This window comes from Phoenix dactylifera, chromosome 1 (genome assembly GCF_009389715.1).
Source record: "Phoenix dactylifera cultivar Barhee BC4 chromosome 1, palm_55x_up_171113_PBpolish2nd_filt_p, whole genome shotgun sequence".
In the NCBI taxonomy this organism is placed as follows: domain Eukaryota; kingdom Viridiplantae; phylum Streptophyta; class Magnoliopsida; order Arecales; family Arecaceae; genus Phoenix; species Phoenix dactylifera.
The window spans coordinates 20,554,018-20,621,449 of NC_052392.1; the positions used below are offsets into that span (position 1 = coordinate 20,554,018).

The following is a 67,432-nucleotide window of genomic DNA, read 5'->3' on the forward strand; positions in this document are numbered from 1 at the left end:
AAGGTCCTATTTTAAAGGGTGTCGGCCTAGAGGCAAGGGCTCTAAGGGGTGGTTATGGGGTAATATATGAGAAATAGCCCTTCTAAGTCTTTTGCATAAAGAAAAAAAAGAGTGTTTCAATCATCTTCAAAGAACTACATGTTGCTAGCCATGGTTTAGGTTTGCTGGTGGGCCTTCACAACATGCTATGCTCCCGTCAATGCTAGAGATTAGAGCTGGTCCTCGCCTTTCAAAGCCGGGATAACGGCCTTGCTCGACTGGAATTGGTTTCAAACCGGAGGAAAGAATGAAGTTCAGTGTCTTAGCGAATCAATTTCGTAAAAGAGGAAAATGGTTTGTTGCTGGAAATTGGACCCGGGGGCAATCGTCGGTCGAGGAGAGGGAGCGGCGAGTTCTCACGGCGGGGCGGCGGTCCGTCGGCGGGCGGCGTCCTCCGTCTGGGGCGGTCGGAGAGAAGGGACGGCTGGTCCACGGGGCGAGGCGACGATCCGTCAGCTGGCGGCGTCCTCCGTCTGGGTGCCTGCACACGAGCCGGTGGCCGGGTTTTCCGGCGCCGGCCCTCCGACGCTCAAGTCAGGGAGGGGGCAAATAGTGTAGGAAGGAGATAAACAGTGTCAGTAGAGTGCATCCATCTTCCAACCCCCTCCTGAGAGGCCAAAGCTCCCTTTTATAGGCGGGGGTCGGTCTACCTGCGATGTAACAAGGCGAAGCCGTAGTACGGCTCGGCATGTCGTTCGGGTCGGCGCACGGTCAGGCGGATCATTGCACTGATGTCGGCGGTGAGGGCGTCGTACAGCCTGAACTAGCACGCTATCAGGCGAATTATTGCATTGGTGTCGGAGGTATGGCCGAGATCGGAGACTTATCATAGTTGACTAGACCTTGCTGGGCTGATTCGCCGTGGAGAGCTGAGAGTCCGTAGATGACAGGAGCCATGCGCATTTATTGTGGAGTAAGCCGGAGATCCGCATTTATTGTGGAGTAAGCCGGAGATCCGCATTTATTGTGGAGTAAGCCGGAGATCCGCATTTATTGTGGAGTAAGCCGGAGAGTTACAGCGACCATGCGCAATAAATGCCAGAGGGGCGTCATGGTATGGTCCTCGGCCAGACCTCAGAGGCGCACGGCCGTAGTAGGTGGCTGATAAGAGTAGACCTCGAACATCGGGGTTTTTCTTAGGTCGGAGGTCTCGAGGTCGGTCGTCTTGAGGTCAGGCGCTCCGAAGTCGGACGCCGACTTCGGCCGTCCGGGGTCGGAAGTTGTACGGCTTCTTAGGGGCATTTATGTCATTTGGAAAAAAATCTTATTCCCCCCAACACTACCCCCCGACTTCCGAGTTCGAGCGACTTGTGGGCTCGGACGTGGGAAGTAAAGTCTGTCACTAAGGTTGGGGGGCGAGTCTCGTCCGCCCCCTTGCGCTTCTCGGAGCTTTCATGGTGAAACCTGCGCCCTTTGGCATCTCGAGGCTGCTTTATTCAGTGAGCTTATGATGAAGCTCGTATCATTACGCTTCTTGAAGCGGAGGTAGCGTCTCTTGAATCGCCAGGATCGCTTTACGGCGGATTAATGATGGGGGTCCTCGAGCTCGTCGAGGCGGTGCCTCGATCCCGTAATCGAGGCTTCTCGCTCATTAATGAGTGTGCCGTTACGGGGTTTAAAACAGACACGCGGCGTGACCCAAGGTCGGAAGCTTCCGATTTCGTGTTACTGGATCATAATTCCGGAGAGGTGGAGGCCACATCGAGGCTCCACGTGTCCCAGATCTTATTAAATGAGGGGAGCGGGGCAGCGTCCGCTCGTTCCTCAAGACGATTTGATTTTGCGGACCCATGATGAGGCCCCGAGATCCGATGGGACAACGCTTCGATTTCGTACCCGATTTATTAATCCGGAGTGAATACGGTGCCTCGGCTTCCGAGGTCGACACGTGGCGCAACCCGATCGGGGGATGGGAACCGACCCCATCGATCTGGGCCGTCAGGGGGGTCTATATAAACCCCTCGAGGTTGCCCTAAAGGTCTTGTTTGGCTGCTTCTTATTTTCGTTGCCTTGAGTCATTGGCGAGTTCATATGCTTTTCAACTCACGATATCTTCGTTCCTTTCTTTTCAGCATATCCACGAGCTCGACGTTTTGGTGTTTATCGCCCAAGGCTGTCAAGAGGAGGCCTGGCGGCTCGGCCAACAGTTGGAGCCGGCCAAGAAGAAAGTCGCCGAGCTGGAGGCGGCATTGGCCGATGCCGAGGCTCGGAGGACGGCCACCGAGGCCGAGCGCCTTGCTATGGCGGGGGCGCTTGAGGAGGAGAGGGCGGCTCACGCCCTGACTAGGTCGGCCATGCGCGGTACGGAGGCGCGCTTGGGGGAGGTCCAGGCCGAGGTCGCGGCCCTCAAGTATGAGGACGGGGTCTCCCGCCTCCGGATCGAGCAACTTGAGGCCCGGGAGAGGAGGGCACTCGACCGAGCCGAACATGCTGTGGAACTCTTCAAAGAGTCGCAAGAGTTCCGCGACATGTTGGAGGAGGAGACGGTGGATGGTTTCCTCCGGGGCTTCGAGAACTTCCGGGTGCAGATGCGTCGGTACTGCCCTCAGTACGACCTTTCGACGGTCCGTCCGAGGGAGGACCTGGGCTGGGGGTCCGACGTGGAAGCCCTTCCTGCCATCCTGACATCCGAGGCGGGAATATATGAACAAGACCCCGCCGAGCCTTCGACGGGGGTGGCCGAGGCGGACGGTGTCATGGAGGCGGCTCCGGCGGCCGAGGTGGACGCCGTCCTGGGGGCGGTGCCCGAAGCTCCTGCCCCCGACCCCGAGCCTGTTCCGGATGAAGATCATGAGGTCATCAATGTGCCGGACGACCCCCCGGATGTTGCTCCCGCCGCTTAGGACTTAGCGTATTTTTCTTTTCTTTTTCGTTGTATCCGGGGTCGGCCCTTGAGTGGCCGACTTCCAATTTTTGTAATTGGCCTTCCGGCCCTTTGTTAATGAAAAAATATTTTTGTCATTCCGTGTTCATCTTTCCCTCTGTTGTTGTGAATGAGGCTATAGCCTTAGCTAACTGCCTCGAAGACCTCTAACTTTGTATTTTAATTTCCGGGCTGCTTAACGAAGTTGCCCTCTTTTCCCGGGCTATGTCTTAGCCTTCTCGGGTTCCAGTCATTCCGACCAAAAGGAGCTCCGAGTCTTAGGTTTTTTAGAAAATTTCTCTAAGTCCTATAGCTCGGATCTGAGTGTCGTAAAAGTCATCGCGTTTAGCCTTCAGGAAAATCTCAAGGGCTCGAGGTCGGGCCTTGGCCCTTCAAATAAGACCGGACTAGGTCTGTGCGTGCTGCTATTCAGGAAGTTTAGCCGGATTTCCGAACTCAACTCCGAACCCCTCGTAGGGAGCGCGGGCTAATAAACAAGTTATTGCCGAAGGTTTTCGTAGTTTTCGTTCTCGGATTCTGCCGAGATTTCGGTGAGCAAGGCCGGGATTTCCAAAGATTGCCTTGGTACCCGTGTTTGGCTGGTACACTCGTGGCCGGGACCACTTTCTCAGCCGGACGTCGGAGTTTACGTAGGAGAGCCGAGTTGGGCCCTAATTTATGAAGCCTTTGCACAAATTGCGGAGACTTGACGAACGGAGCATACATAGCGTAGTTAGGGGGTCGGTCTTAAGCCGACCTATTGGAGAAGCCCGGCTTTGGGGCGTGATAAGACTCCAACGTTGAGGTTCCGCTCAGCAGTATTAGATAAAATTTGACAAGGAGGGCGTCTAGTTAGATGTACCTCTTGCATTCTCGGAGTTATGCTTCGCATGGTGGAGTAGGTTGCCTCCTTTCCTCGTCGACCTCCGGAGTCATTTTGACTTAAAGGGGGGCTCGGGTTTCTCACGGACCCAACAGCGCCCACCGAGGTTGAGAGGATTTGGCGAGGCTTTATTGAATTGTAGCTCTCTGCGAGGTCGAGGGAGTTTCAGACCCCATGGTAGGACCTCGGGCGCCTCAACCTTGGTCGAGGGATCTTGCGTCAGGTCGGCGAGTCCGTGGACGCTTTGCTGACCTGTGGTGCCTCCCGAGGTCGAGGGAGTTTGGGACTCTACGGTCGACCCTCGGGGCATCCCGACCTTAGTCGAGGGATCGTTCGTCAGGTCGGCGGGTCTGGGCACGCTCTACCGACCTGCGACGCTTCCCGAGGTCGAGGGAGTCTGGTTCTCTATGGTCGACCCTCGGGGCATCCCGACCTTAGTCGGAGAATAGCTCGCTTCGGGGATCGGGGATCGTCGACCGCTCCCGGGGGTCCACTTCGTGGCGCCCCGGGTGGAGCCACCCTTTCCACCCCTTACGGCTTCTTCCCGAGGTCGAGGGAGTTTGGTTCTCTACGGTCGACCCTCGGGGCATCCCGACCTTAGTCGAGGGATCGTTCGTCAAGTCGGCGGGTCTGGGCACGCTCTACCGACCTGCGACGCTTCTCGAGGTCGAGGGAGTCTGGTTCTCTACGGTCGACCCTCGGGGCATCCCGACCTTAGTCGAGGGATCGCTCGCTTCGGGGATCGGGGATCGTCGACCGCTCCCGGGGGTCCACTTTGTGGCGCCCCGGGTGGAGCCACCCTTTCCACCCCTCACGGCGTCTTTCCGAGGTCGAGGGAGTCTGGTTCTCTACGGTCGACCCTCGGGGCATTCCGACCTTAGTCGAGGTAGGAGAACGAGCCGAGCTCGTCTGGTCAGAGAGGACCGTGCTCATAGGTGGAAGTTGATGGAGAACGAGCCGAGCTCGTCTGGTCAGAGAGGACCGTACTCATATCTTGACGTCTCGAACATCCCTATAGCCGGGACATCCCGACGTCTCGGGGCATCCCGACGAACCGGGGCATCCTGACCTTAGTCGAGGGAATTTCGCGCCAAGTCGATGCTTCGTCGTCCTACGATTCTTTCCGAGGTCGAGGGAGTTTGGGACTCTACGGTCGAGCCTCGAGGCATCCCGATTTTGGCCGGGGAATCTGAGGATCACAGACGACCCAATATTAGAAGGGAATTACGGCCATCAAGATAAGAGAATTGTTTGCGAAAAGGAAGCTGAGTCCATTGTCCTGATTGTCTTGAACCCCTAGGAGTTTTACTGGTAGTACATTCGTAGATTCTCGGAGTTCCAGCTTCGCGGGATCAGGGTCCCCTCTAGGGACTTTAATTTATACGCCCCTGGTCGTTGTACCCGGGCGATCTGGTACGGCCCTTCCCAATTTGGGGCGAGCTTTCCTTGCTCCGTCGGTTGAGAAGCCTCGGCTCTCCTGAGGACGAGGTCCCCCACTTTGAAGAGCTTGGGCTTGACTCTAGAGTTGTAGTATTGGGCCGTTCGCTATTGGTATCTCGCCATGCGGACCCGGACAACCTCTCTTGTCTCTTCGACGAGGTCCAAGTTGCTCCTGAGCTGGGAAGAATTGGTGTCGGGGTCGTAATGCTCCACCCTTGGAGAAGGCAGGCCGATCTCCAACGGGATGACGGCCTCAGTGCCGTATGCTAGGTTGAAGGGGGTCTCTCCCGTGGAAAGTCGGAACGTGGTCCGGTACGCCCAAAGGACATTGTACAAGTCCTCGACCCACTGTCCTTTGGACCGATCAAGCCTAGCCTTGAGCCCCTGCAAAATAGTGCGGTTAGTTACCTCAGTTTCTCCGTTTGTCTGGGGGTGAGCGACTGAGGTGAAACGGTGGTCAATGCCGAGCTCGGAGCAAAATTTCCTGAAATGAACATTGTCAAATTGTCGACCATTGTCAGATATAAGGATACGGGGGAGTCCGAATCTACAGATTATGGACTTCCACACGAAGTCTCGCATCTTTTGCTCGGTGATCCGGGCGACGGGTTCGGCCTCGACCCATTTGGTGAAGTAGTCGATGGAGACGACCAGGAACTTTCTCTGTCCGGTGGCCAGGGGAAAGGGCCCTAGGATGTCGATCCCCCATTGGGCAAACGGCCAGGGGGCGATGATGGAGGTCAGCAGAGCTGAAGGTCGGCGCTGGACATTGGCGTTTCATTGGCACCGATCGCACTTCCGGACGAAATCCGTTGCATCCTTCTGGAGTGTGGGCCAATAATATCCTTGTCGCAGGACCTTATGGGCTAATGCCCGACCCCCCAGGTGATTTCCGCAGATCCCTTCATGGACCTCTCGGAGGGCATAGTCCGCCTCGGAGGGGTGGAGGCATCTGAGAAGGGGAGAAGTAAATGATCGCCGGTAGAGTCTATTCTCGTATAAGACATACCGGGGGGCCTGACGCTTGATTCGGCGAGCTTCCGTCTCGTCGTGAGGTAGGGTTCCGTCCTGAAGGTAGCAGACGAGCCCATCGATCCAGCTTGGCTCGGAGTCGATGCACATGGTGGGCTCGGGTTCCTCCGTACTGGGGATCCGAAGATACTCGAGCGCTGTTCCCTTGGGAAGCTCGCTCATGCGGGAGGTTGCCAATTTGGATAGCTGGTCTGCCCTGAGGTTTTCCGCTCTGGGGATGTATTGAATATTGAAAGAATTCAGGGCAGATATGAGTTCCCACACCTTTTGGAGATACTTTTGCATGGATGGCTCTTTAGCTTCGAAGTCTCCTTGGATCTGGTTCACTACCAGCTGGGAGTCGCTGAAGGCCGTCAGGTCTTCCACTTTTAGTTCTTTTGCCAGCTTGAGCCCGGCGATGAGAGCCTCATACTCGGCCTCATTGTTCGAGGCCGGGAATTCGAGGCGCAAAGCTTGCTCTGCCACCACTCCGTCTGGACTGGTGAGGATGAGTCCGGCCCCGCTACCCCCCGAGGTCGAAGACCCGTCCGAGTGCAGGACCCATGGCTGCCTCGGGGCCTCCTCTACGGATTCGGGTGGCCTCTCGGGGTCGTCCGGAAGGGTGCACTCCACAATGAAGTCGGCGAGTATCTGAGCTTTGATAGCCGGCCTGGGCCGATATTCGAGGTCGAATTCCCCGAGCTCGACCGCCCATTTGGCGATCCTCCCCGCACGATCCGACCTCTGCAGTATTTGCTTCATAGGCTGGTCGGTCAATATGGCTATCGTGTGGGCTTGGAAGTAAGGCCTGAGTCTCCGAGCCGAGATGATGAGAGCGAAGATGGTCTTCTCAAGTTTAGAATATCGGGTCTCAGCATCCCTGAGAACCCGGCTGGTGTAATAGACCGGCTTTTGGAGCTTGTCCTCTTCCCGGACGAGAACTGAGCTCACTGCAGCTGGGGAGACGGCCAGATATAAGTAAAGGATCTCGCCTTTCTGGGGCTTGGTAAGCAGCGGGGGAGAGGCCAGAAGGCTCCGAAGCTCTTCAAAGGCCTGCTGGCATTCTTCTGTCCACCGGAAGTCTTTCGGCCGTTTGAGGCTCTTGAAGAAGGGGAGGCATCGTCGGCTGACCGAGAGACGAACCTTCCCAGGGCGGCAACCCGCCCCGCGAGCCGTTGCACCTCCTTAACTGTCTTTGGAGGCGACATCTCTTGCAGTGCCCGGATTTTCTCCGGGTTGGCTTCAATTCCGCGCTGGGTCACTATGAAACCCAGGAACTTGCCCGAGGTGACCCCGAACGCGCACTTCGCCGGATTGAGTTTCATTTGGTACCTTCTGAGTTTGGCGAATGTCTCGTTGAGATCGGCTATGTGGTGTTTCGCCGCTCGGCTCTTTACCAGCATGTCGTCCACATAGACTTCCATGTTCCGGCCGATCTGGTCTTTAAAAATTTGGCTGACCAGTCTCTGATAGGTGGCCCCAGCGTTCTTTAGGCCGAAGGGCATCACCTTGTAGCAGTAGGTGCCCTTGTCGGTGATGAAGGCCGTCTTCTCCTCGTCTTCTGGCGCCATTCGGATTTGATTGTATCCTGAAAAGGCGTCCATAAAAGTTAGCAGTTGGTGTCCTGAAGTGGAGTCGACGAGCTGGTCGATGCTCGGGAGGGGGAAGCTGTCTTTTGGGTAAGCCTTGTTCAAGTCGGTGTAGTCCACGCACATACGCCATTTTCCGTTGGCCTTCTTCACGAGGACTATGTTGGCGAGCCAGTCCGGGTAGGAGACCTCCCGGATGAAACCGGCTCCGAGGAGCTTGTCCACCTCTTCAGCTGCAGCCCGTTGTCGTTCCGGAGCAGAGCCTCTTTTCTTCTGCTTCACAGGCCTGCTGGTCGGCCTTACCTGGAGTCGGTGGACCATGACTCCAGGGTCAATTCCCGGCACGTCCGCAGGCGACCAGGCGAAGACGTCAGCGTTGTCCCGCAGGAAGCTGACAAGGCAATCCCTCTCGCGGGCGCCGAGGCCGGAGCCGACCTGCGCAGTTAGCTCGGAAAAATTTTCTTGTAGTGGGATTTGAATAAGGAGCTCACCGGGCTCTACTTGCTTCTTCCAGAGGGTGTCCCTCGCATCGAGGGTTTCTATGGGCAGCGAAGGGCCCATTGGGTGGTCCGGCGCCTCGGCTGGTTGCTTTTCTGTGTGGGCCGCCATGTAGCATTGCTTGGCGACCAGCTGGTCTCCGCGGACCTCGCCTACTCCTTGGTCGGTGGGGGAACCGCATGAGCAAATGGCGAGTTGAAACCACGGCTCGAAGGGCATTTAGCCCTGGGCGCCCAAGGATGACGTTGTAGACCGAGGGCAGACGGACCACCAGGAGGTCCATCCTCACAGTGCTCTCCCGAGGGGCGAGGCCGACTGTGACAAGGAAGCTAGCCTCACCTTCAACCGGGACTGCATCTCCGGTAAACCCAACTAACGGGGCATTGATTCTCCGGAGATGCCCTTCTGTCAATCCCATTTTTTGGTAGGCATGATAATACAAAATGTTGGCTGAGCTTCCATTGTCAACTAGGACACGCTTTACATCAAACCTATTTACAATCATAGAGATGACCACAGCGTCATCATGGGGGGTTTCGACCCCTTCTAAGTCCTCGTCCGAGAACGAGATGACTTCACCAGTACGTGGGCGCTTCGGGGGTGCTCCCTGGGCGGCTGTTCCTGCCGAGGCCCGCCCGATCATGTTGATGGTGTCGGCGATGGGCCTGTTGTCGCCCGGATTTTCGGTTGGTGCGACATTCTCCGCCGGCCTCCTTTCCTCAGGTCGGTTCCTCATGAACCGGTTGAGTACTCCCCGTCGGATGAGCGCTTCTATCTCATCCCGGAGTTGGTAGCAGTCCTCCGTGTCGTGCCCACGATCTCGGTGGAAGCGGCAATACTTCCTGGGATTCCGGGGGAATCCCGTGTCTCGCATAGGAGGCGGGGGTCGGAAGAAGTCCCGACCCTCGATTTCCATCAGGATTTCGGCCCGGGGAGCGTTGACGGGTGTGTAGTTCTCGTACTTTCCCGGGTACGTCCGAGGCCGTGGTGGGGACCTCGGCCGAGGAGGGGTCCTTTGCTGAGATCGCCCCTGCTGTCGGGGCGGACTTCTCAGTCTGGGGAGGTTCTTCTCTCGGCGGGGGATCGGCTCCTTTGTCGGCCGCGCTCCTCGCGGCGTTTCTTCTGCTTCTTGGAGGCGGGCTCAATTGCCCCCCGCCTGGATGCAACTGCCTCCTCGGCCTTGGCATACTTCCGGGCTCGGGCCAACATTTCAGTGAAGTCGGCCGGGAAGCTCTTCTCGATGGAGAAGAGGAATCGGTAGGAGCGAACCCCAGTTTTCAGAGCCGACATAGCCATCGACTGGTCTAGCTCGCGAACCTCCCATGTGGCGGCGGTGAAGCGGTCCAGGTACTCCTTGAGGGGCTCCCCCTCTTTCTGTTTGATGTCGAGGAGGGAGTCTGACGTCCGTCGCTGGCGCCGGCTGGCAGCGAAGTTGGTGGCGAACTGCCTGCCGAGCTGCTCAAAAGAGGACACCGTATTCGGCTTCAGTCCAGAAAACCAAAGCCGAGCGGTCCCTCGGAGGGTCGCTGGGAAGGCCTTGCAGAGTATGGCCTCCGAGGACCCTTGTAGGGCCATGAGGGCCCGATAGCTCTCCAGGTGGTCGAGAGGGTCGGTTGTCCCGTTGTAGGGTTCCACCTGAGGCATTTTGAACCTCGCGGGAACCGGCTCATCCTCGATCTGGCGGGAGAAGGGGGACTTGGTGGTGAACTCAAAGTCTCCCTCTTGTCTTGCCTTCTTGCTGTGGAGCGCCGCAATCTGACGCTCCAGATGCTCAACTTTTCGGTCGAGCTCCCCCACCCGTGGGATTGTCGCTGTGGTTTGCGCCGGCTCACGGTGATCTGGGGCTGACTCTGCCTCAGAAAGTTGGGGTCTCCGATCGAAACCTTCTCCCGGTAACTCCCTCCGGGGAGAAGCTTGTTCTCCGTTGTTGGCTCTAGAAGAGCCATGCGAGTTTTGGCTTGGGAAAACCGGGCCGTTGGGGAGACACTCCGGCGGGGCCTGAGCCCGTGGGGGGAGCGTAGGTAAGGCTTCCTCGTGCCGCAGACTCTGAACGGCGGCGGCCAGGGCCTGGACTTGCTGTACCAAGGCGTCGAACTGTTCCGGCGGGACCTGAGGAACTGGGTCAGCCGGAGTTGGAGAATTCTGGACAGAGTGTCCGGGGCTTTGCGGGGGACGCCGGGAGATGTTAGAGGCTCCCTTACTTCTCAACTTCATGACTGCTACTCGGGCCCTTCCTCTAGCGCCAACTGTTGCTGGAAATTGGACCCGGGGGCAATCGTCGGTCGAGGAGAGGGAGCGGCGAGTTCTCACGGCGGGGCGGCGGTCCGTCGGCGGGCGGCGTCCTCCGTCTGGGGCGGTCGGAGAGAAGGGACGGCTGGTCCACGGGGCGAGGCGACGATCCGTCAGCTGGCGGCGTCCTCCGTCTGGGTGCCTGCACACGAGCCGGTGGCCGGGTTTTCCGGCGCCGGCCCTCCGACGCTCAAGTCAGGGAGGGGGCAAATAGTGTAGGAAGGAGATAAACAGTGTCAGTAGAGTGCATCCATCTTCCAACCCCCTCCTGAGAGGCCAAGGCTCCCTTTTATAGGCGGGGGTCGGTCTACCTGCGATGTAACAAGACGAAGCCGTAGTACGGCTCGGCATGTCGTTCGGGTCAGCGCACGGTCAGGCGGATCATTGCACTGATGTCGGCGGTGAGGGCGTCGTACAGCCCGAACTAGCACGCTATCAGGCGAATTATTGCATTGGTGTCGGAGGTATGGCCGAGATCGGAGACTTATCATAGTTGACTAGACCCTGCTGGGCTGATTCGCCGTGGAGAGCTGAGAGTCCGTAGATGACAGGAGCCATGCGCATTTATTGTGGAGTAAGCCGGAGATCCGCATTTATTGTGGAGTAAGCCGGAGATCCGCATTTATTGTGGAGTAAGCCGGAGAGTTACAGCGACCATGCGCAATAAATGCCAGAGGGGCGTCATGGTATGGTCCTCGGCCAGACCTCAGAGGCGCACGGCCGTAGTAGGTGGCTGACAAGAGTAGACCTCGAACATCGGGGTTTTTCTTAGGTCGGAGGTCTCGAGGTCGGTCGTCTTGAGGTCGGGCGCTCCGAAGTCGGACGCCGACTTCGGCCGTCCGGGGTCGGAAGTTGTACGGCTTCTTAGGGGCATTTATGTCATTTGGAAAAAAATCTTATTCCCCCCAACATGGTTGAATATCTCTGTGGCATGCCGTAGTGATGGCATCCTGCCCGATATAAACTGCTTAGCTTAAGTTTTTATTTATATATAGAAATTTGCTCTACCTAAAAGGAGAGGATATATACTCTTCTCAAATCCATAATTCATAATCAAACGTTTAAATCAAATATTCACATTGTTGATCATAACTTATATCACTAAACATAACTTATATCACTAAATAATTACATATTTTGATGGCCTCTAATATATATATCAAATAAACAAAATAAATAAATAATTTTTATTATGCTAGTATTCTTAAATATCTGTTAAAACATTTAAATTAAGAATCTATCCCATAAATCACCATATATACTATTAAAATATATAGATTAAAAATTAATATTTGTTAATACCTAAATCATAATAAAATATAATCTTATATTATTGTAACTATTTATTATTATGTCTATTTGATTCATATGTTAAATATTTCTAAAATATATGATTATTTAATAGTTGGCATATTTAGTGATAGGATTATGATCAACGACATCAATTTTTCGTTCAAGTATCTGATTATTGATTTCAGATCCAGATAACAACGGTACTCATTTCCATTCTCTCGTTCGAAGGGTTAGGAACAAGAATCGCTCAGTCACATTAAAATCATTGCCTGCTCTTCGAGTGGACAAAGGGCAGACATTTCCTGAGAATTCAAAATAGAGTCGCCAGCAGAACCACATAATGCGTCATGAAAAATTGATAGGAAGATTGTAATCGTCCCCATTCTCCTGCAACACCCCACTTCCTTCTTGGGAAGTCCTTGCTTCTGCAACCAATATTTTTGATCCCATATTCTGTTTTAGCTGGCAACATATGGCTCTTAAGCATCAGCCACTGATTCATGGCAATGCCTCTACACAAACATCTAACCTGTGTTAAATATTAAAAAAAACTGTTTCCATTATCAAGTAATTAGATTCTAAATTAACATGTTCCCTTACAAGAAACTAACATATTGAGATCTATCCATCTAGACCCATGATGAAGCATGGTGCCCTCAAGAAAGTACTGTAAACACTCCATGAACCAGACCTGAAATTTCTCTGACGAAGGCAAAACAGTCTGAAGCATATGAATCACGACTTCCAATAATGTTGGAATTGCTTGACAGTCCTCATTTTTGACACTCATGCACAAATTATCCAAATCCTGCTTCCTGGTTATAATTCATCTTTGGTTGTAGTGTCTTCCCCCAGAAGCTCTTCAAGAGAGAACTCATCCTCTTCAATGATCTCTCCATCTTTGCCATCCCATGGTTCTGTTTGGACGACAGAGGGGGCTTTCTCTAGAGGCAGGTTTCCCTTACCACCACGCCCTGCTTCTTTCACAAAGTCACTGAAAGTATATATTTCCATTAGTTCTCCTTCATAGGAGTGCACTGAAATATTGACTAAACAAAAACATAAACACGAGTCCAAAATAACTAGCTTACATGATCGGGTCATGCTCGAAGGCACTCCGGAGCGGGGCGTATATGCCTTTCTTCACATTCAGAGCCACCAAAGCTGGGTAACCATAACCACCAACTCCGACCTGCTTCTCGAGGTCAGGCTGCTTGCCTGCTGCAGCCCACACATAGCTGCAAGATAAATTACCTTAACTCCATGTAATGTCAAATACATTGCGCAACTAAAAATGAAACAAATCATGATTTCCAATAGCATATGTTCCTTACAGTAAAACCCAGTCGAATATTAGGAGTGTTGAATTCCACCCAATAGCATATACAGCTTATCAAATTTCTCTAGATGGTCAGATGATAAATGTGAAAAAATTAGATTCATTACATGCGGTTGACTTTGATTTGAGGTGAAGAAAAGATGTCAAGAGCATGGCGTTATTGTTGAAGATATTATGAAAAGAAACTCCACAAGAATTGCTAAATCATTTATTGTTACAAAATCAAAATTTCTTATCCATCCTGGGTCTATGCAGACGCCATCCCCCACATCTGCCTTCCCCTAAAATCCATTCATACAAAAAGCACAATCATAATAAGGCACGACTATTTAATTCAAGACAACATCTTGGATAACAGATCAATGTGAAATATATCATGATCATTCTTAACAAGAACAAGGAAATAACCAATTAATTTAATTTTTGCCAATATTTAACAACAAACCCTTTCCGTAATTGGAAAACTCGAAAAACCAGTTATATAGATCAAATCTATTTTATAGACATTACTTGTTACTGTTATTCTTTCCATGCAAACGGTGTAATAATTAATGTTGTTAACAAAAAAATAATCATAAATAACCAAAACTATTTAAGTCAGCACTTGCCTGTAAGGGCTCCTTCTAAATTTCTCAGCAACTGACAATAGAAGCTCAAGGTACTTATTTCTTCCCTCTGCCTTGGAATCCAAGATATCAGGGAGGAAAGCCACAAAACAGATAGCAGCCGAAGAACATTTCTCTTCCATCACATCCTACAAAATCAAAAGGCATCTTACAACAAGCACAGAATTATTGGCATATGGTAAAATGAAAAGGCAATGCACGAGTGTTTACTGGGCCAGTCAACTCGGACACTTCAGGAGGAGCAACATTGGTTTCGAGCTGTTCCAGTGCAAATGACTCAATTGCTGAAGCAACTCGAGCCCCCTCATAGGGATATGGGCTGTCCTTGACAATTCCGAACACCAAAATAGTAGGGAATCCTTGTACATTGAATCTACTCATCAAAGACTGGCAAATTTGCATGTTTGTTAGCATTAAGCTTAACACCTTCAAAATTGTTCAACATGAATATCTCAATATTATAAACCAGAAATTGGAGGAAAAGAAGCACTCATGACTGGCATGCCCAAACAAAATATTGTTAGTGTAGGATAAGCAAGTAATATATTAACCAGCATTACAACATCTCTTCATTGCCCATGTCTGAGAATAGATATGAGAAGTCACAAAAAATAAAGACTTCTCTAAGCAAATATGACTCAAAAGGGTAAGATCATTACAAGGAGAGCAGCTCACAAAGCTTACTTGAAGACTATCCTTACGGATCTGATATTATGGTAGCTGGCATCCAGATCCACATTAAGGAGAGCACAGCTCTCTCTCTCTTTCTCACGCACACAATCAATCACTCAGATGCACGGCCGGCTAAGAATAAGGGGAACCATGGACTACTCGTTCACCATGCATAATGTAACATATTGCAAAAATTAGAGCAATACATGAAGCTGCATATACCTCTCCCTGATGCTTAATGTTTTGTGAACTAGCTATCAAGTTCTACAAGCAACTTGAGGTACAGGCGAACATCTCTATTACTTTGCAGAAATATACAACGAAGTTTATACGAATGATAAAGAAGAACACAAAAGAGTACCAGTGAAAACAAAGAGTACCTTTTCTGCATCACAATCAACATGGCCTAGTTTCACTTTCCCCTTCAAGTTATTTGAGGCTTTCTTCCATTCTGGTGCCAGCTTTTTGCAATGCCCACACCTAAAATAACAAAATCAATTAGTCTCGCTGCTGAAAACAAACGAAGTCCATTCATAAGCACATCAGTTCATTGACAAAGAACATACAAGCTAAGAATGAAAAGGTGTCCGGCAACAGGGTCTAAATTCTTGAACATGTGAAAATGCGATGCAGCGTTTAAATACAAAGATATCTTGCAAATTTAGGATCTTTAGAAATGTTAGAATGTGCACCATTAAATAAAATAAAATGAAAACACAATATATAATGGTGGTTGTTATCCATGGACACTCTTGACCTGTCAAAATAAAGGGCTTTCAGAAGAAAACTAAGTTTAATTCTGGCATTGCCATAGTATTATAAGCTGGCCTAATGACACTCATAGATGCCATGAAAAATATAGAAACCAGTAACGAAGCAGAACAAGACTATATAGGAAGGCCAGAGCAAACAAAGAATATTACCATACACTGAATGTAATGGAAAATAAATTCTGTTAATAATAGGCGGTTGATAAATGGTCCCATGCCTAAATGGAAGAGGTTTAGAGTTGATAATAGGTTCATAACTGGTTGTATAAACAATTCAAATTAGGAAATGAATCCTAATCTGATAACATTATCTTGCATATACTTAGACATCATAAGATGTCATAATTTGTGACTCAAAAATAATGTAGTTATTTAATCTCCTAACTCACAAAAAACATGCCTTAAGGAGCAACATTTTAGATAGTTGGCACGAATACTTCGACAGATGCCCATTATGAAAGCTAAAAGTGATTATCTTTTCCTCAAAAAATAAGTTCTTAATAAATTGGTTTAGTGGCTTTTGTTGTTACTCTAAGCACATATGCAAACAAATTAGAAGAAAGAAAGTAAAAGAATATTAATATCAATTGCCGTCATTACAAGACAGCAAGAGATGAAATACGTGTAGAGTTACATACCATGGTGCAAAGAATTCCACAATCCAAAGGTCTTTACTTTTTAGAACTAGTTCATCAAAGTTACGAGAAGTCAGTTCTATCGAAGCACTTGTTTCAGATTTCTCACTTGAACCTCTAGATGACTTGCCATTTAACCGTTCCTTAAGAAGCGCCTTAATCTGTGCATAAGGAAGCATGTCAGTGTTTAACTTATATTCATCATTTCACAAAGAAAAGCAAAGAATTTACAATTCAAGTGATGGGCAATAAAACATGAAAGTTGACCATATAGACTCATGAATCATTTTGTTTCATTGATATATAAACAGCGAAAGTAAGTTTTACAGTAATTTGAAATCAATAGATATTATACTTCAAACATAGGTCATATGATGATCACCAAATGAAAAACCACATACAAAAGTTAAATGTAAGCTTAAGAAAAATAAATATTGGTGTTATGAATGATAGATCGGTAAGGCAAGGGATGGGAATCTGCCGCTGAGTTTGGCAAAACTAATGGCAAGAAGAAAAATGCCTCGAGTTAAAAAAGAAAAAAGTCCATAAAGGAAAGAAAGTCTTTGAGATGTTACAACAATATTGATTGTTTAAACAGATCATAAGAAGAAAAAGAATAGGGGATTTATCTTAGATTATATATATGGGCTTATTACAACTATAAACAGCAAAAGCAAGTTTTACAGTAATTTGAAATCAATAGATATTATACTTCAAACATAGGTCATATGATGATCACCAAATGAAAAATCACATACAAAAGTCAATGTAAGCTTAAGTAAAATAAATACTGGTGTTATGAACGATAGATCACTAAGGCAAGGGATGGGAATCTGCCTCTGAGTTTGGCAAAACTAATGGCAAGAAGAAAAATTTCTCGAGTTAAAAAAGAAAAAAGTCCATAAACGAAAGAAAGTCTTTGAGATGTTAAAACAATATTGATTGTTTAGACAGATCAGAAGAAGAAAAAGAATAGGCGATTTATCTTAGATTATAGACATGGGATTATTACAACAATCATGGCAGTTGTACCAATGGAGAACAAAGTGATGCAACAAAGATATGTGAGACCTAGGTAACGAAAGTCCTCAAAAAAACTTGCATGATACCGAAGGAAACCCACTGGAAATAATTAACAAAGAATGATTCTTTGAAAATGCTTGATGGCTGCAGTGACAACTATGTGACATCGAAACTCGTAAAGCCAGCATCTCTTCCCCTTGGTGCAAGACTTGTGCCAGTATTTTCTTAATGAGATAAATTGAATAGCAGACTTAAGGAAATGTAAGCTATTCTTCTTTGCCTGTAATCCTGAATCTTAATCTCTTTTATCAAGCTTATCTGTTGGCCAGCTCCCATGTCCAACAAAGATTTTACAGATCACAAAGCCATCTGTAAGAAATATCTTATGGGAATTCAGACTTGCACAAGCAGCAAGAGCCCTCTTTTCAGGCCTAGAAAGAAGATCATGGTTTCAAAACGTTGAAGGCAGTTAACATGAAATGGCTGTGTGATTGCAACAACAACAAAAGATCTTTTTCAGTCAGGTGGATGCGAACAAATGAACCAAGGGAAATGAATTTCCTCCAATTCTTGCTCTTAACCCATCATTCTTCAAACTAGAGAGGAAATTAAATGACAAATCTTTTATATGCTTTTTGATAGAAATTGTCATTCTCGTTTGATCCTTGGACTTCTAAAGGTACTTCATCAGATTCTTGGTTAATCTATCTTATCCAACATCTGGAGGAGAAAAAGCAGATAGAAGCACACCTAACTGTAGTTCTTAGTTCTGTTTTATGAATGGTCTCCCGAATTTCATTATTTGGAATTCAAAAGTATCTTCCTGCAAATGGTGCCCCTAATTGCACTATTTGGAAGCCTGCCAACGATACAAACTTCTCATTTTCATCCGTCTGGATGGTCAAGATAGTGAACTGGAGTAACATCATTTGAAATAGCGGCTAAATTCCTAAACACAGCTCCTGCCTTGACAGAACTTTTCTTGACAGACCACATACCTTAACTAAAATTTTATCTTAAAAATCCCAATGTCCATAGATGTTTCCTTTGCTGGTGCTGAATCTAGAGATCATCTCTTCTTAAGCTGCTCTCCTAGCGCTTTTATTATATAACACTAGTATTAGATTGGATGAGTTAAGATCTCTTAGTACAAGAATTAGGTTGGATCAATTTTTCTCTGTCTAAGAATTTCCAATCCAGGCCAGACCTAAGTTAGGTACATTTTAGCACAAAAATTTAAAGGGTCATTTCAACTTACCAGAGACCAAATTGCATTCCTTATATCTTTCCTAGAGTTACTCTAAGCTCAAAGTCCCTAGGATGATAGAGCCAATAAAATGAGCATTGATCTTTATTACAGATAATGTATTTCCACATGTTTGTACCTAGATGATTATTCCTGTATTTCGCTAACAACTTAATATTAATCTGAGGTTTTCTCCATATTTCTAGACTAAAGTTTTCCTCTCAACTCCAAAATTTACAATGATTTTCATACATTGGTAAATAGCATTGATTTCAAAAGCATTCCAATATTTGAACTTTGAGTATTTTTCAAGAAGCAGTAGCTATTGCAATCCTTAAACCATATAAAAGTGGCTTAATTTCCAGTTTCAATTCCAAAAATAATCCCAACCATACCGCTCCAGGATATTCAAATATTTCTATGATAACGATAATTAAAATTTCTCTCTTAAAAGGCATACAGATTTTTATAAAAGAGATATCTTGGTATATCTGAACTCTAAGAACCTTCAAGAGAGGAGAAAGAAAGATACTTTGGAACCAAGGGTGGAAAGGTGTATATAGTGAATTAAAAAAATCAGTTAGGAGTCATTTGTTTTCAAGTCTCTTTAGAATTTAAATTTTTAATCAAATTATCCTAAATCTAAAATCTTTAGCAGCCACATGCATCTATACCAAGGTTGGAGGAATCGACACCAAATACCGTATTGGTTTGCCGGCAGGATGACTCGTACGGATAGTACCGAGCCTGTACCGAGAGAGGGACCGTAGAAGAGAGAAAAAGAGAGAGAGAGAGAGAGAGAGAGAGAGAGAGAGCGAGCGGGGGAGGGCTTGAGGAGGCCTGCGGAGGCCGCGGCTAAAAACTTTCGCATTTTTTTAAGTAAAGTTGGCAAATCTCTTGCCGACTTCACTTAAAAATCACAAATTTTTTAAGGTCGAGCGGCCACGACCTCGCTCTACGGCTGAGGCCAGCCCTCAACGGCCTCCCATGGCACTCCGCCAGCATCCCACCCTCACCCTCTCCCTCCCTCCCCCCCCCCCCGCTAGCTCTCTCTTTCCTTCTCCTTCTCTGGCTCCGGCAATGGGTTCTATTTCTGTTGCTGGAACCGTATTGGTGAGCCGCCGGTACGACTCAGAACGGCCGGAACCGCCCGATTTGGGACGGTTCTGCCGACCCTGATCTATACATACATTATAACTAGGGAACTCTAAAAGAGGGAACAAAATGTTAAATTCCAGTACATGATGATGATCATGACCTTAAAATATGATTAACCAGCATAGATTCCAACAAAGTTGGTGGATGAAGTAGTAATCAGTTACGACCATGTTAGTTTGATAAGTTCGGATGACATAAAATACACAACTTATTACCCAAGTGGCCAGGCTTTTGTACTGCACATAATAGCATCATGGCTCTGAGTTTAGAGATTATCCCACTAAGTATGAACATAAAGTATAAAGACATATATAAATATATGTCAATTATATAATACGAGTGAACACATACAAACTCCATCCCCATGATAAGATCGAACCAATAAACGATATGCAATTAAAGAGGCTGGTTCCAACAAACCTGCTGCAGAGCAAATTCTGCAATAGGCTTCACATCCCTTGCTCCTTGATAATCTACTGGAGGCTTACCAGGTGAGAACACCTTTATTGTAGGAAATCCTTTAATTCCGTATTCCTATAAATAAGTCATCATGCACTACATCAGTAGGGTGATTCCTCATAAGCAAAGCCTAAAAAAAGCACAACTAGAAATATAGCATTGTTAACAGAGAACTTTAGAAATCGACTAAATACAGAGGAAAAAATTGAAGTATATACTTGGTACTAATATTTACAAACATAACAAATGCAGAGGCAAGTTAAAAAGCAACCACAACATCTTTTACATAACCATCAACCCATGACCAACAAAGAAGAAGCATTTAACAGAAAGGTCACATCATCTATTCAAAAATTGAGCTGCAAAATAGTAGAATTAATAAAGACTGCTTATGTAATGCAATGTGAAGCATCCACTAGTTAGAGTCAAATTGCTTAAGGACAAATATTAGTTCAACAAAATACTTCAAATGAATCTGTTAAAGCACAAGTTCCAACTAATACCAAGCTGCAAGGTCGAATAGACACCCTTACACAGTGAGAAATTAATTTTATAAAAAAGGCATCGGGAAATCAGTCTAAAACACAAAGAAGTAATGTATAGAAAATATTTACAAGAGAATAAAAGTGTAATAAGACAGGTAGAGGAAATCAATCATGTGAAGAAACATAAGAAAGCCAAGACCGCTGCTTAAACATCTTTGCATATACCAACATCTTGCTTGCATTAGAAAATGATGAATTGGAACTTTGTTCTGATTACAAAGAAAGATACTTAAACGCATATATTCTTAACCCCCAAAGTGCCGGCCCTCAGCCAAATAGAAATACAAAAATCAGGACATAGTTCTGATGTGTTCAATTGACCCAACACCCAGTCAATTGAACAGATGCATTCCCTGAATTGTAGGGAAAAATGTGACAGGTGAGTTCCTCAATGAAAATAGGCATCTAAATCTCACTTCAGGAGCTCAAATCTTATTATTAGTTAGAGGATTTATCTTAATCCCCCCATCCCATGAGTTTTCAGTGGGTTCGGGTGCATCTTGCTGATGGTGAAAATATAATGAACTGTGGTCCCTACTATTGTGTGAACGAGCATCTAGAGGAAAGGAGACCACAAAGAGCATATAGGAGGTTATTATATTATTGATGTCAGCAAGGATAAGTGGTGGGAAAACTTCTGCAGGAAATTCTCAGCCCAAATTAATGAAAACAAATTGAAGTTGCATGATAGAACTTTCCATGTCATACATCAATAAAACACACTAACGAAAAGAAAGATCACAAAGTCACAAATTCAATCTTTTGATGATGTACAACTTCATAAATTTCATCGAGTAACTGACAATATTAGTATAACCATGACATTGAAGCTCTTCGCTTATGTTTATCAGTATTATTTGTGCTATTATTTGCAGAATGTCATATGAAGATGCAATTTTTTGTTTTTTTCAAAAAACCTCCAATCTTAGATTTATTTATTCACAATTGTAACGAGATATCTAGATTTTCACCGACAAGGAATCCAAGTAGACTAAAATAACCGAAACGATTCGGCAGACCAATTGTATCCCATAATTTCGCAGCACCTCTAAAATAACTCACATAAAGCAAGTCAAAGATCTACTGGAACATCATCCAACACTCCCAAAACTCAAAAATCATTGCCACTCATAAATAAAAGATAACCAGATCAGCAGATTAAATTGGAGAAAGAAAAGATTTGGGGCGACCCCCAACCTGGGCGAGAGACTTGTGGGCGTCGGCGTCAAGGGCGGCGACAGTGGCGACGCCCTTCAAGACGGTGGCGGCTTTCTCCCACGTGGGCGTGAGAGCTTGGCAGTGGCCGCACCAGGGCGCGAAGAACTCCACCAGGACGACCCCATTCGCGTTCAAAACCTGCCATCCATTCTTCCAGCACTCAGCAACTCCAAACAAAGGAACACCAAACCACAGATCCAAAAAAAAGAAAGAAAGGGATTCGCAATGAACGATCGAAGAAGGACTTGAGCTTGGAGAGAGATCTGAGGACCTTGGACTTGAAGTTGGAGGGGTTGAGCTGGACGACGGGAGAAGAGGGGGAATAGAGGGCTCCCGCCGGGACGCTGACAAAGGCGAGCAAGAGGAGGAGGAGGAGACCAATCCGCATCTCTCTTCCGCTCTTCAATCTCTATTCGATCCACCACTAGAACTAACGACCCGACCTCTCAGGCTCTCACCTTCTGGATCTCTGGTCTCAGCCCCCTTCCAAGCTATAATCGCCGTCCTTGTAAGCGAAACGCATTATAAGAGGAAGACGCGTGTGCTAACCAATTGGAATGTTACACGTTCGCTCCACGTCATCATGGATATCATGGGGCATTGGACCCAGTGCAGCGAGCCCCTCCTGACCCAACCGAGAGCGGATCGAAACTTAATCCGGTTAGTTCAGCCCAAACCGAAATTTGTTGAATTAGGCTCAAATTCAGGAAGAAGACCGGTTTCAAATCTGGAGTGGATCCGGATCCTTAAATTCCCAATCTGAACCCGAATCAATTAGAAACTAGTACAATATATTTCAAAACCAAAGCTCAATATAAAAAGTCACTATTTGATATTTTGCCAATAATTTGTGTTGTTGATTATGATTATGCATGTTTTTCGATCAAGTTATATGCGGAACATAATTTTGATAAAGTTAATCATGTTGCTTGCTATTATTGTATTACATAATATATTTATAACATAATTAGATAATTAATTTATATATTTATTATAATTTGTGTTTGGATTACTTTTAATCTAATTTGGTCCAAAACATCGAATCGGTTGATATACTTAATAATAAATCTGATACTATTTAATTCAAAGGGAACTAAATTAGATTTGGATTCAGTTTGGTGACTTGATTCAAATACAAATTGGATTCTAATTGTGCCCATTACCGGTCCCAGCAACCCGCTTACCGCCGGATAAGGACCCAGGTCACAGTGATTACATACAGGCAAAATAAGTCTGTAGCTAACTGAGCTTGATTGATTACCTTCATGATGAATTTGTGAATACTTGGGACATGCTAACCAAGCATATTGAGCTTTCAATTGATGTAAGGAAATAGGAAGTTTGAGCCCAGAGAAGTAGTCCATGCAATGCCAATGGCTGAATCACCCCTCCCACCATATATATGCACGCATTTAAAAAGACAATCACGATGCCAAGATAGGTAACATTAGGATTTCAACTTCTTGCTAAATTTTGGTGGAATAGGTGATGCTTGTAAATAACGCAGGCTTAGCATGGAATTTGTGTTCAAGCCATTTCAACATGAAGATGTAAGCAGCCAGATGATTGCCCAATGCTTTGTTTGCGTATCATACATATTTATGTTATCACAAATACATGTAATAATTCAGCTAGAAATTGCAGCATTTTGCCATGATCACACGCTTCCTCATTTGCACACCATCTACCCTAGAGGTTATCATGTCATCCACCAATCTTCTTTTTCAGTAGAATATGCCATAATATGTGATGCTTCAGATCTAGAATATCTGTTGAGGTCTTCAAACAGATGCAATACTCATTCTTTCCTATATATTAATCAGCATATGAAAATGAAGAATTCGAAACAGGCATGATTAAATTCATTCCAACTTGGATACATCTTTCAGTCAAGAAAAATAATTTGCAAGAGATCTCCAAAAAGTATACCTCCTGCAATTTTCCCTTAAATCTCTACAGCTGATTGTCCAGACCATACTAGTTAGTGCATTGAGAATAAAAAGCACTTTGAATGGAACCTGCATGCAACTAATACGATTCCTTAGAATACATAATGCTCTAATTTTCAATAGAAGGATTCTAATGACTCATTCAGATGCCGCAATATTCTCTACCAACAGAAAGAGTAACCTAGATTTCCTCGCAATTAAGGAATGCTGGCCTTCTCAGGCAACTGATGATTTCTTCAAACCTGTATATGAAGTTGATAAATGTTTCAAGCTCGAAATGTCAAATAACTCCATAAACCTCTGATCAGAAATCCTTGCTTTGGCAGCGGCAAAATGCTGGTACTCGTCAAACACTGATGTCAAGCACCACCTCTGCAGTTTCCTCAAACATCCTACCACACAACCAGTTCGATGCTGTACATATGTAACCAAAGAGATGTTTTAGCGCAAGATTCTGGGCATTGGAAGCAATAGCAAACAATTTTAGCTTCTTACCTTTCCTCGTTTACAATGAATAAGCAGCGGGTGGTTCTGGACATCTGAAAAAGAAAGAGTTAAAAATGATAAAGCCAATTTTCAACTGCACCTGCCAGCAACATGCAAGTCAAAAATTATGCATGCTCAATACCTAGTACAACTTTGAGAGCCTCTAGAATTGTATCCTCAGGAATGTTGACAAAAGGTTCCTGCAGGGATGTCAGCATGTTGAGCATATAAATGTTTGAAACGGAGAACAGTTATTTTCATTTCAATTGTCACAAAAAAAATGTCAAAAATACATAAAATGTTATACATTGTTGCATTGTTAATGTTGTTTTCAGGATAAGACTATAGGAAATTGACCCAACAATACAAGGAAGGCATGATAAAACTCAAAGAATTACAAGAAAATGCTCTGCTTCTGTGCATAGACAAATGAGAATTCCAGATGATGGCTTTTTGCATCTTTAGAAGCATATCATAGCACTGAAAAGGTTATCCACCCCTCAATTCCCTAGGTGCAGAAATTTTAAGGCTGCCCCATAAACATATTGCTTTATATTTTAAGACACTTGCTAACAGGTACAAACTGCTGTATAGTTTGTACGTGTTTGCGGGTGCATGCATGTAGAGCCACCATTAAACAGCATTACTACTTGGTAATCTGGATGATGGAATTAATAATTTCAGCGGTTGAGCATCAATTTTTCTTATATTTGGCTCAATAGCTGAAGGCATTTTTTGACTGTTTCTGTTTCATTGAGAAAGAATGATCAATAACTGACCAAATTCAAGAACAAAACAATATACAGTCAAGAAACTAAAAAATCTAAAAAAGTCACTTGAACTATCCTAAACGGACAAGGGTGTATATGTCTAAGGTCTCAGGTGCAGGTGCAAGGAAGTGTTAGATTTGCATGTACATGTTGGATACTTACAAACATTTCTGTCTTATGTACCCGTATAGGTGTTGGCATACCCATGTCTTGATGAGCAGAGCTTATTTGGAATTAACAGCCAGGAACTAGATTAGTTTCAAAAGCAGGAACCAGGATGGGAGCATGATACCAGTAATTTTCTCAAGTTTACATTTATTTAGAGAATGGGAGCAATAGAGGATTTGCCTTCATCATTTGGTTGAATACCAAAAGTTAGTGAGTCTTGTTTTAGGATTTGGACGACAAATCCATTATTGGGAAGATATCTAATTGTAAGGGAGTCAGCTAATTCATAAACAGATGCATTCATGTATAAAGTATCGATGCACATATTCTATGTAATGAGATTGCAACTATTCCATGTGATATGCGCAAAAGGTGTGTCATGTACCACATGAAGCTAAATAGTGAGAGGCTATAGAAAAATAGCTGAGAGACATATGAACTATGTGAAATTAGAAGTGCAGACAGAGAAAGTGCAACTCAAAATACATGAATTCACGTAAAGATTGTTTTGAGATCTCATCATATATATCATAAAACCTATAGCCAACTTCTTGAGTGGGTCGGACCAAGTAATCTTTTAGATAAACGGTTGTGGTTCATCCAACAGAATTTCTTGTCACTTTTCATGGGTTGAATAAGTTAAAATAACACATCCACAGCCCTTGCTTACAAGGCTTTGAGAAGAGAGTAGGAATGGAATAGGAGCATCTGTTAGTAACAGATGTAGAAGTTCAGGTGGTTGCAATATTTTTGCCTACCACTGACAGACAGCATGTGACCAAATTAAGTGTTCATGACACCTGGAAATCACATAAGTTTTCCGCAGATCTACCCTGCAACGACATGTTCTTCCAAAGTTCAGACGATAGAGAGAGACAAATTCTGCAAGGAATGGTTGGGTCAACAACTGTAATGTCACACTATGAATTAGGTTTGAGACTTTTGAGTGGATCACTGAAAAAAGAGAAGAGCAATTAGGTTTTGAGCAGATCACTCGAGAAAAAGGAGAGTGATTAATTTGACTGTTGTGCTCAATAAATTAGGGAGAAAACAACAGGTAAAAACATCAAAAGATATTGATATAAGAATACCATATATCAATAAAAAAAATCATATTCTTTTACATTTTTGTGTTGATTGACTGGGATTACAAGTTGATTTGTCATTTGCGAACAGGACCAAGAACTAGAAAAGACTGACAGAGAGAACCAACAGATGTTAATTTGATGGTAGGAAAAGGAGAGACAGGTATTGATGGCTTTAGGTTGTAATCCAATAATTTCGCATTATGTGCAATGCACTTGAGCATTAACTCTAATAAGAAACTTGCATTGAAACCATGTAATAAACTATAACCATCCTCTTTATTTTCTTTGGTTTTTCGAAGCATCAAGAGAAGCTAGAAACATACAAAATAATGGAAATATATCTTCTAAATAAATACGCTTCATGAAAGCATATAATAATAACCATTCAATAGGATAATCATACAGTCCATGAGAAAGGATCTTCGAGCTAACTTTTAAACTGATGTTTGAAAAGGTGAAGGTATATGGCTAAATGTTATACTTGTGTTTTATCCTAGAAGATTAATAAAAGATAATAATTTCACAAGGAAATGGACACTTTGTAGTTGCTGGATTTGAATACAGGGCTGATCATTTAAAACCAGAAAATTTCCTTCCTAGGACTGTCCTATTTGGCATGAGGTGAGAATGCTCTACTCAAATGAGGATTAAAAGTTTATGGCATGCTTTTTCATAGAAGTGTCATCTCATGAAGATTTCTTCATGCATGGAAGATTGAAAGGTTGCAAGGAATTAAATTTGAAACTGTTGATGATGGAACTAAGTGAGCTGGTGCATTTTCCTTTTTAGGAAACCCATAATGAATTCCCATGGAAATCTAAGGGATGCACCCTAGGCCTTGGAAAGTAGATCAAACACGAAGTTCAAGATGATCAGGGAAGTCAGGTGTTAAAATTAACAGAATTAAATTGAATTGCTTAGTGCAAAATTTCACAAATTTTTGTCATGAGAAAAGTTTTAGACATGTAGAAATTTGCATGGTGACACAGGGAGATAAGACCATAGGATTATCTTTAATCTTGTAGAATGATGTGGTGGTTGGTTAATGGACGATTTAACTAAGTGGATAAGGTGTTCTACCTAAGCAGACAACAAGGGGATTTCTCCTAGTTTCAGTTGAAGGATGTAACATTTTTCAAGGGTAAAATATCGAATAAGCAAATGAAAGGTTCACCTTGAATAAATTTCAAGTTGTGAGGATGAACTACATAATTCAAGAAATTAGAAATCCAGTGACGATCTCCCTATGGCTGATTAAACTGATTCATGCAACATGGTTATTATTTTTCAGCGATACAGTTGTTCAATTACATAGAAAGAAAATAAAATTAATAATGTATGTCAGATCCGGAGCTTTAGACATACTGAATTTGAGTATAAAGGGGCAAAACTAGTATTGCAGACATCCAGGTGCTAAGTCAAACTACTGTGTCTACACCAATATTTGACATGGCATTCATGGTTGTTTGAGACTTGCACAGGCACACCATGAGATGCTTCAATATTTTGGGCTGCCTCTTGATGCTTATATTTTGTTGACCGAAAAAACTTTACACATCGCTTTGCGTTTGCAGGGTGGCCAGGATAAACATTGGAATGGGGAGTTGGCCGTACCGCACACCACTTCGAGGTTAGCTATTCTCAAATAGGAGATAGTCCTAATCATACTTTAAACCTGTTTAGTGGTTTCAAAGAGTGATAAATGCAAGGTGCGTCGTAAATACATGACTTCTTATGAAAGCTCTAGATCTTGCATGACAGATTAAATTGAAGTAATTAAGTTCAAGCTCTGGACATAGAATAAAATACAAACTGAAAAACAAGAAAATCAGACTGCAATAGTTGACAGTCAGAGAATTTAAAGCATTCTATAGGGCAAAGAGTGCAGTCATCATTCAAAAAAAAATTCTCCATAGAATTGTGTAGCTGACACAATGAGCACGATGCTTTTAAGGAAGGCCAAATACATCTGATTTTACATGCAAAATTTTAGTACAGTTTTTGGTGGGGCAGCAACAGTTGAACATATGCACCTCCATCGATCTGGAAAGGTAAGCCTAATAAGTAACGTAATGGTCTAACGGTTATCTCACTTACAGTTAAGGCACCAACTGAATTGTTAGATCCATTTCATTCCTATAAAATAAATAGGGAAACATTGGTTACAAGTTATGGCCTCTGAGATGAAAGCTATCAGGTGAAAGTATAGCACTTGACGAGATTTTTATTTCTTTAAAATAAAAAATCCATGACACACATCGATATATGTACAATACTTCAATCTAGATGAAGCCATAGGTGAATTGTTAAACATGTTGCTCAATCTAGATGAAGCCATAGGTGAATTGCTAAACATGTTGCTCAATCTAGATGAAGCCATAGGTGAATTGCTAAACATTTTGCTCAATCTAGATGAAGCCATAGGTGAATTGCTAAACATGTCGCTCTATGAATGTTCAAGAAATTCCACCACTGTAGTCTTTGTAAGATACTAACCTTAGTTCCAAATGGAAACGAAAGAGATATTTGCATTTTTAAAAATCACATTAGATGGCTCAACCTTACATGTTAGATAGTGGATCATGGGAACCATCTTCCTGATGCAATTAACAGCAAAGCAGTAGTCAGTCTGAAGCAACAAATGAAAATATTTTTCAAGAACAAAGGTGGAAGTTGGTTTATCTTCCCAAAGAAGAGTACTTAGCTGTAGACAATGCTACAGAGGACAGCATTTAAGAGCCGAGAGGGGGGGGGGGGGGGGGGGGGGGAGCATCACTGCTAGTTAAGATAAAGAACACAAAGAGCTAAACAAACTAAATTCATGGCAAATGATATCTGAAACAGATAGTCGATTTCAATGCAAATGTTTCTGATAACTGGTAAAGCACAAGCTTTAAGGATTTTCTCAGTCACGTTGTCATATATACTTAGCCTGTCTACCTTATTTCTGTAACTACAATTCTTCATGATGTGTTGGAGCAAGAGATACTAATGAAGCAAATACAGAGGTTGGTTCTATCAACATAGTAAGGTTAAGCTTATGAGCTTAATAAGCCAGTGCACTTGTAAAAGGTATCCTACATAGGTGTCCACTTTGTTCATCAATTCTTCAGAGGCTATGGCCAAAACTGCACCAACATTCTCTTCATCCCTTTTTAAGTCCTTGCTCCTTGCTATTATGCCCCAAGCAATTGTCTAGATTGCCAGCTTTTATAGATATGCTATAAGTTACATCAAAAGAACTGTCCAATTGCCGGCAACCAAGTAAGATCAATCAGGTTCAATTCCTTTATGTACATATTGTTGACATATTTGCAATGTAATTCTATGATGATCTTCTAATACTGTTGTTTCTCACCTCAACCATGCATGTTTTGATAGTTCTAGCTTACACCTTGCAGCTGTGTTACACTTCACAGGTTCAACCTTAGAATGAGTCAGATTTTCATTGCATTTCAGATGATGAAACCCATCTGCCACCTGTGATTTTGGATCTATGGCCTCATCTTAGTCTACTTTGGAGGATCATCCTCCAGCAGTGTCCATCTAACTTGTGGGGTAGATGCCAGCCTATATTTGTAGTCTTTTGCTTCACCATGATCCAGCTCCAAAATGTCTATGGTGCTAAGGCGTCCAGATTCCCTAATGACCTTTGGAGTTGCAGGAGTTGTTTTGAGGGCATCACGCATCAATAATGCCTAAATATCAAACCTTGGGTTGTATAGTTGCACCTTCAAGTCACAATTACAATATGGAAGAAGAATAACCAAAACCACTTAACTTATTGAAGTAACTAAAGCTAATGATACATCATTGGTACCGGATATATAGGAATACAAAGTATAAAAGAGGAAAGGGTCTCCTACTAAGAAAAAGAAAGGGTATGTGAAAACAAGGTGCTTTTCTCCTAAGGAGAAAAGGATTCCTTTCATTACTAAAGATAAGGTTGAGTGGCTTCTCTAAAGAGACTAATGTGCACAGAAAAGAAGAAATGGAGAAACACATAAAATTCTGTAATTAAGCATAATAAATTTAAGATATTCCAATCTAACCAATATGTAAGGAGGAAACCTACACCATAGCCCTATCCTACTCTAAATAGTATTATAAAACTAATCATATAATCAATCCTAAATATAACCCTAGTACTACAACAAGTTTACGACCAGAAATACCACAACTAACCTCAACACTTTACCAAATCAGAGGCTTAAACAAATTGTCCTTGGTTAAATGAATAATCACCAAGCACCTCCAGCTTTATTGGACAATTTAGGTGCCTTGTCTTTGATTTTTCATGTTAGATATTCCATCAAATAAGATATCTTCCAATTCCTGGTACCATGATCACCGTTAGACTAGATCCATTGTGATTTTACGATATTTCCTTGATCCACAATTGCATCTTGCCTAGCTTTTGTTGTACATATACAATCATAGCAACTAAAAGAATGAGACCAAGGTCTGCCGTACCGGCACCGCTCTGAATCGATACTGAATCAGCGTGGAATCCGGTATCGGGAGCTTATCGTTGGAGAACCGGTACGTGACCGGTACAGGCTGGTATGTGACCGGTACAGGACCGGTATGTGAAACCCCAAAAATCGGCCATTCAATGGGACCGGTACGGGATCGGTACAGGCCAGTATGGGGCTGGTACGGACCGGTACCGCCTGCCACCGGTACGCCGACCGGTACCGGTATGGCGGACCTTGAATGAGACAAATACAAAAGATAAGCATCCATCATAAGAAAGAAGTTTACTATTAAATAGATCGTGGTTGCTAGGAAAAATCCTCATATGCAGAGAAAGATATACTGTTCTCATGGGGTATTATGCTATTTTTAAAGAGTCTATGCAATTAGACTTCTAAATGGGGCATATGTTAAGGGATTGTCCTGTAAAAAGCCAATGGTTCAAAGCATAAAACTATCTTTAGAGTTTTAATCAACGATGAAGGAGACAAGCTTGTACTCTCAGAATTTTGTATGACAAAGATGTTACATGCAACAACTTGTTCAATATTGGGCATCTCATATCATCTATGCCAGGTAGGCTAAGAAAATTCAGGATAGACTGAAAATAGTAAATGTTCCATTACATAAAGAACACAGTTGACCTGAGCATCTAGTCTGAGCTCTGAAGATGAACAAGAATTTGATTCCCCAGAGATAACTTAGTAGAAGGCACATAATGAGATATATGTCCAGCTTACCCGTGTATAAGTCAAGTAGAAATCTATCAACAACTTATTCTACAAGCATGTCAACTATACATGGCAATAACTGAAGCAAGCAAGAAGGTATTTAAATTTAAAGGCCTGATTTGGTCTGAACATTGTACAAGAAATGTGAAGTAAATAGTGGCTATTAGACTGTGGCCTATCTAGCAAATATATTTGGTGCATCAAGCAGGACAAAATAATAGAGATATGGTACCAAGGTTAACAAACTACAAGAGTTCGTCAACGAAAAATGAATAGAAGAGGGAATCGAAAAAAGTTGTTGACAAAAGAACAAAGTAAAAGACATGATCAAACAAGCCAACAACGGTCCATATGTGTTAGTACAACTAGTCATCAATGACCCCTGAACCATGCCGTACCGGGCAGTTCGGGCCGTACCAAACAAGACTGGTCAATAACCAGCATAGTTCGGCCATTTGAATTGATTCGATTCGGTCTTCTTTTATATCTATAAAACCAGCTGCCTCTTGAAACCTCTCTCCAGCTCTCCTTCTCTCTCGATTCTTCTCTCTTCGTGATTTCTCTCTCTCTCCTAGCAACCTCTCCCCTGAAAATCTATGTTGATTGACATTGTGGTCGACGCCCTCTCTCTCGATTGATGCCAATGCTGATGTTGACAGCCTCTCCCTAAATCTAGAATTGTTCTCGAGCCCTTGATCGATGTCAATGCCTCTCCCTTGGCATGCTTATCACTCTCTTCCCCTGCCTCGCCTTCTCCCTCTTCCCCCTCTCCCTATCCCTCTTTGTTCTCTTCATCCTTTTTTTCTTCCCTAGATCTTTTCCTTATGGGGTTAGGGTTAGGGTTTCTTCCTCTCTCCCCTCTTCTTCTCTCAATCTTTTGTCTCTGGTACATCTTGGCTCAGTACTCGTTGTACCAATACCACACCAAACAGATCGTCGGCTGGTATGAGTCCCGATACTAATTTGGCGAACCTTGCTAATCATCCTAATGAATGAAAATATTAACAAAGAGAAATCCAAGAGAGAGAACATATTAAGATGGAGGAAGAATATAGTCCAAGATGGAGAACAAAAAGGTTGGTCTCTCGAGCTTTCTATACTTATCTAAATAAGATGAACAAGCTTACTAAACTCAAGACCAATTCATTTTTTTTTTTGGGGGGGGTGGGGGGGTTGTAGGACTAGTGTCATATTCAAATGAAGGGGATAAAAACCTACATTTCATACACAATAGTAATAGAAAGAAAAGGAATACATAATTTGCAGCTTGAGCTTATGAGTGAGTGCTCATCTTGGCAAAGTTGATATAAAATGTCTATTTCTTTAGTATTTCAAGATAGCTAGGAAAAAATCAGCATCCGGAAAATGTTGCACAGGACTAATGCAGTTCGTGAAAAGAGATCTCTTATATGAGAAGAACTAGGGTCCGCAAACAGATCCAACCACCTAGTTAGAAGTATACCGACCCAAACTGGTGAGTAACCAGGTCAATTCAGCCGCTTGGTTTGGAATATGTGCAAAACTGGTTAGAACCGAGCCGAACAAAACAACTAGGTTCCACTTGGTTCGGCTCGTTTTTGACTGGCACATACTAGTTCGGCTAAACTAATTTCTTAACCTCCTTTCCCTGAATTCTCTTGAACTCTCTCAATTACTCTCTCTCTCTTAATCCGCTCTCCCCAAGCTCTCTGATTGCTGAACAAAACAACTAGATTCCACTTGGTTTGACTCGATTTTGATTGGTACATACTAGTTCGGCTAAACCAATTTCTTAAACCCCCTCCCTGAACTCCCTTGAACTCTCTCAATTACTCACTCTCTTTCTCTCTCAACCTGCTCTCCGCAAACTCTCTGATTGCTTGCTCACTTTATCTCTTGATCTGCCCACGAAAACTCTTCGTCCTTCGCTTAGACCACCAATACGATGCCAGCTATTGGAGACCTTGCCTCTACCAACTATCAGCCCCCTTCAAGACCTCCAACCTCTCTTGATCTTCTTCATCACTCTACCACCCATCGGCCCCCTCCGATTGATGACCTCCAGCCTTTGTCCACAACCTTCAGCCCTGATCGACGACCTCTATACCCAAATCCATCTCCACTTCTCTGATAGGTCCTTCCTTCCCTTCTCTTTATCTGCCTTTTTCTTCTCTCTTTCTCACTGCTCGCTGTCGCTAGCACCCGATTGCACTAGCATATGTATCATGCAAGGTTTGCCATCTCGGTACAGGACCCTATACTGGTGCCACACTAGCATAGTGTTGGTATGGTATACAATATTTTTTGGCATACCGAGTGTCGGTAGCCATCGTACCGGATATCGGTACCGAACTAGTATGGTACGGTATGCCTCATATTGCTCGGTTTGGACCGGTATGGCATACTTACCATGTGTCAGTATGGTATGATACTATATTATTATCGACCCAGTACCGATTTTGCAAACCTTGGGAAGAACCAAGTGGATGAGCTGATATTTTGTAAGTTATTCATTATAGTGGAATCACTTACTAGTTTTACCTACAAATATCATCATCTTGTTATTGAGCCTCACATATTTCATGTCTTCTGATGATTTTTACCTTTTCTTGCATATGCTATATTGGTTTCTTTAACTCCTATATTGGTTTTATCATTTTAAGTATTGTTACATTATAAAAACTTCATTTACATGAAAAATCAATTGTTAATTTACTTCCCATGTTGCTCTTCCCCTATTTATGATAGTTGCATTCGTACCTCCTATTACCAAAGATATTATATGCTTCACAAGGATCATGAACATTTTTCAGCACTCTACCAATTGAATGAATGAAACCCTGCTACTTAAAAGCTGGAAGAACAATTTGAATTTGGCCCTAGAAAATATTAAACTTTAAAAAATTGGTCTAAAAGATGGATTTTGAAAGTTCTCCATGATTCTTCTTGCATAATATGCATCTGTCCAATATCTCGATGAAATTTATATTAACAATGAAAAAATTAATGGAAGCTTGCTTGTAGGCAGCATTTGAGTTCTGTCATGCAGTCTGATCTCCATATGCATATTTGTATCAAGACTGTATTTGTTTACTGACTGAAACAAAGATCTAATAGAAATTATTTTCGTTTACAATAAGGAGCTTCCTGTTGAGGTTGTCCTACTCAAACACGTGATGTACAAGATTCATGGTAAAGTGGAAAAAATCTAAGCATGTCTGCAATTGAACTTAAAAAAGGCATACCACAAACTAACAACTAAAGTAACTTGTAAAGGTCAAGGAAGAGGCTTAGAGGAAATACCGGCGACACCTATAAGAGCATGAGAGTGCGAAGACAATCCAAAAGGCATATATGTAGAGGCTGGTGAGTGTTCATTTGTTGATAATGTCATATCATGGTTCTAGACAAGAGCCACATTTTAACGATTTACCTCATTATTTTATTTGTTGGTGATGTGTCAACCACCACTATTTTCAATGAGGAAGCTGACTATATGTCAAGTTACGATTATGCAGTGTCAGCCAATGTGACTTGAATGAGCGACTTTCTGTGCTCAATTAACCAAACCAAAGATGTTATACGAAACAGATATCTAATGGTGAAACAATTCTGTGAATGTTATGCAATCATCCATCAAATCATAGGATCCATATCAGCAAAGATAAGTATTGAAAAGAAATTGAGACTAACATGATGGAAAACAAGCGAGATGGTTTAATTATGGAGGAAAAACAGGGGCAGACCAAACAAAAAGAGAGGAGAGATGGGGGAAGCTCCTATTTTAATTGATGAAGCTAAAACGACAGAGGGACGACCGAAACAGATGATGACGAAAGTGGCGACGATACAGCACATAGAAAAATAATAATGTTACCATCAGAACAATAGAGAAACAGAAATCACAAGCCATAAGACTAGTCTAGTATAACTATAGCACAATAAATAAACAATTAAGACAAAGCTTTGGTTAAAAGAAGAGGATGACAGAGATGAACATGCACGCAAGCACTACTGCAGCCAAATACATGTTTGGCGTGCCATCATCACTAGCCTAGACAGACCTTCAGCGTCCAGATCATCTTGATACTAATGTTAATGCCCACAAAAACTTTTTAATCTGAACCCGATTGCGGAGATTCCAAGATCAAGATCCAACATCAATCAGCAGAGGAGGAGAAACAAGTACCTTGCAACCATCAATCCCAAACTGGAACAGCCTGATCCCGTTCGACTTAAGAAACTCTTCGTTCGCCTCCGGATACGGCTCCGGACAAAGATATCTGAATCCAAAACCCCAAACAAAAACAAAAGAAGAATCAAGAACATGCCAATATTTCATCAAACATGAGGAAAAAAACCAGCAGCAGCAGCAGCAGCAAACAAGAAAACAAGCGACGGAGGCAATGCCGGCACTGTCGGAGGAAACGGAATTCACTCTCACATGATGGAGCGGAGTTTCAGGGCTTTCAAGAAGCCGAAATTGGAGGTATCCGGGAAGCCCGAGCGGAAGACGCCGTCGTCCACCATGGCGAAATTCAGCGGCGGGACGAAGAGCTCGTCGGCGCATTCTCTTGCTTCGGCCGCTGCCAAAGCCGCCGTCTGGCCCAAAATTTCCTGATCCTTCTTCCCCACCTTCTGTTCCTCCTCCAATTCCTCCTCGGAAATCTTTGGCTTGCCCATCTCCAAACTTCTTTGGTCGGCACGTCACAGCGGGAGCCGTTGAAAGGGAATAGCTGGAATCCGGTGTGGGCCGGGAAGAGGTGAGAGGAGTCGGTTTTCTGCACCTAGTTTTATAGATTCGTTCAACGTTTTCGCGTTCATTAATTTATTGCCAAGTTAAGAGAAAAGTGCGTTGAAAACGGCGCAATGACGATTAAGGGTCCGCGGGGTTTTCACCATTGGAGGAAGCATGGATCATGTCAAACTCGAGTTTTTGACGTGTAAGCGATAGTGAACCTACAGGCACGTTGGTCGCTCTTACGTCCTAGGATGAATCCTGCACGTACTTTATTAGAACTTGATGTGCTGCTTCACCAAACTCATTGGAAATTTTATGCATATGGGGGGAAATTTTATGCACCTAGGGGGACATCAAACTGGAGACTCATGGTACCGTCTCGATATGGTTTTGGAATATTTTACTTTCTAATTTTATTGGATGTTTTTATATTAGATTTGCATGGTCTATCCAATCCAATAAAAAAAAAAAAAATTTAGGCATCCCACTTTTTCACAATCATTCATGTCAAACTCGAGTTTTTGACGTGTAAGCAATAGTGAACCCACGGGCACGTTGGTCGCTCTTACATCCTAGAATGAATCTTGCATGTACTTTATTAGAACTTGATGCCTTCTAAACTCCATTTGAAATTTTATGCACATGGGGGGACATCAAATGGGAGACTCATGGTGCCGTCCCGACATAGTTTTGGGATATTTTACTGCCTAATTTTATTGAATGTATTTATACTAGATTTGCATGATCTATCTGATCCAACAAAAAAAAAAAAAAAAATTAGGCATCCCACCTTTTCATGACCATTCATAAAGGATGAATAAAATTGAGTAACGTTACATTGAGCAACAATATGCACTAATTTATATATATCTCACATATTCTTATAATGTTTAAATGTATTTGCCTACTATCGAGTATTTTACTAGCTATATGTTAGCTCACAATGTTTGCCCTATTTTGTGCTAGATGTTAATCTCATTACTTGTTGCTATGAATTTCACATTTACATTGTTTGTAAAATAAATTTTTGGATCCAAAAAAGGTTTTGACATAAAGTGCTCGTGATATCATCTTACATCCCCAATTAAAAAGATGTGATGGCTCAACTGAATGGTGAATTAACTTTTTCTACTTTAGATTTACCGAACTATTTATGCACAAAGCCAAGCTCATTAGAAAGTATTTATACCCCATCTCAACAATTTAGTTGGAGGTTGTATTGACAAGGGCAAACAAAATAAAAGCATATGAAACTCACATGACCGTTCTTGGACTAGCCACGATAATTCTTTCCTGTGGAGGTACAGATTGAATAGAGAGAATTTGGCCATGGTGATGATGACTAGGGTGAAAGATCAAGACATGGCCATGATCAGTTACAATACAATATGTACGTGTTCGTCTAGATGGCCAACAAAATATATAGACCAAGACGACTGGATCAATATCCAAGATATTTCTAAATGCTAAAGACCGTAATATAGGCCGAATAAAGAGAAGGGCAATGTGAGTATGTTGGATGCGCCAAAACTGATAAGATATGATCATCGGCCTAATAGCCGGTGCAGAGCGGCCATGCTAACAAATATACATAATAAAAGGTAAATAGCATCAATTATCAGTCCCATCAAAAGTGGAGGTCAGATATGGGTAGCAACTATCAGAGTAAGCAGTTATTATATTTAGTATAAATAAGTAGAATTATACTTTGTAGGATCATTCGACAATCCAATTTATCAATGCATATTATTTTATCCTAATTTATCTTACCAATAGCTCTTTACCTTAAGAGTGTTTTAGCTTAACTCAGATTTTTACTACCGTAACCCAGGCAACACTCTTATTCCTATCTAGATCTATCTCCTTTAAATAATGGTGTGATGGAAGTGAAAATTCTTGAAGGTCAAAGTATTCGAACTTATACTACTCTCGTATCCTCCATTCGATCACCATCTTTTCGGCTGTTTTAATATCGATGGCATGCCCATAAACCTATCTACCTCTTGCCTTCTGACTTATTATCACTTTTTTTTGGTACATCATGGATAGGATGGGGAGGGTGATAACAAGTTTTCTGGCACAACCAATAGGACACAATGTAGCTACTGCCATATTGCTGAGGAGATGATGGATGCTAGTTGAATGTGTTGACTTATCTTCTAGTAGATCTTCTTTAAGAAGTGGTCATATAACTTTAGTCTCATCTAGAGAAAAATAGGTGAAATCTGTTGAAGATGTTCTTATGCCAAGAGGCTGCCATGTTGAAGCCGTTGGTGGAGCACAATTGGGTGGTTCCGAAGGTAAAAATAGAACAAGTAGAGAAGATTGATTCTGTTATTGAAGAATAGAATCTCCAACCACAGCATGTTATGATGTAGACTATGAACAACTTGGCCAATCAAAAATTTGAAGAAGGTAATTCGGCCTATCAATCTTTGTAGTGGAATGCCGAGATCTTTATACCCGATGACTTAATCTCAGCTAGTCAAGGAAACATAGCTGAAAACTATATGATGTTCTCGAAAACTTTAGCCAAGATAATAAAATAATATACAAGAGGTCACATTGGATTGAGGTGCACACTTTAGTCAAGGAAAAGCCGTCACAAGTGCTAGGGGGCAACCACATAATAAAAAAAAAAGCTACACCTTACTCGAGTATCGTGTGCACTAAAGTTTCATGTTGAGAGGCATTATCATCTCAATTATGCAAGGAGATCAAACAGGATATAGAGCCTAACCATTCAAGATAAGATCCCCATATGGATTATAGATAGTACACATCTTTGTGTTATATAAAAAAATGCTAATAAATTCAGTTTGAAGTGGAATGAATAAATAGTATTATACATTATCTAATAAGAAGGAATGCCACTAAAGTTTCGGCCAAGAGTCCGATACAAATAATAATGCCTTACTATGATGGATTATATTCTATAGGTCTTCCACAACTCTTTTTTGTCTCTTCTACTCCACTTAGAGAGCATTGAATGTTGACTCGGAGGCGACAACCATGTTGAAGAGGGATGGAAGTTGAGATTTGCAATTTCTAGTTGCTTTTGAGCAGCAACTAGACCCTAAATTTCTCCTTGTTATTGTATTCATGCTCTTCTTGTTCTTCCTTCTGAAATTGTATCTCTCGACGGACACCGGTCAGCTGTGTCTCTAGGAATGCGAGTTGGTCCTTCCGAGTATGAATGTCAGAATTTTGGATCGATGCATATGCTTCCAAGGTTAGTAAATTGATGGTGAATGTCAGAATTTTTAATCAGCCTGTATTGAAGATCATCAGCCTGATTTGCCAAGGGGCAGACCAAATGCTAAAGAATATTGATGGCTGAGCCATTAATAGGAAGGATCTCAATAACTATTATCTTATATTGTGAGAGGCATATAGGAAAACACGAAGTTAAAAGGTCACACTATTATGTTACTTTCAGCTAATATAGTTACATAAGTATAAATGCAAGGTTGATTGGACTAATGCTCTTAAGGTGCTCATTTCGCTCCTAACCTGAGGCTATAAATCCTTCACTATCGTAGGCTTGCTGAAGTTTCAAGATGATCTAATATTTTGTTTGTCGTACTTCATCGTCGATTAGAACAGAGGTAGAATGAGTGTAGTAAGCTTAGAGCTTAGGCGTGGACATAGTTGATAGAAGCAAACATACGAAAGGGTCTACTTGAACCCACCAAAAAAAAAGATGAGGGCATAGGAAGAGCCAAAAGCTGCTTAGAAAAATGTCGACTTGCCGAATTGGAAGCCCTCAACCAATCAACAAGCTAATGGTGACAATATTACAATTTGGTAATGAAATCCATATGTAATGATACCCTAAATTATAACAGTATTCCAATTTGACAAACCAGTTAGAAGTTGGTTGATCAAAACAAATGGATCATTTGGGCCAATACTCAATCTCATTCACCATGAAAAGTAAAAGGAGATCAGGAGGGGCCATAAGGATAGTTAGGAGGAAGAAGAGGAACGAGCACTGATACAGAATCTATTTATAGAGAAGATAAGTGCTTTGCTAGAAGATAAATCAAAATCTCCATTAATACAGATGATAAAATCAGATTCCTATAGATGCTGAAAATCCTTTGAGCAATGTGCGAGTCGTTTCGGTATCCAGGAGTATTCCGTGAAGGAAGACATGTGGCAGAAGTATAAGGCTCAAAGGGATTGGAAAATATACAACGAAATTATCGAGGGTAGGAGTGATACTTTGATAAAAGGGTAGGAATCAGTCAACCAATCATGACTATAATCACGGGTTGGCACTCTACAGGTGCTGACGAGTGATGATAGATATCCTACTAGCCTTTTGATCATTGATCGATGAGATGTGGAGGGTCTTATTTATCCCTTATCTCAACCTTAGTTGGAGGCCGTGGGTAAGTGCTACGTAGATAAGGTTAGATAAAGTAAAAGTCGATGAAAACTACATGACCTGTACTGAGCTAGCAACGATATATCTTACTTGAGGAGGCATAGATCGAATATGTAGAACTGGGTCATGGTAATGATAAGTAGACCAAGAAATCAAGACTTGGTTATGATCAATCACAATACAAAATGTATGCATTCACCCAAATGGCCGACAAAAGGCATAGACTAAGATAAATGAATTGGTCTCCAAGATGTTCCTAAGTACTGAAGACCGTATTATCAACCAAATAAAGAGAAAGCTAATGCGAGCACGTTGGATGAGCGTAGCCGATAAGATATGATTATCGATCTAACAGTTGGTGCAGAGTGACCATGCTAATGAATATATGTTGTAGAGAGTAATTGGAATAGAGGCCAGACATAGATAACAACTGTCAGAGTGGGCAGTTATTATATTTAGTATAAATAAGTAGAATTGTACTCTGTAAGAACCTTGGACAACACAACTTATTAATGCATTTTATCTTATCTTAGTTTAATTTACCAATAGCTCTCTACATTAGGAGTAGTGTTAACTTAACTTAGATTGCTACTAGCATAGCCCAGGATATACTCTTATCCCTATATAGATCCATCTCCTTCGAATGATGATGTGACGATAGTAAAAGTCCTTGAAGGTCAAGGTATCTCGATTCATACTACTCTTGTATATTCATACAAGAAGTCATGATATAAATATGTTATATAAAATCTTTTTTTGAAATGTGATTTAGAACAAAAATATTCAGTTGAAATATATTTATTTTTTAGACAACAATATGGAAATCGATATTCATGACAAATTGAACTTTTCCAAAATACCAACATAATTATTATTTGTTTAGTTAGTATTATTGGCACCATAAGTCAACTACCTCAGTATCAAACATAGCATTATTTATAGCAGAGAATTTTGTTATAAGCAAGCTGGAGGATTTTGATGTGCTTTGTGTTCAAGTAGAGCGGCAATTGGGTTGGGTCGATCAAGATAAGGGTCGGATCAGCTACGTGATAGATCAAAAATTTGTTAATTCAAACCATTCTATTTATTAAACTGATCAAAAATTCAGATTCAAATCTATCGTTTTATTAAACAGATAATTTAGCATGATCTACAATGAATTGAAATAAATTGAACAGGTCAAACGATTAAGCATTGCCACCCCTACATTCAAGAAAACGTTAACACAAATTTGTCGTTTATTGGCCTTCCTAGTCTCATCATTCACTCATGGTTTTGCGTCTTGTGAGTACACCTTTCTAGTCCATCATTCAATACCAATCTTAGGATCTAATAAAATTAAAATATTTTAAGAAACTAGGTTACCAGAGAGCTAGGGATATTTGAGTCATTGCCACTATTCCAAGAGGATATTATGTGAGGCAGGGGGGAAAAAAACAAAGAGGTTCGGAGGAGGGAATCCTGTTGTTTTTTTATGGTTGGGGGAGAAGAAGAGACGGATCGGGTGTGCATGGCCTTAAAAAACAGAAGAAAGGTACAAGTACATTCCTTCGAATATACTCCGATGGGCCCATGCCACGTCAAAAGCCCCCTTTGTGGCTCCTCGCGCTTTTTCGCATCGCCCGTCCGCCACGTACGCGCGCGTCGTTTGCGGGCGTCCTCTCCCTCCCGTCCGCACCCCTCCGTCGTCACTCACCGCGCAACCCACGTGTCGAGTCACTATCGGAAGAAGAGGTGGGCCAGGTAGCATCTGTCAGCGGGGCCCAGTGGAGTGACTTCCGGCCCCACATGCTCCCCCAATCACAACGTGACAGCTCATTTTCGACAGCATTGGGAGGTGCACGAGACAACACGGCTGATCCCATCAGATCAGATGTGGGAGCCGCGTAAGCGGGGAAAGTTCGATCACGACATCCAACGAGGAAACCGATAATGAACGGTTGTGAGTCGTTGAGATACTTGATTGGAGGGCTGAGAGCATCTACTTCACGGCTCGTGCATCGCCCAATGTGGACACACAGTAAAGCTCAACTCAACTGTCTCCCAAAGGACATGTGGTTCTGGTCGTGATCTTAGGTCAGGCCTACCACGACCGGCATTGGATCCCATTATGTCAATCATCGGCGGTTTGACGCATCGGCAATAAAGCTGGATCTTGATGGATGAGAATTTCTCGACATGAATTAGGTGCATCAGTGTTTCTCAAAAGGAAAATGGAAAGCATTGGGAAGCTGAACCAACCATATCGGATATCTATTCATCAATAATGCGGCAAAGATAGTTATTGGTGCTTCTAAAGCTGTTGGAATAAAGATTTCATTATGCGGCACTGCTATGTTTACCCAATTGCCTTGCCGCTTGCTTTGCCCCTAATGGTTCACGAAAAGCCATGAGTTGAACAGGTGCCGGGGAGATTTTGTGAAGACGAAGAATTTTCAATTAGGGCGTGGGTTAAGTCATCCTGTTGTAGAAATAATCAAACAAAGCATAATATGCTTTGAGATTTGTATTTATTAGATATGTCAGTTAAATAAGGATCAGTTTAGAAAGGACTTATTAGGAAATTTAGTTGCATTATTAACCTAACATAAATGTAAAGGCCTATTCGGATATTCTTACTGGATTGAGCTGAAAATTTTATACTATTTTTGGATTGGATTGTCCATTTAAGCGTGACCCTATAACAATCAAATATTATTCAGCCGTTGTGGCAAGAAAAAAAAAAAAAATCTCCATTGAACTTTTTTTCTCTTCCTCTATCCCAAAGGCCCGGTTCCAAACTGATTTTGGACAAGCTTTAAAAAAATACAAGATAGATAGGTCAAAAAGCCTGATTCCTATATAATTTTTAGTTCAATCATATAGGAATATCCAAACATCCCTAATAGATTTGTTATGCATTGAATATTAACGGACTAGAAGCTGTTTTCCTAACAAAGTAACCTAAGAATTGTAAGAAAAGGCGTCCTTTTAGCATAGAAGTAGAAGTTGGAAAGTATTGGTGGTATTCCTCTTTTCTCTTCTTCTTCTTTTTTTTTTCCGTAACAAAAGGAACTGGTAGTGTTAGGGTCATTTATCGTCACCTAGACGTTAATGGACTGCATGAGGCCTAGGCCCGAAATCTGCATGGAGTTCAAACCTTAGGCTGAATCCGACATCAAGCTGGCCCATTCCCATGACCAACCAAAAACGAGAGCGTTGGTCTCTTGGGCTGGGCCAAGATAGTCACGAATCAGATACAAGTCAATTTCGCTGATTAGCTGACAGATTGCCTGTCTCAGGAATATCTGTGCTTTTTGGTCCTAATTTCTGTACCTTGCAAAGGAGAAGCTTACCCTATTGCTGTCCCCACTATGTTCAGCCTGATTTATCCAATCACGATCAATAATACCATGTTGAATAGGCAATAACTCAACATCTCTATCAATTTGCTTTTCAATTGATTGTTCGATTGTTCTACCATGCCTAGGTTGATGAGTGATATAACTCTCCATGGATACTCCCTAGCTACAGAAGAAATAACTTACTTGCATAGTGGCAGTAAACCCTAGTTCATACGACTCAAATTCTAGTCCATCTAATCCGAACCCTAATCCATCTATCTTGAACCCTAATCCATCCGACATAAATTTTAATTTATCTGGCCTAAACCCTAATTCATCTAACTCAAACTTAAGCCTATTCAGTTCGAACTCCAATCCATCATCCTACTTGATTCCAATCTTAGCTGAACAAATTAACTCTACCCTAGTCAAATCTATCTATATCAACTCCCCCAACTATATTCGATTATGCCTACTTATATTGACACATATTTGTTCAAACTCTTGCGCTCATCTCACCCTCGCTAACATGGAGAGCCAAATATCACAAATGAGCCAAGTTAGCTTCAAATCCCATCAGATGTATAATTGGTGGAGTTGATTCTTACTTATAGAGACACACGATGATAAAAAAAATTATAACCATCTTAGCCCCAACAAATGGAGAAGAAAGAACTGTCTCTTCTCTTAAAGATCCACAGAGTATTCCACCGAGAGGGCCCACCAGCTGCAATCCTATAGAAATAGACAATCCAGAAGATAAATTAACCAAATCCTGCCCATAAGAAAAGATCAGAGAACCATCAGATCACTATCATCTACTGTACAGCCCATGGTGGGAGCCCATCCTGCCATCTTCATCTTGTGGTGAAGATGTTGCAACAGACTGTAGATCGATTCGGTCTGGCTGTGAGACTTATCACGCACCACAAAGACATGAACCCTATCGCCCACCTCAATCCAACTGCATCCTGGTTGCTTTTTGAGCCCCCTATCCTTCATCTTTAGCCTAATCTTTGCTGCTTCCTTCCATCTGCCTGCCGATGCATGGATGTTGGATAGCAACGTGTAGCTCCCGGCACTGTCAGGCTCTGCCTCCAATAGCTTCTTTGCTGCCAACTTCCCGATCCTCGCATCCCCATGAACATTACAACCGCCGAGAAGCGCTCCCCACACACAAGCGGACGAGGGATTAACTTTAAGCTCATCGATCAGACTTGCAGCTTCCTCCAGCCGTCCTGCTCGGCCGCAAAGATCTATCAAACAGGCGTAGTGCTCTTCTCGCACTTGGATCGATCCATCTTTTATCAGAGACCTGAAAATCTTGAGCCCCTTGACGACCAAACCTGAGTGGCTACAAGCAGAGAGCAACCCCACGTAGGTCACATCATTAGGTCTGAATCCACTTCTTTTCATTTCTTCAAACAGCTGGACCGCTTCCCTGCCATTGCCGTGGTGGGCGTATGCAGCAATTATTCCGTTCCAGGACACCAAGTCCTTCCGGGCCAAAAGGTCGAACACCTTTCTGGCTTTACCGATTTCGCCGCACTTTGAGTACATGCTTATGAGAGAAGATCCGACGAGGGGGTCAAATTGAAAGATGGTTTTGCTTATCATCTGATGGATCTGCTCTCCTTCATGGAGTGCTGCTAGGTTGCTAACAGCGTCCAGAACACTCACGAAAGCTCCTTGATTAGGCATGATACCAGCGGCCAGCATTTCAGAGAAGATCTTCGAAGCCATTTCATTCTGCCCGTCTTGGATGTAGCCTGTTATCATCGTAGTCCAAGTGACTACATTTCTTTCGTCCATCTTATTGAATAATTCCTGAGCTCGCTTCAAGTCTCCATTTTGTATAAATCCCGTGATCATCGTGTTCCAAGAAGGAATATCTCTACTAGGCATCTTATCGAAGAGATCTAGAGCCTCACCAAGCCTCCGATTTTGGGCATAGCCCGATATCATGGCGTTCCACGAGATCACATTTCTCTCCGGCATCTGATCGAAAACGGTGCGAGCCTCGTCAACCCTCCCGTTCTGCGACAACCCGGCGATCATTGCCGTCCACGAGATCACATCCCTCTCGGGCATCTGGCGGAAGAGCTTATAAGCCTCGTCGACCCTCCCTGACTGAGCCAGGGCAGTGATGATCGTGTTCCAAGACACCACGTTTCTTGTGGGCATTTTCATGAACAAGTCATAGGCCTTGTCGATGAGCCCATTCACAGAATACGCGGACACCATGGTGTTCCAAGAGATCACATTCTTCTCCGGCATACGCTCGAAGAGCACCTCGGCTTCTTCGATCCGCTTCGACCGCACATACCCAGAGAGCAAGGCGGTCCACGTGACAACGTTCTTCTCGGCATCGGGTCGGTCGAACAGTATGCAGGCCTCACGGAGCATGCCGCACCGGATGTACCCGGAGATCATGGCCGTCCAGGAGATGACATCTCGGTGGGGCGTTCGGTCGAACAGCTGGCGGGCGTCGGCCATCTTGCCCTGGCGGCTCAGGTGGGTGATCAGGTAATTGGCGCGGGCCACGTCCGGCTCGGTGCTTCGGTCTCCATGGGACGTGGAGATGTGCGGGGCTGCATTGCTGGGGGAGGTGGTGGAGAGCGAGGATGGATGGAGAGAAGAAGAGCAGGGGGCGCGGTGGAAGGCGTCGGCGCGGAGGAAGAGAAAGAAGAGAGGGTGGAGGGCAGAGGAGAGAGGACGTAAGAGTGACGACGGGGCTTTCTTAATACCAAGGCAAGCAAACGCTACGAATAACATCGCAGGAGGCAGGAGAGAGGATTGCTGGCAGGATGTGTGACGGCCATGCCACGCTGCGCAACGAAGCGCAGCGCTCAGCTCCTGACCGTGATACGCAGCCAATAGTCCGTTCGATTGGTTTATTATAATGAGTAGTATAAAAGAGAGGTAGGCCGTTATTGGCATTTGCACTAGTGGGGGGTTGGCAAATTGGAGCTTTGTCGATGATAGGCAGAATTATCTTTCTCAGTTTTATTTCGATTTATCTACTCGCAGACACCATTGTGCCGGTGTCTTTCTTGAGATCATTGGACTCGTAGACACCATTGTGCCGGTATCTTTCTTGAGATCATTGGAGCAACTGTTCAGGAGTTTCATTTGGGGTAGCTAAGGAGAGAGAAAGGGATGCATCTCATGGCCTGGAAGGTACTTTGTCAGCCAGTACATTAGGGAGGTTTTGGAATCCAGTCTTTGGTGATGAGATCGGAGGTATTTGCGGTGCGACATGCAGCCAGATTTATATTAGAGCCCGCTTGTCTATAGAGTGCCTTTTTGAGAGCTAAGTATGGTGCTTACACGACGACTAGGGTCCGGGCTGGTGGGCAATCCTCCTTCACATCGAGGGAGGTTTGAACCTATGCATTGCAGGTCCAGGGTATGCATGCAGGTCTAGGGTATGCATTACGAACATCCGTGAGGTGATGGGAGGGGAGGCAGTGAGGCAGATGGATGGGAGGTAGATTTGGAGATTGCACATTCACCCTCATATGGCCATGTTTCTATAAAAAGTGGCCTGGGGCTGCTTACCCACGAGGAGAGTGTTGGTCAAGAGGGGTATGGGGATCAGTTTAAGTTGCGCCTGGTGCTCGAAAGTGGAGGAGTCCATCAGTCATGTGTTGCTGGGTTATGTTCGGGAAGTATAGATTTGGAGCTCTGCGGGCCTATTTCAGGGACAGTTCCCATGATCTTTGGATGATCTACTACATCGGCTAAGGGGAGCGGTACGACGCCTGCAGACGATTGAGTGGGGGATTCGACTGGCCTATGTGGTATATCGTATATGGTTGGACAGGAATGCTCGGGTCTTCGATGATAGACGGGAGCCTTCATGGCGCATTATAGAGAGGCCCTGCATCCAGGTGGCTGAGATCATCAGAGCTACCTCAGTGAGTTCATTCAGGATAGCCAGGGACATTTGGGACCCTCGCTCGGCAGCTTCAGCGATAGCTTTAGCGCCTAGGTTTCTCCTTATCTCTTGGGAGTCCCCACCTCCGGTTATCTAAAGGTGAACTTCGATGGTAGTGGCCTAGGAGCTAGCGGTAGAAGTAGTGCGGGTTTTTGATCAAAGGTCACGACTCACAGTTGGTTGTTGCTAGTGGGCCGCAGATTGATGGGCTTTCAGCTATAGAGGCGGAGCTCAAGACAGCATGGAAGGGGGTCTCCTATGTGAGACGGAGGTTGGGGACTGAGCGCTGTAGAGTTCTAACATGTCATAATGGGCAGCAGAAGCTAGGGATTTTAAAATTTTCTTAATAAAGTCCCTATGCATAAAACCCTTTTAAGCCTAGATCACCTTAATGATTACAATCAAATGATATAATATAAATGCAGAATTAGTAGAATACCTCAAACGCTAATCCAAAGTTACAATCTCCACGAGGCGTCCAAGTGTCCGCCCTCCAATGGTGATCCACACGAAAACTTGATTCAAGACTTTAGCTCCAAAGACTTTTGATCCTTAATGCAAAATTCTTCTAAAGAACTCTAATGGCTTGCTTTCCTTGCTTTCTATTTTTCTTTAGCCTTCTAAAATCACTTCTAATCCTTTTATCCTAAGGAAGAACACCTTGTCTTGGCTTAGGACACACTAGAAGCAATGTTAGAAAGAAAGAAACTAATGTAAGAAAGAAGGGATAAGAGAGAGAGAGAGTTGGAATTGGAATACGATGATAAGAAAACACCGGGAGCATTCCTATTTATAGTGGCGTACGGATGCATTGTAGCCATCCATTCATGCATGAAGAGGGGCGTGAGATCAAGGGAGGCGTCATTTGATGAGAGGGCATATCAAAAGTGGTTAGGATAAGATCAAGCGCTTATGATATGGCGCTTCATTCCCTAAGCACCTCTTCATGAAACGCACCATACTCTTCCCTTTCTTCACTTCTTCTCACGCATGAAAAATAGGAACCAACCTTATCCATTCATCAAGGGTTGATGATGATCCAAAGGCCTCAAATGAGGGCACCACATACATCTTAGGCATGATGAAGAGAGAGAGAGAGAGAGATCAAATGGATAAGATCAAAGGAAGATTCATCCTTATCCATTTAAAATCTCACGCTATCCTCTCTTTTCCCTTCACGTATTTTTCATCATCACGCATCCAGATGAGATCCATCACGCCATCATGATCTCCCATCATCCCTTGATGAAGATCCAATGGCTCCAATCCATGGCGCCATCCAATTGATCCATTAAGTCTTCATCCAACGGTTTGAAGAAGATCCAACGGTCTAAATTGAATGATTTATCAAATCTAATTCAATTAGACTCAAACCAAGCCAATTAGGTACCAACTCTTGGCTAACTCATATTAGAACATGATTTAATCAAATTAGATCAATTAAGAATCAAATTCAAATCCAATTCAAATCAGATTCGAATCCAATTCGAATCAGGAGCTAAAGTTTGCAACACCTGCTAGGATGTTTATCTTGCAAACATGATTTAATCCAATTAGACCCTTAATAAGTTTTCTTGTGTGTGACCCATTGGGTTCCATACTTAGCCAGCAATAGGTGTGAGTGCGAGTTGACCCAACTTGATTAGAACTCTTCTAATCGATTTAAATCCAAACTGCGCGAATCCGAACTTAACAATTAGAATCCTTTCTAATTGGTGATCGAATTAAACTCTTTAATTCGATCAAACCTATAAGACAAGATTGACGTCTAGCAACATATCATGTCTACCCAAAAAATATGGAATTTGGTGAAAATACCAAAAATACCCTTCAGTGGCAAGTTACCATGCAATTCAATCATTTATTCATATTTAAATATCATGTACATGATTTGAAAAATTAAAAGAAAATCCTTCGCAATACATATTGCGATTGGCTTATAGGACATCTACTCTTTCAAGCGCATCATCCTAGAGGGAGATTCAGCCACAGTGATTGATTGGATACAAAAGAAGGGATGCAGGAGGGAGAGGAGTCCCCTGCTTTGCGACATTAGGCTGATGCTGAGAGATTGTAGCGCATAGCGCATTAGTACCGAAAGACAAACTTGGCTGCAGACTGGGTTGCATCCTATGCTGCATAGCACTCTGGAGAGATACTTTGGCCACATCGGGGGGCCCTCCGTCGCACCTGAGCCAGGTTTTAGTCTTTGATTCTATTAGCTGGTTCTACACTAGAGCAGGATGAGCAGCCGTTGTACAAAAAAAAAAGATTTTTTTTTTCGAAGACCATTTTTTATGGTTTATACAAAATGGAAAGATTGTTTTTTTGTTTTTTGAAAAATTCGATGAGCAATGATTTTGAGCAGATAATGTTGTTTTTTCTTCATTATTTATTGTTATTTTTTAACCGATAAATGTTTTTAACTAATATCATAATCAATAATAGTTTTGGATTAACACCCTTACAATGAGATTGTGGTATTACTAGATGCCTTGTTAGTAACTAGTAATTGCACCTAATTATCACAGTGATTAGCCAAAACAAGATTTTGTAATCTCAAAGAAGATTTAGTGTATGTTTGTACAAAATTTGTTTTTTTTATTTGTGAATGATGATAATAAACTAAACAACTTGCAACCAATTATTTCTCATTAGGAGAAAAAAAAGTACTTAAAACCAATTATAATTGAGGATAAGATGGGGAAAAGAATTGTGGTTCTCTTGGAGGTGCCAAATTCATGTATTTTTTTAAGTCATATGTTTACTTTAAAGAGCAAAAATAACCGCCCTGAGAGGTACACATTTTACATGCTCGGGGAGGATGCGTTTAATTTATTCATTCAATTAAAAACATTAACATTTGGAAACTTCTTGGTGATGACTTTCATTGGAACAAAAAAGCCATCACTCAGGTTGCCAAATGTTTGTGCAAATTTAATTTAACTACACTTTAGTGAAAATGAATAAAGTCACAAAGAAAACAGGAAAAGAAAAAAGAGAATAGTAAAGGAAAATGAATAATTTAAAGGAAAGTAGGATTGTCTTGGACAAAGGGACAAGGGGCGGCGTGGGTTTTATTATTCGGAACCATCTGCCAGGGTCGTGGCTGCAGGGAGCAGTCAACTCTTCAACATATCGATTCCGGGTGCGAAGCTGAGGGCCATTTGGGCAGGCCTTCGTCACACCCGGTGTGTTTTACGAGCCAGTTCCATCGTCCTGGATAGGAACTCAGCCACAATTATCAGTCGGTTCCAGGGGGTCCAAGGGGTAATGGTTGTATCACCCTTTGCTCCAAGATATCTAAGCAATGGTGAGGGATGGAGGGGCTTTTCAGGTCAAGCATGTTTTCCGTGAAGCTAATGGAGCTGTGGACTGGGTGGCTGCTTATGTAGCCAGTCACTCGGGTAGCATCCTGTAGGCTGGAGATGTTGAGTTGCCCCTGGCACTCCTAGGTATTTTGTTTTTTGACTTTATTGGGTGCATCCGTACTCGTCTGGTATGATCCATCCGTCTTAGCCAAAAAAAAAAAAAAAGAAAAGAAAAAGAAAAGAAGAAGAAGAGGGCAGGGCTGACTCGAAGCTGAAATCATTGGAGCAAGGAAGAGATCCTGGAAGAAACCGAGCAGTAAGCTTGTAGTCTCTAACTAATAAAAGAGTTTTGTGATAACAGTCCATCACTAAAATTTCAGCCCACTCTAGTCTCTGATTAGAAAAAAGAAAAAAAAGCTCAGCCCAGCCCACTCTATGAAAGTCTTCAAGGCCTTCTTCAGAACTTGGTTGATGCTACTCTATTTTTTGAAAAAAAAATCTATTTGTTCTCTCTTGCTATTTTCTTTCAGGAAAAAAAAAATCTCTCTTGTCACATGTTCCAATAGCTTACCATTACCAGTTGATCCCAACCACTTCGAAGGCCTTGCCTAACCTTTTTTTTTTTTCCAGCAAGTTGTCCAAATCAATATTGGAGAAGCCGGGTGGCACTTGATACCTTGACATGTCTTGAGAGCAAACCGCAGACTCCTACTAAATGAGCAGTAAGGAAAAGATACAAAGCTGTTTAAGCTGAGGCTCCAGACAGTGAACAAGTTGCTGCAACCATTCATCCTTTATTTGGTAGAACATCTACGGTATCACCACAAGAAAATCAGACATTGCCGACGTTTTTTAATGTATATACTGACGTTTATAAGCGCCGGTAGTTTTTTTCTCGGTGCTTTCTAAAGCATCGCAAAAGCGTTGGTAATATAAGCGTCGAAAATCAATGTGTCGACGCTTTTGAAAGCGTCAGTAATGCTTCTTTCAACGACGCTTTAAAGCATCGTAAAAGTTAATTTTTTCAAAAAAATATTTTAAAAAAATTAAAACTCTGCACACATTTACCAAATGCATATAAAACAAAAGTTATATAATAACACATGTCCCAATCAAACGAATCATTCAAAATATTCATATTGTCAAATATTATTATATTTATATTGTCAATTTACATTTACAATGTGTTTTGAAAAACATAAAAAATATAAATATAAAACTCCTATAAATAGTCTAAGAGCTATCAAGGGTCGATGACATCATCATCACCATCTCTACAAGTAGATGAAGTATCAAAAGTCTATAAAAAAATAGAAACTTTAAAAGTTAAGAATACGAAAATCATTAAGCTCATACAAAAATACATGATAATTATATAAAATATTCAAATAGATGTAGTTATTTATTTGAAAAGGGGCAAATCTATGCAACATAGATGCAATTTGGACAAGATGATCCCTCAAACATTGTATCTCTATCTGATGGCTTTACCATAACTCCTCCATATCTGTATGATAGCTCTACCTCATCTCCTCCATCTTTATATGATAGTGATGCTTCATCTTCTCTATCGTTGCCTTCAGACTATAAACCTCTGCAGTGCTACTCATTTGTCTGAAATCTTGGGTAACTCTAACGCTATAATCCCTCACTCGACCATAACGCTTCGGGCCATCAATTCGGCGAACACTTGAGCTTCGATGCAAACTAGTCTCGCCGGATAATGATGACTCTTCGATATATTCTGAAAAAAAGATATAGTCATGTCCTATATCTCTCAAAATAGATTGAACCCATCAATAGCTAAACCCAGCATAACACTACGAACATCAGAAGCGAATTCATAATGCCTATCATCAAATATTTTTAATGCTAAACTATCCGCTAAGTGTCTTAACATTCCATTCTTTGTACAAGTTTTATCATGTTATCTTATTGAGGAAGCTGTCTTCAATAATACATACATTCTTTTCAATTTAGGTATAAGAGAAAAATACTGCAAAACTTTGACCGATTTTTTCTTAGTCTGTGCATCATCCACTTTATTCAACAAATCATGCTTGTCGTTTTTATATTTTTTTCATTGTGAAGATCCACATATTCGGCACGACTCTTGGTTAACATGTTCACCATGGTATAAAATACAGTCATTCGGATAACTGTGTATCTTCTCATATCCAAGATCCATTTTTTTAACTAATTTCTTGACTTTATAAGAAGATGACGGCAAAGTAACACTTTTCAAAAATACATCTTTCAATAATTGAAGCAACATAGTGAAAGACTTGCTAGAGCACCCATTCAAATATTTCAAATAGAATAGATGCACAAGAAAAGAAATCTTCGAAAACTTCTTACAACTCAGATATAGTTCTTGATTATGTCTTTCACCAAGTTATGATATCAAACTGTGTTATCATTAGATGAATGTATAGGTTCCTCAACATGCATGGAATCAATACATGTACGCTCATCACAGATTGCATTTGCTTTTTGTCCTCCATTAAATTTTGCTAAATTTTAAATACCATGTCCAAGAACATCTCTAAATAAGCCTCTTATTTCATCTTCTCCTATAAAATTTCTTTTCGTGTTACTGGATCCAAAACTATAGGTGTATTCTATATAGAAAAGTTGGTTACATGAAGACGATAATATGGATTTTCCATAAAATATCCATTCAGTATAATTCTTTACAAAACCATTCTACACCAAATGTTCTTCAATAGTTTTTGGAGTGAGAGAAGAATAATTTACACATTTTCAACATAGACATAAAATCTTCCCATTTATATTAGATTTTTCAAAAACAAATTTAATGAAATTCTAAACTTTATTCAAATATTCTTTGTTAGATCTCGAATTATTTATCCAAATTTTGCCCCTTATATTAGAATAATGATTGAATTGCAACTTATCTACAAAAGATGAATGAAATTAGACACTAAGTGAGAAAGTGGAGGAACAGAAATATATAAATTCACCAAGTTGTTAATAGTTGCAGTTCCATGTATCAAGTTGTCTGAAGTAATCTAGCAAAATCAAGAAATGTAAAACCAATCGAGCAAAATGCTAATATTGTCATAATGGATGACATAATTTGGGTGAGATCTACATAGGTTAAACCATTTGATGCTTCATCAAATCCCGCCTCCATAATAGTGAACAGTGTGAACATATTGTGTGCCTTTATGAACTAATAATATTAAGTATTATTTTCATGAGTAAAAGACAAACTCTAGATCTCGCCGACCAGTTACATTCATGAACATTTATCCTTCCCCACATGTAATAATATGTAGTTTGAATACTCTAAGTGTTAGTAAAATCTCTAACTAGCTGTCAGAGCTTTAAATTATTTCAACTATGCATATAACAACTCCTGAGCTGATCAAGCCGGAAACACTTGCAGGGGACACCTAGTACCGTAATAGCTTTTGGCAAACATGCTATCTTTGCAACCCTTTTGTAGATCTCAACAAGAAATGACTTCCAACCTAGCAATTAAACATAGTATGCTTTCCTTTTGGATTTTCACTAATCTTAAGATAACAGAATATTAGGGCATCAAGCAACAACTTAAAAGGAAAATAATCTGAAAATAGAAAATCACCTGGAGGTAGGACGGCTGAGATCCGCAATCGGCCGAAGGAGGGCGGTCGGCCGAAGCTTCGAGGAACACCGTGAATTGGCGGTGGGTACGGGCAGCTGGGAGGAAGAGAATAGGAGAAGAAAGTTGGCGACGGTGAGGAGGCCAACGGAGAGGGGGAGGAGGAGAAGGAGACCGACGCGGATAGAGGCGGGGGTGGTGGTCGATCGGTGGCAATAGAGTGGGGCAGAAGGGATTTAGGGTTGAGATGGAGGGGTCGGTCGGGGTGGGAGGGATATATTTGGAGGTCGACGACGCTTATAAGCGTCGTCTTGTATTGGCTTCTGACAACGCTTATAAGCGTTGATAATTATGGGCTTCAAATGCTTATAAGCATCGGCAATTACGGACCTTCTACAATGTTTAACAAAAAGCGTCGACATGGCCCTCAATATCCTGATGCTTTTTAGTAGTGTCGGCAAATTTTGGCATGTGAGCCAAATTACCGACGCTTCTATCTAGTGTCGGCATATACATATCGGCAATTTTTATTTTTTCTGTAGCATATCAAGCCCGTTCTTAATTGCTGATTAAGTAAAAGTTTTGATCTTCCCCGGGACCTATTGTTTTCTACGAAGCTCTTTAAAAATGGGTTTTACTTAAAATTTCTGATATGCTGTTAGCTTCCACAGTAGTGTATCTTCACACCCACAACAATAACTATGAGTTAGCAGCAAACTTCCATATTGTTGGACGTAATTTGGCAGGTGGTCTTGTTTGTAAACCTACTAAAATTGTCGTAACTTGCTTTACGACTGAAACACTCTTTGAGACTTTTGTTTATATAGATACAACATATTGTACAAACGATACACTTTCACAATAGCTTTAACAAATTGCTAACAAACTGTCTAATAAATTCAAACTCCTTAACAAATTCAAGTTATATATAGGTGTGTAACCTAGTCAATATATTTTCATGTTGGACTTTTATCAACAAGATCTAACATTGCATTAATGTTGATGACCCAATTCACTTTTGATAAATGCTTCTCATGAGCCGATTGCAACCAAGTAATCAAGATATGATTGAGAAACATGCCTCAGTTATTTACGCAATAAAATTACTATTATTATTGTATTAATATAACATTTGACTCAATTACATGAAAATAACAGGCAATTAGAATTAATAGGCCTAGACACTTTGTGTAATTATACACAATCAAACACACCCGCCAACCATCAGACCCAAGTCTACTTGGTAAAAATAAGATATCATATCATGTAAAGTAGGATACCTTTGGAGAATCTTTAGGAGGTTGATGACTTGGACAAGCTTTCTAATCTCTCTTGCTCTTCAACAGATAATGGTTCTACAAACTTCCTGATCACTTCAGTCCCTTCTCTCAGATTCTTGGGTCGGCGGGCCATACACATTGGGGATAAGTCCTTCCATCTTATAATTTCTAATGCAAATAACAGTCTTTATAGAAAAGATATCAACCCATGACCCATTTCGTGGGCCTGTTTGGCCGAGGAGAGCTGGCTCTAAAGTGGGATGGTGTTGGTGTGGTCCCTCCTCATGTGAAAAAAAGAGGATAAGGATGAACCACCGCGGCTTGGCCGAGGGAGTTAAAAACAGCAATGGGATTGGGGCTCTACGGAAGACGGAACAGAAAAAAACAAAAATAAAAAAAAGAAAAAAAAAAGGTGTTGCTTTGTTTGATGATCAAATAGTTGATTGTATCTAGATTTAGCTGAAATTTTAGTACGTTGTTTCCGGTATTGAGAGCTACAAATTGAATGGTTTGGATCTTTGAAAAATCTTCTCTATTGATTATTTCAAGAATCAATACTTGGCGAGATTTATTTCCTATTTTACTATTTATTGTTAAAATCTGCTTTATTGGTCATGACTGTTCTTGTTGTGCAAGCAACTTGTTAATATTTGTGCAGCCTCTAGTTAAATTAGAGAGGATCTATTATAATCCCATTATTCTAAGTAGTGAAAGTTTTTGGCTGAACTAGGTTCCATGGTTTTTTTACTTCACATAGAAGGATTTCCCACGTTAAAAATTATAATGTCTCTTGTTTCTGGATTCTTTGATTATTTTGCCTATTAATTACTTGAGTAGATCGTAGAGATGATTGTTACTTAGTGAGTGATATCCTATTTATTTACATAAAGAGGGAAAAGAAGTTTGCGGCATCATTATTTTTTGATTGCATTTTCTCCAACAAAGTGGTATCAGAGCAGGTTGCTAGTGGCTGATTTTTTTTTTATGTTGATTAAATGGAAGAGTATTCAGGTGGCAGTATAATTAAACTCACATCTTCCAATTATTTAATTTGGAAGCTTCGAATATAAGATTTACTATTTTACAAAGATTTGTTTGACCATATTGAAGGAGATAGTGCCAAACTAAGTGACAAAACTCGGCAAGAGTGGGAGAAAATGAATAGGAAGACATTTGGTTTAATCAGGCCGTGCATAGATGATAGTGTTTTTCATCATATTGCTATAGAGACTAATGCCTATAGTTTATGGAAGAAATTAGAGTCTCTATGAGCAGAAGACTGCATAGAGCAAGGCATTCATGATCACAAAGCTTATGAAAATAAAGTATAAGAAGAGAAGTTTAGTGGCCGAGTATTTGAGTAGATTTCAGGATGCGGTAAATTAGCAAAATACTATAAAAATGATGTTAGATGATGAGTGCAAGCATTATTATTGCTTAGCTCCTTGCCTAATAGTTGGAAAACTCTGGTTATATCATTTAGTAATTCAGCTCCTAATGGTGTGGTAATATTGGAAATTGTAAAAGATAGTATGCTTAATGAGGAGATCAGAAGAAGAGAATATGGTGTGACTGCACAGTCAAAGGTATTGGTTACAGGAAGATGGAGAAGAAGTAAAACTAGAATCTTGCAAAATTCTAACAATCATGATAAGTCAGGGGGAAGATCCAAATTCAGAAAAAAATCATATGTTTTTATTGTGGCAAGTTAGGACATATGAAAAGAGAGTGCAGAAAATTTAAAAGGGAGCAATTAAGGAAAAGAGGTGAAGAAAAGAAGAAAGAAAATAATACAACAACAGTTGCATTTGATGGTGATGTTGGTATTATTTGTGATGATGCTCATATAAACCTGAGATGCCGGGATTGTACTTGGGTTGTTGATTCAGGTGCCTCTTTTCGTGTTACTTCTCGACGGGGCTTCTTCACATTTTACACTAGTTGTGATTTTGGTAGGATGAGAAATAATGGAGTAATTAAGATTGTGGGTGATGAGGCCGAGGGTATCCCCCAAATCTCAGAAACTTAGTCCGCACACAAGCTTAGGCAGCAGAAACGACTGCTTCTTCTCGGAGGTATTGTCTGCTTTGAAGGAGATTTCATAATCGCTTTCCAATGCACGGTTTTGCCCCACAAAAGGCCTCTCCGAAGAGAAAGGGGTTGCCCCTCTCCATTTAAGGAACATACCTCTTCGCTACCTATCCGATGTGGGACTAAGTTCGGACCCTTTATTCCCACAATATAGCCCCCCCAGCGGAGGAGTCTGTGCCGGAGTCAAGGGCTCTCAACAAAAGCACCATTGATGAGGCCGAGGGTATCCCTCGTACTCCAGAAGCTTAGTCAGCACACAAGCTTAGGCAGCGGAAGCGATTGCTTCTCCTCGGAGGTATTGTTCACTTTGAAAAAAATTTCATAGTCTCTTTCCAACGCATGGTTTTGCCCCGCAAAAGACGCCTACGAAGAGAAAGGGGTTGCCCCCCTCCATTTAAGAAACAGACCTCTCTGCTACCTATCTGATGTGGGACTAAGTTCGGACCTTTTATTCCCACAACAATCGGCATGAAAAATGTTTGCTTGGAAACTAGCATTTGGTGTTAACTATTGCTGAAAAATGTAAGACATGTTCTAGATATCCACCTCCATTTAATCTCTACTGGAGTACTTGATAATGAATGTTACCACAGCCACTTCGGTGAGGAAAAATGCAAGCTTACTAAAGGTTCTCTAGTAGTAGGAAGAGGAAAGAAATCAAGCACACTTTACATGATAGAAGCAAAATTGTGCAAGGAGGAGATTAATACAATTGAAGACTTCTTTATTGAATTATGGCATAAGCGACTTAGACACATAAGTGAGAAGGGGCTTAATATTCTGGCTAAAAAGAAACTCCTTTCTATAAAAGGTACACCCCTAAAGACTTGTACTCATTGTTTAGCTGGCAAACAATATAGAGTTGCATTCATAAATCCCCTCCATATAGAAGATCATATGTTATGGATTTAATTCACACTGATGTTTGCACTATGGATGCTAGAACTCTTGGTGGTACTTTATATTTTGTTACTTTTATTGATAACCATTCAAGAAAAGTATGGGCCTTTTTTAAAAAATTTAAATATCAGGTGCTCGATGTATTCCAGCATTATAATGCTAGTGTTGAAAGAAAAATGGGAAGACAACTAAAGTATATTCGAGCAAATAATAATGATGAATACAAAGGTCCATTTGAGAAATATTGTCGAGATCATGGCATCAGGCTTAAGAAAACTATTCCTAAAACACCTCAACATAATGAAGTTGCTGAGAGAATGAACTGTACTATTTGTGAAAGAATTAGGAGTATTCCCTCTAATGCTAAATTGCCTAAATCCTTTTGGGCTGAAGCAAGGAGAACTGCAGTGGATTTGATCAACCTTTCTCCTTGAGTTTCACTTCAAAGTGATGTACCAGAAAGAGTATGGATTAGGAAAGATGTGTCATATGATCACTTGAGAGTGTTTGGCTGCAAGACATTTATTCATATTTCTAAAGATGAGAGATCCAAGCTTGATAGTAAGTCTAAACAGTATATCTTTCTAGGTTATGCACATGAAAAGTTTGGTTAGAGATTATGGGATCCAATTGATAAAAAAGTTATCAGAAGCAGAGATGTTGTATTTCTAGAAAACCAGATGATTGAAAATTTTAAAATGGCTGAGAAGCCAAAGTCTGTCATTAGAAATTATATTGATCTAGGTCCAGTGTCTCCAACCATGATGAATGATAACAATAGAAAAGATGTACAGAAAGATGATGGTAACACAATTGATGAGCCCACACCCGACAATGATGTGAAGGATAAGCATGTTGAGCAAGCCTCTCCAAAATCACTAGTTGAGCTTTAGTTGAGAAGATCTACTAGAGAGAACTGTCCTTCCCAGAGATTTTTTTCTTATGAGTATGTGATGATCATTGATGGGAGAAAACCAGAATGCTACCAAGAGACTATAAATCATGAACAAAAAAGAGAGTGGTTAAAAGTTATGCAGGAGGAAATAAAATCCTTATATGAGAACTGTACATTTTAGTTGATGGAATTACCTAAGGGTAAGTGAGCATTCAAGAATAAGTGGATGTTCAAGTTGAAAATTGAAGAAAAGAGCTTATAGCCAAGGTATAAGGCGTGGTTGGTTGTGAAAGATTTTGGTTAGAAAAAGGGTATTGACTTTGACGAAATTTTCTTATCCGTGGTCAAGATGTCTTCAATCCAAGTTATTCTTGGTTTATCTACAAGCATGAATTTGGTGATTGAAAACTTGATATAAAAATTGCCTTCCTCCATGATAACTTAGGCCTCATTTGGGGGAGCTTTTGGAGGGCCAAAAAGCACTTTTTGTCCATCCAAAAGCACTTTTAGATGAAAAATGGTGTTTAGTAAAAATTTCGAAAATCTGTTTCAGCTTTTTTGGAAAGCTGAAAACAGTTTTTTGCGAGAAGCTCCATTTTGGAGATTTTGGAAGCATCTGTTTTTAGCTTTGTCGGAAAGCTGTTTTTTTTATCAAAAATACCTCCATTTAAAAACTCGTTTTCCTTCCAAAGTGGCCCATCCCATTGCCTCATCCTCTTCCGCTCCCTCTTCCTCTCCCACCCATCCCCCTCCTCTCCCTCTCCCCCGCCGCTGCCCACGACGCCCTCCCCCTCTTCTCGCTCCTCTGCTGCTCCGTCTCCTCCGCCGCCGCCCCTTCTCCCTCGCCGCCGCCCCCGACGCCCTCCACCTTTTCTTCCTCCTCCTCTGCTGTTCCCTCTCCCCTACTGCTGCCCCTGACGCCCTCCTCCTCTGCCGCTCCCTCTTCCCTGCCGCCGCCTCCGACGCCCTCTTCCTCTTCTCCATCCTCCTCTACTGCTCCCTCTCCCCCATCGCCGCCCTTGACGCCCTCCGCCTCTTCTCCCTCACCGACCACCTCTTCCCTGACCGCCTCTCCCTCCCCCTCGAAGCTTCTCCTTCCGGCTTCGCCGCCCATTCTTCCGTCGTTGCATCGCCGGGAGCTTGATCGCCCCTTCTATGACTGTGCGGGAGAAGTGAGGCAAGGGAGGAAGAAGGGAGAGGGGAGAAGCTTCGGAAAGGAGGAAGAAGGAAGAAGAAAAGAAAAAGAAAAGAAAAAGAAGAAAGAAAAAATAAAAGAAAAGGAATTGAAAAAAATAGAGGAGATAAAATAAATAAATAAATAAATCAAATAAATATTAGTAATTGTTTAACCAATTTTATTACCTAGCTAGAAAATTTGTTAGAGAGATAAATGGTCATCAGAAGAGTAAAAATTAATTTACGCTAATAATTAAAATATTTTATATCTTTATTATTGTATTATACTATAAATATTATATTATATTATATTATATCATAATACATTAATATGTTATGTTAAATAATTTAATATTATATTATATTATGAGAAATTAATGAATGCTAATACTTATAATATTTTATACCTTTATTATTATTTTATACTATAAATATAATATTATATCATATCATATTATAATACATTAATATGTTAGGTTAAATAATTTAATATTATATTATATTATGTGAAATTAATTTATGCTAATAATTATAATATTTTATACCTTTATTATTGTATTATACTATAAATATAATATAATATTACATTATATTATGTTAAATAATTTAATATTCTGTTACATTATGAAAAATTAATTTATGCTCATAATAATAATATTTTATATCTTTATTAATGTGTTATACTATAAATATAATATTATATTATATTATATCATAATATATTGATATGTTATGTTAAATAATTTAATATTATATTAAATTATTATTTTATAGTATACAATGTTATAGTGCTATATTATAATAATATTATATTACATTATGATAATATTATACTATATCATATATTTATGTATTGATATATATTATATTTTATTATACTCTATTGTATAATACTATGTAATGTCCTTTATGGTCATTTTGTCATAAAAAAAACTTTCTCAGTTTGTTTACCAAACACATGTTAAAGTGCCACAGCACTTTAGAAATATAATTACCAAACAGCAAACAACTTGTTATACAAGCTCTACTTCTAACAGCTTTACTTTCAAAAGCTCTACTGCCAACAGCTCCCCCAAACAGGGCCTTAATGAGGAAATTTATATGGTGCAGCCCAAAGGGTTCATAGTTAAAGGCAAAGAGAATCTTGCGTGCAGATTAAAGAAGAGTTTGTATGGGCTCAAGCAAGCACATCAGCAATGATATAAAAAGTTTGATTCATTTATGATGGACCATGAATATAGTAAAATCGCTTCTGATCATTGTATGTTTATTAATAGATTCTCTAATGCTGTTGGCGATCCAGAATGGTCTACCTCCATTTGGGAAACTCAATGCTCCCATTGGCCATGAGGCTTTTTTAGTCATTTTAGACTGCGTCAGTGGTCTTTGATCCACATCCTTAGCCGAGACAAAGTCAGTCCGCGAAGAAGCAAGAGGGAGGAGCCTACGCTTGATCCCTCTCGATCTCTTCTCTGGATCTCACTGTCGAGTTCTCTTCTGAGCTCATTTATCGAATTTGTCTGATGCCGGATTAGGTTGAAAAAACTTCATATTGCGATCTCCGCCAAGAGACTGACGATCGTTCTTTCCAAAAGATCTCCTTTTGAGCTAGAGCGAAGTTGAGGTTGAACATAATGAAATTTTCAGCCAGAGAAAGAAGGGATTGACTGAATGAGTCAAAGGTTTGGAAGACCTCGCCCAAAAGGAGAGAGCCCTGTAGGCGGGGAGAGCCCACCTTTTGTACTAGCTTACCGCCTGAACTAGAGCTAGAAGCCGAACCGATTACCAACCGAAAGCTGAAGGTTTGATCTACGGTGCTCTCACTGGACTGGCTGTACTGACTTACGTACTTCCAAAGAGTAGGGTAGGCCTTTCCGAGAGGTAAGTCAATCTCACTTTGAATCTTTTTGGGTAGGCCCCGCCGGGTGGGCTTCTGTATAGTGATTCTGATCCTGGAAGAGGGGAAGCTTGGTCTAAAATTCCCGAAAAATTCGCTTTTTATAATTACATTGGTAATAATCCGGCAAAAGGGGGATTATTCAAAGCAGGCTCAATGGACAACGGGGATGGAATAGCTGTTGGATGGTTAGGACACCCCGTCTTTAGAGATAAAGAAGGGCGCGAGCTTTTTGTCGTTTCGGAGGAGTATTCATCATCTGATGGTTCTGTTCTATCTCCGTTTTAGGTTGCGATCTTTCTGGATCGTTACAGTCAGTGCCAGTCAGGTCTATAGATGCTTGGGTGAAGATTTTATTATTCTCTTGATTTATTTAGATGACATATTGATTGTTGGCCATGATGCTAAGAAAATTAAAAGCTTGAAAAGAGAGTTAAACAAGTTCTTTGCCATTAAAGACTTGGAGCCGGCTAAACAAATCTTTGGCATGAGAATTACTCGTGACAAGAAGAATGGAAAGCTTTGGTTATCTTAAGAGAGATATATCGAAAAGGTGTTAGAAAGGTTCAATATGAGTAAGTCCAAACCAGTTTGCTCTTCACTTGCAGGTCACTTTAAGTTAAGTTTCAAGCAATATCCTACAAGTTAGAAAGATAAAAAAGAAATAAAAAAGATTCCTTATACATTCGCAATTGGCAGTTTGATGTACGTCATGGTTTGCACAAGGCTGGATATTGCTTATGCAGTTAGTGTTGTAAGTCGGTTTCTTTCTAACCCAGGTAAGAAACATTGAGCAGCTGTCAAATGGATTCTTAGATATCTCAAAGGTACTTTTAGAGTCTGTCTATATTTTGATAATGGTAAACTTGTGTTGGATGGGGACATAGATGCAAATATGACTGGTAATATAGATTCTAGAAAGTTAACATTAGGGTACTTGATGACTTTTTAGAGGGAGCAGTGTTATGACAATCTAAGTTATAAAAATATGTTGCTTTGTCCACTAAAGAGGCCGAGTATATTGTAGCTACAGAAGCTTATAAAGAACTTTTGTGGATAAAAAATTTTCTACAAGAGTCAGGCCAAGAACAACAAAAATATATATTTTATTGTGACAGTCAAAGTGTCATCCATTTTTCAAAGAATTGAATATATTATTCGAGATTTAAGCATATTGATGTAAGATATTATTGGGTTGGAATGCTTTGGAGATGAAGTTACTGCATCTTGAAAAAATCTATGCTGATAATAATGGGTCATATATGACGACTAAAATCTTGCCTATAAAAAAAATTATTGCTCGTAGAGAGAAAGTCGGCTTGGTGGAACCCTCCACATGAGTCAGAAGGGAGAGATTTGTTGGTATGGTCCCTTCTCATGCAGGACCGACCTCATTTGATTTAAATTAAAAAAAGGAGGATAAGGATGAAACCACCTCGGCTTGGGTGAGGGAGTTAAAAACGGCAATGAGAGTCTCAAGGCTTTACGGAAAACGGAACATAAAAAAATAGAGAAAAAGGAAAAAATCGGTGCTGCTTTGTCCGATGTTCGGATGATTGATTGTATTTAGATTTGGCTGAAATTTCAGTATGTTGTTCTCGGCATTGAGAGCTACAGATTGAATGGTCTGTATCTTTGAAAAGCTTTCTTTATTGATAATTTCAAGCATTAATACTTGGTGAGATCTATTCCCTATTTCAAGCAGCCTCTAGTTGAACTAGAGAAGATCTATTGTAATTCTATTATTCTAATTAGAAAAAGTTTTTGGCTAGACTTGGTCCTATGATTTTTTTCTTTCATATAGAAGGGTTTTCCACGTTAAAAATGGTGATGTCTCTTGTTTCTAGATTCCTTGATTATTTTGTTTGTTAATTATTTGAGTAGATCGTAGAGATTATTATTGCTTGGTGAGTGATATTCTATTTAATTACATGAAGAGAGAAAAGAAGTTTGCGGCATCATTATTTCTTGATCGCATTTTTTTTTCAACAGATAGGAATGAGTGACACCCATTCCATCCTTTTTAGTTGGAAGGAGTTTTATTACCATTCCGATTTTAGGGGAGAATGGAAATGATCTAATCTCCCAAAATCTAATTTCTAGTCTTCTATAGTATTTAAGTTTCATTCCGATTTCATTTCCAATTCCAGCTATGAATCAAGTATATTAGAGGATATGCCCATTCCAATTCTGATTCTGATTTCGGTCGCGAGCCTGTCGATGCTGTCGAGATGCACCATGATCAACGTTGTGTCCCAAGCTTATTAACTATTATTTATCATTCATCTTTAATTTTCCTAGAATTTTATGAAACCCTGCGTTCCTTAACAAAGGAAAATGACATCAAAAGTAAATGAACAATCAGCCTTGCAATATTTCCTTCACCAACCGCCCTACGTTTTTCCATTAACCCTTTTGACTGCTTCACCACGAGAACTAGAACTTCTACCAGCTCTTCACGGGTAGTTCCATGCCGGCACAAATGTCAAGGCAAAGTCACCAAATTGATGTAGGCGTCGCAAGAGACAATGTGCAAAGGCTTTCACCAGATGCATGGTACCTAGAAACTGATGCAGTCAGGAGACTATTGTGTGCACACAGAGGCGCAGTGGAAGAAGGCAAACCCATGTGGGCGGCGGACCACCAATTATCGAGGTATGGGATCGGGTCGCGGCGGCGGGGCGAAGTGGAAGACAAGCCCATGTGGACGGCGTATAATTGTCCCTGACAACATGACGTCATGGCTTACACTCGTTTGACCGTCCGTACATCCTGTGCGACCAGTGTTTTCTGGGCGGAAGCCAGAATGGCACTTCCCGAGGCGTCGACACCATTCTAGATGAGATCGGACGGAAACTCCATTCTAGAATGTGTTACATCTGCACTTCTTTCTTCCATTAAAGCTCACGCAAGTGCTGCTTAACTTTCAAAGTTAATTACGTCCTTCCACAAAGTTTGGCTTAGAAAACGTTTAGGCAAAGTTATATGTCAACTTTTTGAAACGCGGAACACGCTAGGTATCGTCGACCGGTCGACTTGGCCTTTATTCTTTTATTAATTAATTAATTATTATTATATTATTAATTAATTAATTAATTTGATTTTTTTTTCCAAGTTTTTGTGGTTTTTCTATTCTCTTCTTGATGTTTTGGGCTGTTGTAGAGCCAAAAAAAAAAAAAAAACGGAAAACTCCTGCACAGTAAATACGGAAACTCTCTATTCCCACTTCCTTCCAGGTCGCTATTAACATTAACGGCTTCAAATGAATCCTTGAACTGCAGTGGGATGCGAACTGAAGGAGTCCAAGAATTTGTGACAGCACAAGCCATCATCTGCCTCCTAATGTCTATATCATACCGCTATACTTTCGAAATGCGTCCTTAGCCGCAAGATGCTCGTAAGCACGGACTAACTTGATGCTAGCCAAGTTGGACTGGCTTGCTCGACCCAGATGTTCTACTTTTTACGCAACCAAGCGTCTCCTTAGCATCTGGGTCTATCAGAATATTTCTAAAACGTTTCCCCTTTGCCTACTCCAAGCTTCCAATTGGAGCAATTAACTTTAATTTTTCCACATCATATATTCACGAAGGGGACTCTGAAATCCACGCGAATAGGACAGCCACCTGCATCGCACCCTATTCTAATTTCCCTACCAAACATGAAGATCATGCCAAACTAAAAAGGATGAGAGTTGCCGACTTCAAGAAAATGACCATGGGAAATACAAATCGTAAATAGGAAAAGAGACGTGGGTATATTATAAGAGGATGAGACTTGCGACTGCGATGGAGCATATTATATGCAGTGCCGACATTCCACCAAGATCATAGTTGTACCTAATTTATAGCAAGTTGGTGTTCTATCTGTTGCCTTCAAAAGTTACTGGTCTCAGGCACCGCAGCAATACATACGTCATACGACGATGTTGAAGAGCTCGGTGGTCGCAGCTGAGATGAGATGATAGTACTTCGACTTGAAACAGCATAAAATAAGAAAGTTTTTTAGCCAGAACATATTCGATAGGAGATTTTTTTGATGCCTAAGGTAGTGTAGTTTTGAGAGAATTAAAAAAAAAAAAAAGGTCTCTAAGATTGTTAGAGTATTTTCTATTGCTTCTCTCTCCTCTTTTGTGTATGTTAGAAGGAGGAGTATACCTACCATTCAAAGATGTGGATATATGGATCTGCCTGAAGTGGTTGGTGAGAGTATGACCTAGATATTGGACGTGAATATTTTATACACAAATGATATCATGTTTGTCACATTAGTATTATCGCGATGATCACTAAGTCATCTAGGAAGGATGCAGCTAATTATAGAGGACTTTTAATAGGTAAGCTCGGCATTATGGTGTTGGCCTATCTGATCGACTACTTCTGATCCACTATATACTGAGACTATGATGTGCTTTGATTAGTTAAATTTTTTTTAATATGATGTAGCTGGGATGGAAGCGTATCACTATCGTTTCCTTTAATTATTATGTCAACGGCTGAAGCCAGTAGTGTGATTGTGTGTACACCTGAACAAAGCGACGTCCGCAGCACTTGCATGTGATGGAACATGATAACAACCTCTGCACCAAAACAGGCCTGCTTGAGCCCACAGGTTTCATTAGGAAAGCAAGTG

General features: G+C 41.7%; 3 protein-coding genes across 3 annotated transcripts; all 3 read right to left on the bottom strand.

Annotated features, from left to right (window-relative positions):
- Positions 1–12,418: 12,418 nt before the first annotated feature.
- Positions 12,419–22,101, bottom strand: LOC103718516 (protein disulfide isomerase-like 2-3). Its single transcript, XM_008807381.3, has 9 exons — positions 21,868–22,101; positions 21,576–21,734; positions 19,795–19,908; positions 15,951–16,108; positions 14,923–15,022; positions 14,081–14,257; positions 13,853–13,998; positions 12,997–13,143; positions 12,419–12,899 (listed from the first exon to the last, which is right to left on the bottom strand). Exons 1-9 carry the CDS (start codon positions 21,982–21,984, stop codon positions 12,725–12,727), a joined length of 1,293 nt encoding a protein of 430 aa, XP_008805603.1. The 5' UTR covers positions 21,985–22,101; the 3' UTR covers positions 12,419–12,724.
- Positions 22,102–23,429: 1,328 nt separating this feature from the next.
- Positions 23,430–36,034, bottom strand: LOC103718517 (probable tyrosine-protein phosphatase DSP4). The gene is made up of 5 exons (XM_008807382.3): positions 35,688–36,034; positions 35,433–35,526; positions 24,174–24,231; positions 24,041–24,084; positions 23,430–23,959 (listed from the first exon to the last, which is right to left on the bottom strand). The coding sequence occupies exons 1-5, from the start codon at positions 35,924–35,926 to the stop codon at positions 23,762–23,764; spliced, it is 633 nt and encodes a 210-aa protein (XP_008805604.1). The 5' UTR covers positions 35,927–36,034; the 3' UTR covers positions 23,430–23,761.
- Positions 36,035–44,260: 8,226 nt separating this feature from the next.
- Positions 44,261–47,985, bottom strand: LOC103718518 (pentatricopeptide repeat-containing protein At2g35030, mitochondrial). The gene has a single exon (XM_008807383.4). It carries the CDS (start codon positions 46,638–46,640, stop codon positions 44,493–44,495), a length of 2,148 nt encoding a protein of 715 aa, XP_008805605.3. The 5' UTR covers positions 46,641–47,985; the 3' UTR covers positions 44,261–44,492.
- Positions 47,986–67,432: the final 19,447 nt, after the last annotated feature.

Coding starts and splice junctions, on each gene's coding strand:
- LOC103718517 (XM_008807382.3), bottom strand. CDS start 35,926: ATGGGCAAGCCAAAGATTTCCGAGGAGGAATTGGAGGAGGAACAGAAG. Junction 35,527..35,687: donor CTGAAACTCCGCTCCATCAT/GTGAGAGTGAAT, acceptor TTTTGGATTCAG/ATATCTTTGTCCGGAGCCGT. Junction 24,232..35,432: donor TTGGGATTGATGGTTGCAAG/GTACTTGTTTCT, acceptor ACATCCCTGCAG/GAACCTTTTGTCAACATTCC.
- LOC103718518 (XM_008807383.4), bottom strand. CDS start 46,640: ATGCCAATAACGGCCTACCTCTCTTTTATACTACTCATTATAATAAAC.
- LOC103718516 (XM_008807381.3), bottom strand. CDS start 21,984: ATGCGGATTGGTCTCCTCCTCCTCCTCTTGCTCGCCTTTGTCAGCGTC. Junction 15,023..15,950: donor GTGGAATTCTTTGCACCATG/GTATGTAACTCT, acceptor TTGTTATTTTAG/GTGTGGGCATTGCAAAAAGC. Junction 13,999..14,080: donor TGTCCGAGTTGACTGGCCCA/GTAAACACTCGT, acceptor TTGATTTTGTAG/GATGTGATGGAAGAGAAATG.